The sequence below is a fragment of the Triplophysa dalaica genome, chromosome 12, assembly GCF_015846415.1.
Source record: "Triplophysa dalaica isolate WHDGS20190420 chromosome 12, ASM1584641v1, whole genome shotgun sequence".
In the NCBI taxonomy this organism is placed as follows: domain Eukaryota; kingdom Metazoa; phylum Chordata; class Actinopteri; order Cypriniformes; family Nemacheilidae; genus Triplophysa; species Triplophysa dalaica.
This window is the reverse complement of record NC_079553.1, coordinates 14,630,021-14,702,109: the sequence shown is the minus strand read 5'-3', so window position 1 is coordinate 14,702,109 and position 72,089 is coordinate 14,630,021. Positions and strand designations below refer to the sequence as shown.

General features: G+C 37.0%; 2 protein-coding genes and 1 long non-coding RNA gene across 3 annotated transcripts in view; 2 read left to right on the top strand and 1 right to left on the bottom strand.

Moving 5' to 3' along the window:
• Positions 1–20,183: 20,183 nt before the first annotated feature.
• LOC130433561 (uncharacterized) lies at positions 20,184–24,175 on the bottom strand. Its single transcript, XR_008908603.1, has 3 exons — positions 24,033–24,175; positions 20,661–20,804; positions 20,184–20,552 (listed from the first exon to the last, which is right to left on the bottom strand). It is a non-coding gene; the product is annotated as an uncharacterized LOC130433561 (long non-coding RNA).
• A 156-nt stretch (positions 24,176–24,331) lies between these two features.
• LOC130433012 (lysophosphatidylcholine acyltransferase 1) lies at positions 24,332–60,369 on the top strand. The gene is made up of 14 exons (XM_056762647.1): positions 24,332–24,655; positions 36,041–36,180; positions 41,702–41,916; positions 44,904–45,016; positions 45,304–45,364; positions 47,259–47,317; positions 47,786–47,820; positions 48,084–48,138; positions 48,927–49,009; positions 50,051–50,176; positions 51,721–51,874; positions 53,612–53,710; positions 55,260–55,401; positions 56,962–60,369. The coding sequence occupies exons 1-14, from the start codon at positions 24,542–24,544 to the stop codon at positions 57,135–57,137; spliced, it is 1,572 nt and encodes a 523-aa protein (XP_056618625.1). The 5' UTR covers positions 24,332–24,541; the 3' UTR covers positions 57,138–60,369.
• A 6,361-nt stretch (positions 60,370–66,730) lies between these two features.
• The window catches only part of slc6a3 (solute carrier family 6 member 3), an 11,050-nt gene continuing 5,691 nt past the window's right edge, over positions 66,731–72,089 (top strand). The window contains exons 1-6 of the mRNA XM_056762180.1: positions 66,731–66,989; positions 67,748–67,879; positions 69,725–69,938; positions 70,192–70,330; positions 71,006–71,140; positions 71,844–71,947. Of these exons, the coding sequence (XP_056618158.1) occupies positions 66,731–66,989; positions 67,748–67,879; positions 69,725–69,938; positions 70,192–70,330; positions 71,006–71,140; positions 71,844–71,947 (983 nt within the window). The remainder of the gene's footprint in view (positions 66,990–67,747; positions 67,880–69,724; positions 69,939–70,191; positions 70,331–71,005; positions 71,141–71,843; positions 71,948–72,089) is intronic.

Here is a 72,089-nt window from a genome sequence, read left to right as displayed (position 1 = left end):
GCGAGCGTATATCACCCACACAAAATGCCATCCCGATTCGGTGATGAATACTGCATAAATGGGGGACTTACATTCACTATAAACACGAATCTCCTGAGAGATTTCAGCCCATCAATAAGCCCCTGTTCTCCGCCCCTTCTGATGAGTAAAAAGCACGTAGCCTCGGGCAAGGCAGGGAAATATCACCATAAGCCCTCAGACACAGAAAAACACATTTACTTTGTCATTTTTGGGGAGCTTGAGCATTCACGACACACAAAGCTTCTCTTGTGAGGGCAATCCAGCAAATCCATCATGTTTTTGCTATTGTGAATCAGTCTGATGTCTTTATTATGGAATGAATTTGGAGGGGAACAATAACATTCATTTTAATTACAGCATATCTAATGTTTTTTTTGTGTGAACATTATGGCGTCTAACAGGTTTTTATATAATTATAGTTGTTATTTACTTATTGTTGATTTTTATTTTAAATGTCACTGTGCCCAAAATGACGATTATTTTGTTAAGCTTCGCTTTCGGGTTTCATCATGTGACCCACAGGAACCAATGAGATTCGATATTATCGACATTCCACCATATTAATCTTACCGCACCGATCTGTATGTTGTTATATACAAGTATATGGATACATGCATATATTAACATGCATATATTAAATTAGATTAATTTATTCATGTGCTCTCCATCTTTGTAGTTGATTTGTACTGTATATGCAAAAAACAAGAGACCATTTCAAATTGTCATTTCAAATTCCAGTCCAGTGTCTATTGAATTTCTACAAAGTCAAACCTCAGGAGTGACACAAAGTCATCCAAAAGCAATGGGAAAGACACATGTAAACTGTAATAAAAATCGAGCTTAAAACATTTTTTTTTACTTTTCCTAAATACATATATTACATAAATATTGCTGTTGTATTGCTTAAAAGTGAATATGAACTTCTTGTCTTTGCAGTATAATACAGAGTATCTTTTCTGTTATTTTGAGCTGTTTCTCCAGTTTTCGTTTGTTGCAAATCAATGCAAATAGATTTTTTTGCTATTGCTCAGGAGTAATTCTGGCCCATTCTTCCACACAAATGGTCTTTAAATCTTGAAGGTTCCTTGGGCCTCTTTTATTAACTTTGATCTTCAGTTCTCTCCATAGATTTTCTATGGGATTTAGGTCAGGTGATTGACTAGGCCATTCAACCAGCTTGATTTTCTTTCTTTGAAACAACTTCATTGTGTCCTGGGCCTTGTGTTTGGGATCATTGTCTTGCTGAAATGTCCACCCTCTTTTCATGTTCAGCTTTCTGGTAGATGGCAGCAGATTTTTATCCAGAATGTCCCGGTACATTTCTCCACTCATCCTGCCTTCAATAACATGAAGTCTGCCAGTACCCCTTGCTGAAAAGCAGCCCCAAACCATGATAATTCCACCCCCAAACTTAACTGTTGGTATGGTGTTCTTGGGGTGGTGGGCAGTGACATTTCTTCTCCAAACATGGTGTGTAGAATGACTGCCAAAAAGTTCAATTTTGCTTTCATCTGACCATACTATAGTCTCCCAATAATCCACAGGCTTTTCCAAATGCTCTTTCGTAAACTTTAACCGAACCTCAACATGCTTTTTGTTCAGCAATGGAGTCTTGCGTGGTGAGTGTGCATGGATGCCATGGCGGTTCAGTGCATTGCTTATAGTTTTCTTTGAAACAACAGTAGTGGTTCTTGGCTCTTGGAGAACTCTCCTGATTATTCTATGGACTCCTCAGACAGTGATCTTACGTGGAGCATATTTTCGTGGCCGGTTTATGGTGAACTGATGCTCTTTCCATTTCCGGATAATGGCCACCACAGTGTTCACAGGAACATTCAGCATTCTGGAAATGCGCCTATAACCATTCCCATCAAAATGCTTTTCCACGATAAGATTACGAAGATCTACAGAGAGTTCTTTGCTTTTACCCATCATTATGTCTTTCCTGTGTGCCTCCTAGGTAATGAGAAGCCTTTATAGGCCATCAATTAGGACTAAAGCAGCTGAAATCAATTAGTACTGATAGGGGGCAGGGTTTCTCTCTCAATACTGACAGATTTCAGGTGATCTCCTGGCTTTCTATGCCATTTTGCACCTTGTTACCTTCATGTGTTCAATACTTATTCCCTGTGTCATTTCCCTTTATTTATTATGACTGAACTTGTATACTTAAATGTTCTGATTTCTTTGTATGAATTCAATATTTGGCTTGATTGCTACATCTGGTGGAAATTTTGTGTCAATAACCCACTTATAAAACCCCTTACTGATAAAAATGCTGATGTGTCAAATACTTATTTCCCCCGCTGTATATATACAGTAGGCCTATATATTTGTGGTCATTACACCTGGGATTGCGTGAGGGTGAGTATTTTAAGAGAACAAAATGTCATCTTTTGGCAAAACATTAATTTACATAAAAGCAATGTCGATGTTCATGCTGTATTAATTGCCTTAACTAATGTTAAAGGGGTGATATGACTCCGCTAAAACAAATATTGTGATGTAATGCAAAGTGTATGTGTACACACGATTTAAGGTTAAAAAATGCTGTATTTTCCACATACCGTCCATGTTTGTATCTCCTCTTTGCCCCGCTTCTCTGAAACGGGCAGATTTTTAACAAAGCTCATTGCTCTGGAAAGCGATGTGTGCTTTGATTGTCCAGTTTACCAGTGTGTAGTGATTGGTCGAATCCTGCAAGCAAGTGACGAAAATGTAACGCCTCTTACCATATTTGGAACATCAGGTTCCAAACCAATTGTACTGGCAGGTACACCCACCTTTATTGAGTATACATTTGGGCAGTTTTTGACAACTCATACCACGAACTGACGTAGATTTTTGGGGGTGTGGTTACACAAGGCGTTTCATGCAGGTCGGGGTGAGCATTCACTTTTAAATAGAATGCAGCTTTTGTTCCGACAGTACATGCATGAACAGCTTATAACACACCAAAGACACATAAAAACATGTGTTCACGCCATATGACTCCTTTAACATATACAACCTTGTTGTAAAATGCATCCTTCCATTTGTTGAATTGATATTCAGGAAAGAAGATGTAGGATATTTTTGTAGATATGCCGATGTTACAGTGTAATATTTTCTAACAGAAATTAGTGCAAGATCTTTCTCATTGCTTAAGTGTGCCAGTTTTATATGAAAAGACAAACAGCACTATCAATAGTGTATCAGGACAATCCTCTTAGCTTGTATCATGTTTAAATGTCACACTATGCCCCTATATGCAAGCTGAACTAGTTGTAGCATGTGTGTTTTGTTTTCAGTTTGTTTATTTTACTTCTTATTTTAGGAGGCTATTTTCTTTTTCTAGAGAACAGCTTGCCATAAAATATTTAGCGGATGCTAAGTGACAAATGCATTTTCTCAGTCTCGAATGAGAGTGATAAAAAATTAACAATGGAAATAATTGATTGTGATTGCTGCCTACAGAACTAAAAACTTGTGTTGTGCCGGATTACTTATTCATGCCAATGCAAATTCCACAGTCGCCGACACTCAAAATAACGTAAGCGTGTGTTCTATAAATTCCTGAAGACTTTCAACTTACGTTCCTGCATGTTGTGATTACCACATGGTCCCATGCACACTGCAATGCTGAAAATTTAATTGTTTTCATTTCAATTCAGCTCAGACATTTAATATGCATATAACCAGAGGTAAACAAGCATTCCTAGCAGTGTTTCATTTTGTAACTATTAATGCTTACCTTATTTCTGCCATGTCTCAGTGACACACTAACATGCTTCTTTAGCTCTCCTCTGGCTGCCTGAGTTGGCGGCGTCACAGATAAACACTTTGCTTGATTGTTATTTTCTATAGCACCTGCTTCTTCTGTCACATGTCATGTGATGTCATTGATGTTTCAGAACCCATTGAACATTTATGAAATGCCTTTCAATGTACAGATATTAAATTTGACCACAAAATTATACAAACCAGCTTCAACAGAGCAACAGAAAGTAACAAGTAAAATACATGCGTATATACCTGTATCTGTATCTACAGTATATATCTATAAGTATATTATAAATATATAATTTATATAGGAATAGCTGAGCTGAAATTCAGGGTCATATATCCCAGGCCAATGAGACTTTTCTCATCTCAGTCTCGACCTTACAGGCCCAATGCATCTTGACAACAAATGGATATAAGCAGGAGAATATGTTTCTCTTCACCCCACGCGTATTACTAATACATATTCTGTTGGTTGCATCGCATAAATACTTTAATAGACCTCCATTTGTAACTTGCAGCAAACATTTCGGCAGATATGAAATATATATTGTCGTTTGTAATGGTCCTTCGTGTCACGGTCTACGGGGATGGCATTGTTCAGCGCAAGACAGAGTAAATTGAAATGGTTTCTGCTGGGACTTGTCCGGGTACAAAGAAAATACATTTCATCTGACACTGTCACTGTAATTATCCTCTCCTATTATCTTTTATTCAACAGCAAATGAATGTGGACTGCTAGTAACGTGTCGCTATGCTAACGGATGTAACCGCATCATTTGCACCAGGGATATGATCTTTCGAAATGCAGGTGAGGTGTTATGGGGTAAACAGGTGCGTTTTGTTAGCAAACTTCTAACTGATGGAAAGAAATGTGGAGTTTTCATGTAAAATTCCTCTTTCATCCAACAAGCCCCGAGGTAAGGACACGGAATGCCACAGGATGTCTTGAAAGCAACAAATGGAATACAACTGTACCCCAAGCTAGGCTGTTTTAGTGAGCTTGTCCTACATCTCTTGTACAACTAGAAACTAGATTCCATGGCTGCTTGTTGTATGTGAAACATCTGCTTTGCTTGTCACAGCCTTCAGGAACACAGCAAATAGATTACAGATACACAGTGTCTGATGTGTTTAATCAGCGCGTCGGTATTTAAAGCTATTTCACATGGAGGACCCATCACAGGAGAAACAAGATGTTGCTATCCATCTTTCTTTGTTTTAAATGCAACTTTTGTATTGAGCACTGAAGGTCCAGTACATAAACACAATGTGTTACTGCTGCACCACTAGGGTGACCATATGTGCCATTTTTTGTAGGACACGTCCTGTCCAGAATATTGGTTACATCTTTCGGAGGATGCATTTGTCCATCGCATACGTCATCGACATTCTCACATTTCAGTAAAAAAAAAACATTATAAAATTAACATTTATTTCTTTTAAGACGTATAATCATTGTAGTTCTTTCTTACCTTGAAATATAACAGTTGGTTTTCTGAAATAAAACCTGGAAAAATAAACCTCTATGACGTTTGCGGTGGACAAATGCGACCTCTTGAGGACACACCCGAAATCCGGGAAAAATGGCATGTATGGTCATGCCATGCAACACATCTTTTTATTCTTTTTTATGAGCAAGTTGTAATTCAAAGCTGATCATATATTTTGGCTGCTATAAACCTGCTAATATCTGGACATCATTCATTGGTGTTCACACTAAATCTTCCACTTGGAACAGACTGACCCTACCCAATCTCTCTCTTAACCCCTGTGGGCTGCTGACAGACTGACAGAGGGGCGGGGGGATGGTGTTTCTATGCCTGACCCCTATTTTGGAAAGGCCAAGTGATGTGTGTTCTGGGCACAGGCAATAGAACAGTGCCAGGAAAGAAAGGAGGTCAGTTCTGTCACTCAGCAAGTTTACCTTCCACTGCTGTGGCCTCCAACCACATATACACCTTCATTCAGGCACACTTGGTCATTGGGACACACAGGAACACGCATGTGCACACAAACTCGCACAAACACACACGGGTTGCCTTGAGCCTCATTACCCCCACAGCTTAAACACACAGTGGCCTTGACCCCAGCAGTCAGGAATGAAAGCAGTTTGACACTGTGTCCGGCTATTATCAGCCTTTGCTACTCTTTTCCTGTCCTCATCCTTGGCTTTTTCTCCACTCTGAAGGAGCTGACAGTTAGATCCAGCGCCAGTCGTGCTTCTGAGTTCCCAGCACACATTCAAACTCAAATAGAAATAAATGGAGAGACAGAGGGGTCATTCAGCAAAACAGGTGTCAAAGTACAAAATGTTGCCTAAAAATTATTTTAACAAAGATAGGTGATGCAACTTTTTCTTTGTTAATAAACATTTTCATGTTGATGTAAAAAAAAAAAAACGTAAAAATGACATTAAATACATCTATTTATAAATGATTAAGAAAATGCATCGTTTAAAAGACTGTAGTTTCCCTTAGTTGTGTGTCAACCCTGTTCCCTATCACGTATTCCTTATTAGGGGGGTAACTATTCAATAAATAAACAAATCATTTCTACTTTATATTATAAACACTGTTATGTAATATTATTAAGATTTGTTATGTTTGTCAAACAGGGATACTCTTTAAATGTCAACCCTGTTATATTGCATCTTTAGTGATGGAATAGTTATGAAACATACAAAACTGTAAAAACTGACCTGATGATCTTCAAATGTCAACTCTATTACAATTGTTTTAACTGTAAACCGTTGATAACTAAATAATTGACATTTGTAGTAATATCAGCATAAATGATCTAAGAAGAAATATATAGCTTCATCACTGAGCACAAGGTTTGTATTGTTAAATGAGCCTCTGTTATTTTCTTTCATCCGTTTCAGACACATTGTCATGATTAACTCTGCTTCCTTACATCCCAACATCACATGCTTGAGATGGTGTCATTTATTAACAGTAATAAAATCCTTAAAAACTTTTCAAAAATGTTTTAAAAATGTATTAGATCACCCTGCACTGGGAAACGCGTCTGCTTTCATGGAATGCCTCAGAAACCTGTGCACAAGTGCACACACACACTCTCCCTGTCAGGACCTCTTACAAGCTCTTTCATCATTTGACAAGAATCAGATTGAGCCGGGGCTGGAAAGTGTTGCTCTGATCGGACTGGGGCCACTAAGAGGTTATCTTGCACCCTGGCAAGCCCCGTCACACAATCTCCCTTCTCCTCTCTTCAGAACCTTTATCTAAAGCCTCTTTGATTGGAGGCCCAAACTCAGTTTATAGGGCCGACAGAACCAAACCGTCTTTCTGGACTCGACAGGAAGCCTGCCACTGATAAATAAGGCCGGTCGCCATAACTCTCCGTGACTCGGAGAGTGATGTCTGTTCTGTCTTTTTCTCTGACAGGAGACTTTTGCGTTCAGCCGGCTCACGTAGCTGTTGTCTTTTTACTTGTGGCCCAAAAGACATTACCCAGCGCCTGCGGATCTGCCTTGACCTTGATGACAGGTCTGCAGCACCGGTACAGTATCAGATAAGACGACGAGGATCCTATCTAGTGTCCGAAGCTCTCCGAGATTAAGACGAGAGAGCATGGCAGGAAAGATAGAAGCGCCACCCTTCGATTTGGCCTGATAATCTCTTTATCCTGCTGTGATAAGTATATATTGGATCGGTCCGGTCTGACTGGAGGCTGCCTGGTGAAACACACAGGGGATGGATAACGTTACAGTTAAACACTTAGTGCCAGCTGCCGAGATGAATGCATCTCAAGGCACAGGGAGCCAGACACATGCGCGGTGATGGATATTCGGCTAATGGAGAGAAGAGGGGGAGGGTGGTGAGGGATGCTACTGGGCCGGTAGCTAAAGGTTAATACATCTTCGAGGGAATATTGTATGGCAGGGACGGTGATCACTTCATAACTATCCGGTCTATTTCCATTAGGCCATTTCACCCACTGGCAAAGCGAGGGAGAGAAAGCCGGAGACATCGGAGGACCAAATCGTTTTAAAAACCCTTTATGGCAGTCAGTTTCATCACACTCCATTGAATTTTAATTTTATTTGATGAGTTAATGGAGTGGCATAATGTTAACAGTGGAAAAGATGCAGCACTTTCGATATGAATGTATTAATAAAGAGCCTGAATACTCCGCCAATGGAAGGGTGTTCTATATTTGCTTTCACTGGTACACAGACAATTTTAGGCCTAATGGGTTAAAATTATATATTGTATTATTTATGTTTCATACTTTTTGGAAGAAATCAAAAAAATTATTGGAAGTTGTGAATATAATATATAGTTAAAATATAGCTCAATCCAACAAAATCACTAATCCCTATGACCTTAACGATCAGTTAAAACCATTAATGTTGTAGAAACAAATTATCTAAATTATCTTAGTGCTTTACACTTACATTATCTGAATGATTTAGTCTTCACAGCAGTTTCCATATAAAGGACGACAGTCAACTCTCTGTATACTTGGTTTATTTACAGGCGCCGTAATGTAACCCGCTCAGCATGCAGTGCACGTGCCGTGTTCAATAAGTTTCCATGGGAGCGGCGCCCCGCTCCTACCCGAATGCAGAAACAGGCAAACATTACTGTCGCTGACAAATGAACCAACAGACAGTTCTCTTTATTTATTGGCTTGTTCCCTCTAATAAGAGATATTATTCACCGAAATGCAAATGCAGGCTCAATCAATTTGCAATGTGTCTCACATAATAAAAGCTATCCATTTAAGTGACTCCTTACGCGTATCTAACAAGGTCCTCACACTGAAACTACAGTCTTTGCGATCTGCTCGGGAGCCAGATAACACATGCAAAGGAGTGAATTAACCAATAGTCAAATTTAATTAATGACTTTCCCATATGCATCAGCTGGATAATTAAGTATTCACAGGTGAAAAGGAACGATAGTAGTGGCCCTCTCGGACAAATCAAATGAGTCGTGATAGCATCAATTGCTCTGCCCGTTTTTTCCTCCTTTTTTTTCTTGCCGGTGTCCTTTGGTTATCAAATTATCAACAAAATTTGTCCACCATCCTTCACCGAGAAGTGGAAAACTTTAATTATGGTCCTGTCCGATGGCAGGTCATTAATAAAAGCTAGTTATCTTCATTCCGAGGACGGGGAAGGCCTCTCTCCGATTCACCCCTTATCGCGTAAAGAAATTTGGGATTTTCCACGAGAATAATTCAAGATGGTATCCAGCCGGATATTCAAAATGTTATAACATGATAATCATTGTGTAATGGAAAACTTCCATGTGTGTGTTCTGTGGACAAATGTGTTGGAATACATGGTCTGGCTTCATAAACATTGATGGATCTTACCATCCTGCGAATGCAGATAAGGACCAAATCATGACCAGGTTTAGTTCTGGCAAATTTATATTTAAGGGCCTATAGGTTACATATGCATTACTTATTTCTCAGCCACATACATCAACTCAGTGGCAGAGAAAAATGAATGGGTACTAATAATGTTTTACCGTGGCAAACACTCCCTGACCGTGCATATGTTACTCGTCTGGCTATCACACAGAAATGGTTGGTAATAGTGATTTCATTTCCTTGGCTCTAACCTCTATGGCCTGCGCGCTCCGACTAACCAGAGATAGTCGTGGAAGCAGTGTTGTATATCAACCCTTGGAGCACAGAAACACTGTTTTAGCTGGTCTCATCTATCTCTCGCTGCTATTGCATTATAAACTGACTGCTACTGCATGTTTCTTTTTTCTGTAAATATCAGATGTTAGAGGTCTGTAGGAAAAATGGCCTTAGAATAGAATAAGCTCACATATTTCACATAATACTATTGTACTGTATCCTATAGACCTTAAATATTATTTATAATTATTGAAAATTTAGCATCGAAAGACTGGCTTTCATCTTGCACATATCATGGCAGTTTTAAAGAGAAAAGTGAAAAGCAAGTATGGGCTACTTAACAATTTAACTGCATCTGAAAAAGCAAATATAACTGGTTATATAACTCCAGTTAGGCCTATATATGGTTATATATCTTTTGTTTTGTTTTGTTTTCTTGGTAAGCGAAATTTCTGGGTTGCTCTTTTGTATACAATAAAAGTGATGTATACCATACACCGTATATAAAAAAAACATGTTTGATGTTACTGACCGTAAATCTGATAAACCACTGTTTAAACAGTGTGTGGAACATCCCAGGCAAAAATAGCGCACATTCACAATGTACATAAAGTGCACTATTTTCGCGCGCTCATTGTGTACTTAATACACTGAAAATTATGCTTTAGTACTTCTTAAAATAATCTTAGAAACATCTAATGGCTGGAATAAAAGATTTTTCAAATCTGAACAGATTTGTTTTTTAAACTAGACATCATTCACTTGCAGACGTTTTGAAAGTTTCAGATAGAAACACAATAACTGATTAAATCTACAGACTTTCTGCAACAAGTCCAGATTGAAAATCTGTGCAAAATCTGAGTAAAAGTCTTATAGAGTACTTTAGCCTTAAGTGTACTCTACTGTACAATTTTGAAACACCATAAATTTGAACTAAATTTTGCTTTTAGAATACTATGTCTGTATTAAAAATAATATTTAGTTACCTATTGAAGTACACTTCAACTCATCTTCCTTACACTAGTGTCTTCAAGTATACTTTACGTTGAAACTAAATATAATTTTTTAATACACATCTTGGTTCATATTCACGGTATCTCAAAATTAGAGTATTAAGTACAAAATTAGTGTGCAAGAATAGAGCACTTTAAGTACATTATGGAAGCGGACTCTTTTTTCACCTGGGATGTACGGAACAGTGGCTAGAATATTCTCCAAACACCTCCTGTCTTCCACGCGTACAAAATACAAATAAAATCATACAGTTCTGGAACGACAAAGGGTACCTGACAGAATTTCATTTTTGGTTGAACGATTTTTTTATATATTGCATTATAACACCGGCTCATTCAGCTGTGTGTATAAAGTCTCCAGATTTAGTTTCTAATCAGCAGTTTCAACAAAGTCTTTACGCTTACGGCACAGTGCGTGCATAAAAGTAAATTAGCCCCGTTGGAGTTATAAAGACTTGATTCCTGACACACTGTTTCAGGCCTCACTAACACTCAAAGTGGAATAAGCTTCAACTTCTTCAAGTGGAAAATATGTTGGCTGGCGAGAAGAGATTTTGGTTCCTTTTTATTGTCTGGAGAGAAACTTATGTCATCTCTTTGCTAGCAATGCTAACGCAATTTAAAGGCACTGGTGCACACACACAGATGCACAGACTGCCATCCTTTAGTGTTTACGTCAATATGACATCCGGCATTCAATAATTATGAGATCTGTCATTAGCAATATTTAGTAAGTCACTACTATTCCTATGTGCATTACTATTCCTATCTGGGTTAGGGGTTTGTCTGGAATAGGTGGTAGTGAAAATGGATAGATGGAGGGATGTTTTGCCTGATCACCAGTTCATTTTTAGGAGTAAATTAATTAAATAAACTGGATCACAGCTTGGCCCTTAGAACTGTCTCAATGTTTTGAGATGTTTTTAAAAGAGGTTGTCAATGGCTCTGCATCTTGTTCCATGTTTCCAAGTGGGTTAGCAATTTTGGGATCTTCAACCATAATAAGCCAAGAAAGTCTACAAAATAGTCACTATAGCAATGTCTATAATAGACCTCCAAAAAGTCATCCTAAGCTCGTCCTACACAAATTCAGAACATCAACACAGATGTTTTCATTGAACATTATGAGAATGTGATAATGCTAATCAACTTGACCCTTTTGCTTCCAGTTCTCTGGTCTGGTTTATTCTCGGCATCAAAGGTACATCAAAGAAACAGTATCGAAGAACAAGGATTGGAGCCGCCTGTGACCAGAGCGAGGGGTCGATGCTGATTAAAGAATCAATAGCGAGTTCTGTTGAGTCATTGAAGAGCCCAGACGTGCATGTTGTTCAAACTTCCTGATCTTTAGCTGGTGTCACTTCTCACGGCTATTGAACGAGTAAGAGATTATTGGAGCAGGTTTGAAGAGGGACCTGAATAAAAATCTCCAGTTGGCTAAAATAAAGTGTTCAAATAAAAACAAGAGTGCCCTTGAAAGTCGCCTGTCCTATGCATAAGCAAAATAGACATCTACAAAATGTACTTGCATGTAATTTTATTTAATCAAAATACAAACTTTTAATAATCTTCAACACAGAAATTTGTTTTTTGGATCCATATGGTGTAGTTATAGCAGCTAAACAGGCCATACTAACCAGCCAAACCTTGACCCCTTGTGTCCATCCCTAGCATATTAATTCCCTGTTAAAATGATGGATTGGATGATCTGTGGCTCAGGTTTTGTTAGACCAGTCTTAATCCCCATGTGGGACTGAAGTACTGGGGGCAAACATATTCAGGCCCTGATAAGGGATGTGACCATTCGATGTCATTCTATACAAAGAATCAGAGCGGTCTTTGTAGAGGCCCTATCAGCTTTTAAACAGAGACATAGTATGCAAGTGAGATTGATGATTAGCATTTGTGGCCCTGGGAAAGCAGGCCCTGCGCCCGCGATAAACAGTAACACAAGAAGAAGATATTCACCAGCATTCAATTATTTTCTCTCCCCTCTTTGGCAAACACATACACGGAATAAGATTGTATGCCATTGTCTTACAGTCTGTGTAATCTGTAAGAAATGGACAACAGGGAAACCCCTTGTGTCACAGCTTTAGACTTGTTAGAGCAAGCTGGTTACAAGCTAGTATGACATGCATCACAGAAAATATAAAGAATTAGCTGTTAAGTTCTACATGTAACAAATGAGACAAGCACATATTAATTATTTAGATTTATCAGCATCCTTTGTTGACAAGAAAACAAGTGATAAGAAATGCATAAAACAGGAAATGGTGTCATAGAATGGACCTCTACACCTCCTCAAGACTGTGCGTCATTTTGGAGGTATTTTAAAGTTGTTTAACTTTGATGAGATTAGTCAAATATTAAATAGGTATGTGGAAGACAATAAACATTAATTTGTTTAAATAATAAGTAAAATAATATATATGTATTCAAATTTTACAAAAATGAAGAAAACAAATCCTGACTTGTCACTTATATTTCTAAATGTCTGAAATTAAATTGTGCAAACAACATTAACTGTTTAAACACATTAGTTTGTTTAATTGAATTGTTAAAAAAATTCAAACTTTGAACAATGAAGAAAAAAATAGGCAATAAGAGGAAGGAATAGATGGGACAATTTCCATACATTTGTGTTTCTACATAGTTCTGATGATCATTGTAAGTGTAAAATATATAAATAAGTGAGTAACTGATCTATGCAAAGAAAAATATGACATTCTTTTTTCATTTGACATATTTATAAATTGTCGCCTTGGAATATTCAACACAATTGAGTTAATAACATATTCTTATTCTGTGACTATTTATTTACATTATGTGATGATCAAGTCAAATGGAATATCAGTCTCAAAACTGCTCAGAATGCAAATAGAACCTTATAATTCCAAGACGGCATAATGTCTATTTGCTTTTTACAAATTATTTAATAGAATTTGAATACAATTTTGGGCATCTTTTTGGGATTGACCCCTTGAAGAAAGAAATATGTATCTTTCTGCTCATGGGTAACGGCATGTAAATGTGAGATGGTGGTCTAGTGGGTTAAACCACTGAACTGGTAAATCAAAGGTTGCTGGTTCGATCCCAGCATCCACCACCAGTGTGTCCTTGAGCAAGACACTTTACTCCACGTTGTTCCAGGGAGATTGTCCCTGTAATAAGTGCACTGTAAGTCGCTTTCGTCTGCCAAAAACAATAAAATAATACAGAACATACGCAGTTACACTACAGTAACGTTTGCCATGTTGTTTCATTCCTCAATATAAAACAAGCAGCTTTACCAAATCAAATTCGATTTTTGTGATGAGTACTCTCTAATGAATGTCATTGGGTGTCAGACAGAACGCCAAACTTCTGTCTCACTCAAGAGAAGAACATGTTTGACATGCCAAAAACTACATTTCTGATGTGCCACTATCTCAATGTTTGGCTCCCCTTCTCATCCACAAAATGAAAAAAAAAACATATCACTAGAGCTCCTCCATCTGGTGTCTAGCAGCACTGCAGCTTCAAAGTAACCAGTTATTATAGCCACTTTAACTAAAAAAAGTTTTAGTGATCTAAATAAAATGTAAATGTAATACACTCAAACACTTCCAAGTAAGGCGAAAATATTATATGCACCTCCAATAATGTATATCAATCCTGAAAGCTTCACTAGTCCTTTTGCTCATTTGTTTTTCAAGCACAAAGCTACAGTTAAAAATTAAATTGACTTTAAATAGAGTAAAATTCCACGTAAAACCTTCATGTGAATGACCCTTGTCTGTTTACCATTCAGGTATTATTGTCAAGCAAATTACAAGTGTGTTTCGGGTTCGGCCGGCGTTTGAAGTGCTTTTTGGTCACTGATCTTTCTCCAAACAGACTGGTCTGAGTGGCCGAGAGAAGAAAGTGAGTCACTCGAGAGCCATATAAAAGAGGGTTTTTGTTTGAGACACTTGAGCCCGCAGGAGGAAACGCAGGAGGAATGTCATCACTTTGATACGGCACTCATCACCACAGATGCTTTCCGTACAGACCAAACAGCATGTGCCTCTCGGCAGCATTCTTTGTGTGAGATCGCTTAGCCGGAGTACACTGTTCCTCAGTTCCACCAGGGCACATTTGTCGCCATGTTGACGGACAGAGTGATGGTAAAGGGCACCTTCCTATGCTTCCTGGAAACATAAGAAGGAAGAAATGGGGCAGCCGGAGCTGGCGTCCAATCAGAGGCGTCGTTTTGTTGTTGCCGCTGTCTTTTTGATCTGGCTTGTCGAGCAAGCATTTGCGCTTGTTCTGACTTTCTTCTGCCTTGTTTGACATTGGGGTGTCTATTGACAAACGCGGCGGCCGGCCTTTGATGCGTGGGTTTAATTACGTTAAAGCCACCAGCAATGACTGATTGAGCTACTTGTGGTGTTGTTAAGCATGTCTGCAGTTGCAGTGGCAGATTTGTAGATTTGAGCCCTGGTAAATCGCTGCCTGACGTTTAGATCAAATCGCCCAGCGGCGAGCAATTGAAACAATTAGGCAAACACCAAGTTAAGATGATAACCTCTTTGACCATAATTGTTTTATTTCAAGAGCTTTGTTTCCATGTCGTTCTAATCTTTGGAAGCTAATTAAACGCTATGAAGTCACTAAACTATCATAAGGAGATAAGCCGGCAAACAAAACAACCAAACCATGCAAGTGCTATTTTGACCATTTCCAATGAAGTGCTTAAGAGAAACATGCATTGTTGTTGTGAGTAGATACGGGATGTTGTAGATGAACGTGGAAGTCGTGGATGGTGAGAGAGGATGGAGGAGACATGTTGTAGTGCCCTGGCAAGGACTAAAACTCCAGATAACCTTAAAATAACAAACGATGCTCGGGTCAATTGCCTAGACGCTTATCGGGTTTAGGTAGAGGTGGAGATCTGTGCTTACTGTCAGCTAACACTCGGCCTTGTCGATACCTCTGGAGTGCAAAACATTTGCACGAGGTCATCCATTTGCATTCCAAGTCCTTGAGCCAATGCACTCAAATCAGAGCTGCTCCGACTGTCCTAAGGTAGCTCCTCATACCCGTTATAAAATATGACCACATAAACAATCCTGGGATGTGAATCAGGGGAGGTGAGGGTAGAAAGTGTCACAAGAACAAAAGAGGGCTGAATTTTATAGCGATTAAAATTGAAGTGTTTAATTTGGTATACTGTAGTGTCACCAAATGAAAGTGGCAAAAAAAATTCAAATGGATGACGAGCTGTTTGGACTACTTGAAGAGTGATCAATGTTTTGAGAGAGTCAAATGTTGAATTGCTTAAAGAGTATTCTGACACACCAGGTATTTTGAAAAGTACTGTTATTTTAGTATTCATTTATTTAGTTGAATTGTTTGTTTAATATATCTATTCTATTGATTTTAAGCTATGAAAACTAGATTTTTGTTTTTTCAGGAGAAAATTTGGGCTCTGCAAAACTGGGTGTTCTGGCTTGTTGCCATGGCATTGCTATGTGGTTTTAAAGCTTAAAGTAAATGGTTGTTTGTACATTGCTGTGCTGTTGCAAAGACATTAATGCTGGATCCTAGAGTGTTGCTAAGGGGTTGTTAGGGTCTTTGGGTAGTTGCTAGTTGGTTATATTCAGGTCAAAAGTGTACACACGTTCTCTCTATTTGTGACTGTACATGTTGTTTACCCACGGTTATTTTAGTTTAAAATAAAAACTTTAAAAATATTTCTGTTTATTGAAATGAAATACTCACCTAAAAAATATTCAGAAAGCTTTTGGGAAAAAAAGACGTTGCCTCAGAAAAAAAAGTCAGTAAGATTGAAATAACAAATCTTATATCTTATTGAATCTTACATTGCAACATAAAAATAAACAAATTATAAATAGTAAAATGATAAAATCATATAAAAAATTTGATAAAAATGTAAATAAATAAGCATAATGGTGGTTGAGGAGATTCCCCTTTTCATGTAAACAGCTTTGACAGAAAAGTGCTATATAAATAGAATTAATTATTGTTAAAAAATAAACATAAAAGCTACTTTAAAATATTAATACAACTACATAAGCTAAAAACAAATAAATAACCAAAAAACTATTACCTGAATAAAACTAATTTAAAACAAATAAAACAAATCTTGAAGAGGGAAAGTATTTCTGTGAAAATTTAAGTAAATAGATATGATGTAAATGTCTGTATAGATATCCTTATAGGTTTCTTTACAAAGTATGCAGATACAAAAAATTGTAGGGCTGTCAAATTATAAATCGCGATTAATCACCTCCAGAATACAAGTTTGTGTTTACATAATATATTTTTGTGTACTGTGCATATTACATTTTTAGCTTTTTATAAACAAACATACATGTTTACATATTTAGGAAATATTCATATGTATTTATTTAAATTATATATAAATGTTTACTATTTTTTATATTTTCTTAAATATATGTATGAACATGTGTTTGTGTTTATAAATACAACATGGATATGCGTAGTACACAGACATATATTATATAAACACAAACTTTTATTCTATATGAGATTAATCATGATTAATCGTTTGAAAGCCCTAGAAGATTGTACAAAACAAACTTTTGTTTTAATGAATACAAATTTATATAGTCAGACAAATTTAAATAGAAAGAAAAATATCTAAAGTAAGTTAAATGACCACAATTATATCATATAAAACAGAAGTATTAAAGTATATACATATTATATAAAACAAGACAACTTTTCCTATAAAATATGCAGTGTTTATGTTATTTAATTTGTTAAAGCTACTGTATGTAGCTTTAGCTATAGACTGAATTCACTCCGCTACCATGTTGAAATTGAAAACGAGGCAGAGCTGGGAAGAAAACCAGGACAGATAGACTACAATGTTTTTTGACTGCCATCGGATGTTTGCGACATGAAAAAACAAACAATACGTTTAAAAACAAGCAGCTGTGTGTGCACTGATATGTGATGGTATGGCTAAAGTGGTCAAATAAAACAGCTTGTGCATGTGAAATGCGTCCTTTGTTTATATTTTTACATTTAAGGTCATGAAATGTTTTAAAAACTCAGGTTGGTTGTCTGGCTCGCTTTCGATTTTCAACATGGCGGTCATGAAATCAGTCTATATAAAGCTTTCCATCAATGGTTTGACAAACAACGTTTTTATTTAAAAAAACATAAAATATATATGTATTGCTTTTTAAATATATATTTCAAACTATGACAGTCTGATGCAGTACAGTTCAAATATAATTTCCAAAATTTGGTGTAGTAGTTTTCTGTCAAAACATGTGTTTAAAGTAATTTCTAGATATAGCTGACCATTGCCCTATACCTGTCAGACCAAACCCCGGTTTTCAAACGTTTTGTTTTGCAATATCCCCAGTTTCTGCAGTGTCAGAAGCAAGCAGTATAAAAAGTGACAACCGCATCAAAAAGAAAACTACAGGGCTTCATACACACCACACAACATCTTGACCTCAGATGAGTTTTCCCGCTGAGATGTTCCTCTGTGACACCTGTGAAGACTAACAGAGAGACCTATTGGCCTTTTTATCTGTCCAACTGTTTTTGTCATTTCTAAGCAGTTTAAAATTACACAGCGCAGGTGTTATTGAGGCTGGATCGGGCAGACAGACAGGTATGTCAGAGAACAGCCAACCACTTGTGTTCACCACAAAGATCTCTCTTGTTTAACAACAACCTTGCCAGTGTAACATCATGGCTTTGGTTACTGAACAGCGCCTCAATCACACATATCAGAGCAACACGGGGTGAGTTTCAAAGCGTGCGGATCCTTTTTTAGAGGTCCTGTTTAAAATGGAGAGCACCTGTCGCTGACATAACCCAACGCTTGGAATTCTAGCCAACAGACTTCAGTGTTTTAAGGACTGCAGATGAAAGTTTAAAGAGTGTAATCTTCTGTGGAACAGCGTTAGGTGGACTTTATGAAAATGAGACGCAGATTGTGATAAAAGATCTGAGCATTTATTCTTCGCAAAGGAGTAAAAAAAATTCTAGCTACAAGAAAAATTTGCTGGTCGCAAACCTTTATATATTTAGACTTTTAGTGATATTGAAACTTCATGACCTTGAGACCCCAAAGCTATTTTCAAAATTATGATTGTAAAAATTCAGATCCAATCCTAGCCAATTAAAATTTGACATTTCACGTATGGTTTTAGAGGGATTTTGATCCAATGGGATTCTGTAGAAGGCAGAGCTACAAAAAAAAGAAACAAAGCAATCCTTAAAATGTCTGGTCAATTGATGTTTTATGTGTTGCATCTGTTGAGGACAAGATGTTATATTTTCAAGAAAATGTTACATTCGACTCATATAAAACATAAACAAAGGTGGTGTACCCAGCAATAAACTTAAAATAAATAAAATAGAATAAAGCTGTTTATATTGATATATTTTATGTTCATTTGTATTTCAGTCTATTTTGCAGGGGTAAAATTAATTCCGACAGAAAAATAATCCTTGCATTGTAAATGAGTCTTCTGAAAAGTGCATGTGTACTTTGTGAGTACAGAGGCTAAAATTAATACAACATGCCTCCTGGCTAGTTTCTTTGATCAATTAAATATACTAAAAGAAGTTGAAAATGACTATCACTATATTATATATGAATAATTATATTAAATATTATACTATATATTACATTGCTATATTATTTTATTTTATTACTATTATCTATTATCTCTTGAAGACTGTAAAGCCGCAACAGAACATTTAAAGTGATAGTTCATCCAAAATTAATTATAAAATTAAATTAAAAAAAATTAAACCTTTATGTCGCTATTTCTTCTGCAGAAAACAAAAGAAGATATTTTGAAGAAAATTGGTAACAGAACAGCACTGGCCCCATTCACTACTAGTCCATGAACATAAAACCAATGCAAGTGAAAGTGAAGTGTGCCAGTTAACAACATTTTTCAAAATATCTTCTTTTGTGTTCTGCGGAAGAAAGAAAGTCATATAGGTTTAAATGACAAGAGGGTGAGTAAATGATTCATTTTGGGCTGAACTATCACTTTAATTTACTTATATTTCAATTTTTGGTTTTTAATATCCATTTCCTCAACATCAACATTTTTGTCTAAAAACACCACTAACTCACATTGTGTATGAAACGATTGTACAAAAGCAAGAAAACGCATGCCATTCAAGCTAGCGCCCCAGAGGCTGCATTTCTTGCAGCTAATGCATGTTCATATTTGTGTTTGGAATGTTTGGAACATGGCCACATTTGATTGACACCCAGCTGTGGCTGGTAAAACACATTCGACTGGGAAACAACAACTGTCAGTCTGTCAGTGGACCTCCGCTGTGGCCTGAGGGTTCAGAATTATGCAGCTAAAGCAGGATCCGCAGCCCAGAAACGCTTTCAGAAATCCAGCATTTACTCTCAGACATCCTGATGGTTTCGCTTGAAAAAAAACTGCTGCCATTTCTATATTTAGGGCATATTTATTGTAGCAGTAGATTTCAACAAATCAACAATTTTTAAAACAAATTGGGTTGTTTTGAATGCATGCTTTACTTTGCTGATCAATGAACACATCACAGCAGAACACAAAATGTCAATCACTGAGATAATTCTTATTGTCATTTACAAGATACTGCAATTTTATGATTACTTTGCAGTTTTGCAGAGTCTCACTTGAAAAACGAGAGTTTTAGACTTTCTCAAAGGGACACAAAAGTGCCGCACCATATAGAAAACTGTGCTTGGTTCTCTGAAATGTCATAAGGATTGATTCTGTTCCTGCATTACCATTCTAATCAGTGGTGTAGAACCACATGTAAGAAAAACACACTGAGCCCCGGGCTACGACGGAATTGGACAAGGCCAGTGAAATTGTGTTCGTGCTTGAAACAAGTGTTAGGTGATTGTTTACTTCATGTCTTTAAATTGCATTTCTTCCGTTTTAATTCCTACGGCGTCGGGAGGCGAACCTTTTTTTCACAGCCGTCCCTTCAGAGCGTAACCGCGGCCTCTTCGATGCTTACCAAATGCAAATGTCAAAACCCAGTGCGATGGGCCCAGGGGCAGGTTCGCCTGCACTGTCTCCACAGACGTTCAAAGTTAAGGGACACCGGGTGGCAGGCGATCGCTTTTGACACCTGCAATTACAGACGTGGGAAGAGAACATGATGGCGGGCCTTCTAGAAAATGAGTTGTGTGCGTTTGGGCAACTACAGTTTGTTGTATGATATTATAACTCAATATACCGTCATGTTTTCCAGTTCAGCAACAGAGAACACGGGTTTAGCAAGGCTGTCCGATACGCTTCTCATTTACAAGAGTAAAGAAAAATGATTTTCGGAAATATTTCCATGGTTCAAAGACATGCCCATCACCACAGTCTCTGCATGCTGCAAGTACACAAAAACACCAACATATAAATTGTTGTAAATGTCTACGCAGGTAATGTAAGAACTTATTGTAAAAGTTGTCTGAAGGATATGTCTTTGAGTAGTTATATAGTTGTTTTCTTGTTATTCCTCTTAAAATGCAAATAAAACGGTGAGAAAAACAACGGTTGGTCCAAGTCTTGTCGCATAACATTTCACAGCTGTGACATTGTGTGGAGCTCATGTTATACAAGTTTTGATATTAAAATATATATTAGCATGGAAAATATAATGTGACACCCAACCTGGATAGTCTCTATAGTAATCTGATGCAGCCTTTCTTATATTAGTGGTATTTAACTTCATGTTGAAAGTGGCAGATAAAACATGGATATTGTCAATATGTCTCTTATTTTACAATCTTAGATAACTTAAGATAATTAATTTACTCAAATAAGAGCAAAATTCCAGATTTTTTACAACAAATGTAATACTTAACCACAATCGGGCACATCACATTTTAGAACAATGTTGCTGAATAGCATATCTCTCTGCACAAAAGAAAAATAGAGCACTCAATATTGTATCTAATACAAGACATCAAACAGCGGACAAAATATCTGAGAAACACATCCAGGGGTTTGAATGGACAAACTGGTATATTCATAGTAAATACTGTTCATGCTTTTGGATATCATCACGAAATTACGAAAGCCAAAAATAGACTTTAGCGCCCTCTTGCGGCTAATCACATTTCTATATAGTTTACTATATGTAATATCCGTCACCCACCACAGGAGGGCCCCAAAGACCGTACAACATCACCTATATATATCCAGAGACATTGTATTGCTCCGAGGTTGCTCTTAATAGTTTCGGAGGTTTAGAAGTGTTTTCGGCTGTTTCATCTGATGTCAACTCAGACTTAGACGTTTTTCGAAGGGAGATTTATGGGTATGAGGAGATCTGAGACAAACATAGCCAAAAGTTTACATTTTCTCTCCATTTAATCTCACTGAGGTCTAGGATAAATAACTATAAAATAAATAATTGAGATATAATCAGTATGCCAATTTAATACAATTCATAACTACATAATACAAAAATTCCGAAAAATACAAAGTGTACAATCTACTGTATAATAAAGTATGCTGTGTAATTAAACCCACAATTGGTGTAATGTTTCTTGGTGCAAAAGATCAACACTGGTGACCAACATTGTGATTCATAACCATAGCAGAACTTTTACCCAGCAACACCCCCACACAGACAAAAAGAAAAGGCTGAGAGAGGACATGCAGTTGGCAGACCAGAGGTGCTTAAAGATCTTACTCTGTCTGAAAATAACACTTAAAAGCTCTCAACTAACTCCCACCCCCACAAGGCATACTATGAGCTAGACTAAAAATAGAGCATGCCCATTCCTACAATCTCTAGGAGACCATACCGATGTGAAAGCTCGCTATCTATCTATCTATCTATCTATCTATCTATCTATCTATCTATCTATCTATCTATCTATCTATCTATCTATCTATCTATCTATCTATCTATCTATCTATCTATCTGTCTGTCTGTCTGTCTGTCTGTCTGTCTGTCTGTCTGTCTGTCTGTCTGTCTGTCTGTCTTTCTGTCTGTCTGTCTGTCTGTCTGTCTGTCTATCTATCTATCTATCTATAAATCTGTCTGTCTGTCTACGTCATCTGTCGACATGTTTGTGAGTAGACTAGATTTAGGCTACAAACTGATCGATTTCTTTAAAATCGTGCACTGTTGTAATTTGAAATGAGCTTTCCTGTAGCTCAGTGGTAAGAGCATTGTGGGTTCGATCCCAGAGGATTGCAAATACATATGTGTAAATGTATAGGATAAAGCAATGTAAGTCGCTTTGGATAAAAGCGTCTGCCAAATGCCTAAATGTAAATGTAAATAAAATTCCATCCAATAATATTTTATCTATAGATCTATCTATCTATCTATCTATCTATCTATCTATCTATCTATCTATCTATCTATCTATCTATCTATCTATCTATCTATCTATCTATCTATCTATCTATCTATCTATCTATGGCTCTATCTATCGATCGGTCTGTCTGTCTGTCTGTCTGTCTGTCTGTCTATCTATCTATCTATCTATCTATCTATCTATCTATCTATCTATCTATCTATCTATCTATCTGTCTGTCTACATTATCTGTCGACATGTTTGTTACTAGACTAGATTTAGGCTACAAACTGATCGATTTCTTTAAAATCGTGCACTGTTGTAATTTGAAATTCCACCCAATAATATTTTATCTATCTATCTATCTATCTATCTATCTATCTATCTATCTATAAATCTATCTATCTATCTATCTATCTATCTATCTATCTATCTATCTATCTATCTATCTATCTATCTATCTATCTATCTATCTATAGATCTATCTATCTATCTATCTATCTATCTATCTATCTATCTATCTATCTGTTTGTCCGTCTGTCTGTCTATCTGTCTGTCTGTCTGTCTGTCTATCTATCTATAAATCTGTCTGTCTGTCTACGTCATCTGTCGACATGTTTGTGAGTAGACTAGATTTAGGCTACAAACTGATTGATTTCTTTAAAATCGTGCACTGTTGTAATTTGAAATTCCACCCAATAATATTTTATCTATCTATCTATCTATCGATCTATCTATCGATCTATCTATCTATCTATCTATCTATCTATCTATCTATCTATCTATCTATCTATCTATCTATTGATCTATCTATCTATCTATCTATCTATCTATAAATCTATCTATCTATAAATCTATCTATCTATAAATCTATGTATCTATCTATCTATCTATCTATCTATCTATCTATCTATCTATCTATCTATCTATCTATCTATCTATCTATCTATCTATCTATCTATCTATCTATCTAACTGATCGCATTCAATTTGGCAGTGGCACCTGACTCTTTAGCGCTCCCTGTAGGTCCCCATTGAAATGAAGTTGCTTCTCACGGAAAAACACCAGAAAACTTAAGCAGAGCGGCTGTTAACCTGAAGAGGAACTGAAGTGGGCGGGACTACGTGGCCCGATCTTTGACTGACTTATCTGGTGTAAACTATTCTTTCAAAAGTCAATCCCATTTTTTTATTTACACGGTGTATTTACAATTGATATTTTTCAGATATTTTTCATATAGCATGTGTACATTGTCAAGACTGACTTTGAAACAGCAAGAATGTGATGTTATCGTGTGATACCTGTTACTTTTCTCAGCGTTGGTTAGGACGGCCCAAAGTCGCTTGTGATTAAAGTGAAATGTTCTGGGTCCGATTGACAGAACTTGGAATACATATAAATCAGCAATAAATATTCAGATAAAAAATGTCTCTCATAAAACAGATGCCGCTGATAAGTGCCGCTCAACAGGTAGTGAGCTCTTCTGATTAAATGTTCTCTTTTTAGAAGTGGCTCTTAGAGGGGTTTGCGCATGCGCCTTTCACTAATGGCTTGAGTGCATGGAGGAGCGGGTTTTCACACATGCGCACTGCGGGAAGCATTCAGCCCCTCCATGACATCCAACAGGACTGACTGCTGCTGTTGCGCACACAGAAAGAGTAGCGATCGTCAAATACATGATCCGCCTAATCTCTCCAACCCCTCGGCCTGCCAAATAATATCGCGGTAAAGTGGAACCAACGGCCCTAAAGAAAAGGAACAGTGATTTCACCGTCATCTTGTGACTTTAATTGACTGGGATTTGTCGAGGATGAGGTTGATCCAGAGCCCGCACGCGGATGGAGAAGAGAAGCACGAGCTGGCTCCTCCTTTCAGAAACCCGTTCGTGCATGATTTAAGATTCACAATATTTCAAAAGCTTCAGGTATGAACTGCGATCATATCTTATGCGTGATGTGGATGGCTAATGTAGGCCACGGCCAGTGATACTGCCTGTAGGTGTCCCATCAGTTTCTCTCCGGCCTGGTCAAATGAGAGTTTTCATCCGGTGCTACATGTTGCACACAATTTTAAGAGCCTCGGGAATGGTAATGCTAGCGATTGCACGTTTATTGCAGCAGAAGTGTTATCAGCACATAAGTAGGCTACATGTAAGACTAAAACGTGACTTTTGTCTATATCTGCATTAACGGTACCATGTGGTGCATCTATCGGTCTCCCTCAAAAACCAAGGTTATGCATTTGGCTGACGCTTTTATCCAAAGTGGCTTGCAGTGCATCACATTAGACATGTGCGTGTGTGTTTGAAACATTTGGGGTTGACGCTGCTAACACTGTGCTACACTAAGTGAGCTAAGATCAAATGTACAAACGAAATGAAGTTTTATCAAAATGCTCATGTCTACCTCCTTTCCCAAACCTCAATCAAATGAACAGAAATGATTTATGAGATGATGAGTTAGATGAGTCTGTTGTTGAATGAGTCACACTGCATGTGTCATATTCTCATGTTAATCTTTGACTTCGGTCGTCCCGTTATATTTCAGTGCATCAGCACATATAAAGGTGTGTGTGACCAGACTGCAAAGCAATTAACATTGACTGAATTGACCTGTCAGGGATCCTTTAGCATGTCAATTCTAAAAGCTTTGGGTCTCAAGTCTGTTCCTGTGAAATCCTTTAAATCTCCAATTGAAAGAGCTCTTGATTTGTCAGGTAATGGGCCATTGACAAAATGTGCTTGCTTGTCAGACACGTTGTGCAGTGATCACTTGTAAGACAGGGACTAAAGTTAAACATACATGACCCTGTTCATCATTCAGTTTGCCTTGTTTGTTGTCATGCCCTATAACCACAGGGTCATGTTTTAACACATTTGCCCATGAGAAACTGTTGTATAAAAACAAGTATTGCAGTGGTCAGACTAGACTTTGAGCATCTAAAATTCGTTCGGACGGGGAGTGTTGCCTCCATCTTTTACATTTCTGTACCGAGAGGTCAAGCTGTGAGGTTTTGATCTTCTGGTCTCTTTCTGGAATTCACAGGACATAGTTCACCAAACTTGAACTTTGCTAAGTAAGCAAAATATGATAACATCAAAAAGATGTTATAGTGTTTTGTTTACTGTTTAAATTGTTTACCCTCCAGCTAAAACTAAACGCTGACCATAGTTGTATTAAATATGGGCAGAAAATGCGTTGAACATATCAACAGATTAAGTCAATTTTCAGAGAGCCTTCTAGGCTATATGGGCATTGTTTTAAAAACACACATTATGTATAATGTATAAGTTTATTTATATGCCTATACACGCAAAAAGTTTGAGTAAAAATCTTGACAGACTGATGTCCATTATATAAGATGTGTTGGATTTGTATTATCAGAGCTTTCCGACTTTCATTCACGTGAATGAGGGTACATGTCTCAATCAACAGCTCTGTCAGCATTTAAGTGGCACTGAAATGGGTCGCGGAAATCTGCGTTTTGATTCGGTCCAGATATATACCGGATATAGAGGTGGTTTCCATACCCAACCCTATTGAACAGGCTTGCGTTTCCGGTCTGTCCCATTCGTATGCGTATGAATGGAAGTCAACGGAACGAAAAGTCAAGTGTAACCGCGGCTTAATCCTTTGGGTGTTCTGGTTTATGCCTCCACATTAGCCAAATGTATGCACCTCTTCTGCTTTATATTATGATAATGTTCAGTTCAGAGGGTGTGTTCACAGTCTTTTCTGAAAAGGGTGTAAATTGTACTAATAATGGTTTTAAAGAAGTCTAACGCAGCACTTTTAACCAAGCTAGATTTAAATGTGTACTGATAGTTGTATTGCTTAATCAGCTTTTTGCAATTTTTTTATTACACAAATAATTATGTTAACTGTCTATGTTGTAATAAATCACAACTTTAGGTTTATGCCTATGAGAAAAGTGCATTTGGAAGCACTTTAAGCTGCACCCAAAACATTAGGCTACATCATCTATTCTGAGTTTGTGCTAAACTCTTTAAATATATAAATTGCCTTTGTTTTCTCAGAAGCTTCAGGCAGCTCCCATTGTGCTTTTTTGGAGTTATCACTTGTAACTCTGGAATACTTTATTCAGATTGGCTAGTCGTGAAATTCTAGGGTTTATTATACCCTGAAAATACCCCTCAAAGCTAATTATACATGGTCATCCGGGTACAGTGACTGAGTCATCTAGACTGGTGCAGTTCAATTTGTTGAAGGTGAATAAGCCTGATTAAAAACAAAATAAGATTATATCTATGATTAAACCAAAATTTATATTGTTTGAATTTATGTCTTGCCTTAAAACCGAAACAGACATGCTCACATGTCATGCAGGACTCAATCTTTCAAGCTAGGAGTGTAAGGTGGTTTTTACATTAGCCCCGTAGTCATACAAAAACTTCTATTAAACGAAAACGATCCTTATTTATAGTGCCGTTTCCACATGCTTTTTTCAAAAGAATCTGCGTTAACACTACACAACAGAAAACGCATCTCACATGACAATTCAGACACACTGGGAAGCGCAGCTAAATGTAAACATGGGCATACATAAATGTCAAACAGACATGTGGCCGACCACGGCTGTGTCTGTTTACTAGGGATGCACCGATCCTACTTTTTCCTTTCCGATCCGATTCCGATACCTGAATTCTGTGTATCGGCCGATACCGATTCTGATCCGATACTAGCATTGTTTTTCATGATCAAAGTAGACTTGCATATTTGAACTTTTATTGCCAGAGGTGGATAGTTAAGAATGTTTACTTTCAAGTACATTTTAAAATATATGTACTTTATCAGAGAGCTTTGGACAAAAAATACTTTCCTACAGTATGAAGCAGAGCATATTTACTCCACTACAGTCCATACATTTTTTTTTTTTTTTTACTTTAAATCCATGAGTACATTAAAATCTACCATTTTCCTTCACTTAAGTATTTTTACTTAAAAGTATGATTTTTTAAAATGTTATTTAGTGCTTTATTTAACTTAAAAATACATACAAAACAAAATGTGGTCTCATTAAGCACAGATACTTACAAAATGTTTAACAAATAAATCTCTGTTTATTGCACAAAGCTATCACAATATAAAAGTCTCCAAACTCGCTCATGCACATCCTGGACACAAAATGATGCGCTTAATACATTCGCTTCTACGTTATTTAAAGTCATGCGCATTGGACGCAGAATGATGCGCTTAATGCACCCGCTTCACTCACGAGCATCCCGGATAGTGATGATCCTGATGTCGCGGGGATCTTTGCTTCCCAAGTTCAAAACAGTTATAACACAAAGAGAAGAGATATGTTATGTGTTTAAATCATAGTACTTTGCATCCATCCTAAAGTAAAAAAAAAGAGTTATAGTGTATGAATGACGCATAACATAGACCGCTTCCAGTGCTTGAATCTAATAACGTTACACTCAGCGAGTACAGTCTCCGGCAAAATGTGTTTTAAACAAAACCACAGTCTACTATCTAGTGATTAGGAAGAATATTAAAAACTTTGGAAAGAGTAACGTCCTGACTGTTCCCGGACACACGCATGTTGGATTGAGATTGACAGATGACCGCACCAGCGGAGGTCAGAGTTTTTTAATTATGTTATATTGGTTTCAAAGCTATCAAAATACATGACAACGAATACAGTGCATGACACAGTTTATGGTAATTTCCTGATAGATAGTCCCTTATGAAGCTTTAGAGTAACTTCCACGGGTATCGCAACGGATCGGACTGAAGAGAACCCGTCAGTCCGATACCCGATCCAGCAAAAAACATCCGGATCGGCCCCAATTCCGATCCAGAGTATCGGATCGGTGCATCCCTACTGTTTACTCAGAAATGTATCGAAAGCCAACAGTATCACAAATCGCATGCTTTGGATCGCCGTATTAATATTAAAATGCTGATTTCTTAATCCCGCCAGACTTTAAATAAGCGCCGTCTGGTGCAAAATGAACGTCATATGCTGTTATGCGTTTAAGTAGCGCCAATCGACGTTAAGTTAACGTCGCACGTCACTCAGAATGCAAACGTATTAGCTAATATACATAGCCCCTCCTCTTCTGGGTTTGAGCACTCTACTGCAAGTCGGATGCCTGTGTCATCTCAAATCCATACTCAGCTTAACTTTGTGGGAAGAACCTAATTATCTCAAAATGATCTTTTAATCAAAGTGATGCATTTTTGAAGAAACCTACCCACATCTAAGGAGTGATAAAAAAAAGAAAAAATCAAGATTGAAGAAGACGGTTTCCTTTGTTTAAAAGCATAGACTCTGTTCTTTTATTGGACATATTGTTTGTCCACGTATTCTTTACAGAAAATGCAGTGTGAGTGATTAAAGTTTGGTTAAAATGTAAAAAAACGCTGGTGTAGGCTGGCAACTTTTTTTTAAAAAGGCTGACGGGGAAAGAGTTGAACTGAACTGTTGTCATAGAAATGCTGCTTATTGCTTCTGTCAAGAGTTTTGTTTACATTTTAAAAAAAATTGGTCCTGATTTATTTATTTTTATTTGTATTTAAAAGTTTGTAGAGAGTATTTGTGTGATTCGAGTTGGACAGAATCGGCAAACTTAAAGAGAGTAACCAGTTGGTTCAAGTTCAATAAAACAAATTTCAAAAGCTGAATTGATTTTATTCATTATGTAAATAATCTATAACTCAATGTTTTAATTAGTTGCAAAAGCTAAATAATCATTAAAAACTTACTATTTAGTCATTGAAATAATAGCCGATTAGTCGATTAATCGGTCCAATATTCGTTAGATTGAATTATCAAAATAATCGTTTGTTGCAGACCTAATTACGTTTTGAGTAGCAATATCTGCTTAACCTTATTGTCTTACAAATGCAAACCCTGTTTCTATCCGCTCTTAGTATTGTCGCACTTAGGACATACGAGAAAACACTGAACTCACCGAGAAAGACACTGCTATAACTTTCTTTCGTTGTAATGAACAAGCTTTACAGAAATTATGTCAGTCACAGGTCTTCTGAACAAGTCGGTCACAAGTCTTCTTTCCCTACCGGAAATACGGACTGGTGAGTGTCGGTTTGTCGATCCAAAAAAAACTATATCTTCCCGAACGCTAAGTGATCATCGTCCAGCCCGGGACTTTCGATCGTTATAACCCGGGCTTGTCGGAACGTTCTCCACTCGGCCTACTTTAATGTTCCATTTTACATCCAACAACAGCAAGTTGTTTCTTAGACATTTTGATCGCTGGCCAGTGGCTACATCTGCTCTTGCCTGAAAATGGCTGACAGCGTGTCTCTGGCTGAAGGTGGACCTAAGTGCTCATAAGGCGGAGTCTGTGAGCGGTCATGGGCAGGCGTAAATCAATGTGACATCAGATTGTTAGGGGATCCCCAACAGCCTGTTTTGTGTCACTGTTGTGGCTTAAAGGAGGTTACAAAAATAAGAGTAGATGGATTTGTATAATTACTGGGTGTTTCTGCACACACGCTGGCGACTGGTAGATAAACATTTAAAAGTGCATTTTTGTGAGATTACGGTCCTTCAAGGTACAAACTTGCATTTTAAAATGAAAGTGAAGAACGGTGTCATCACTATAGCAATCAATTCATATGTGTACTTTTTACAGTACACTTTTATCGTAGTACTTATGTGATCGTTTAGGAGTCCGTAAGAAGAATATACACATACTGTGCTTAAAAGGAGCCTTTGAAAGTGTCATGTTAATGTGTAATTCTTGTAAAATAGTGTATTGTAACTTGCAGATTTTCATTATTATAATATCTTTTAATATATCAATATTTTTTTATGTGGATTCTTTTATGTGGTGGGTAGGTGGGTGGATTGGGGACACCTCTGTGGCTGTTCCCCAGGGGCACCATGAGGTCTAAATAAGCCTATGAGTAAGTGTTTATTGCATGGTACAAGATAGCAGTCTAATTCATAGTAATAATACATTGCCTAAAACTTTTAAGCACCTTCTCAAACTGTTCTGAAGCATGCTTTTTGTTTATGTTTGTTGGCAGACACTGCTATTATTCAAATGGTCATAATCCAAGTTTAAAAAAAAAATCATTCATATTACACAGCCTGCAGCTCATAACGGCGTTTTTAATTATATTTAGCTTATAGCCTTTTTCTAGCCTGACAAGAAAATAGATGTTCTTGTGGTCGAATGCATTTAAACAGCCACAACAGACCGCATATGGACATAATGCGTAAACGAGGGAAAACAACAAGTCAGGATTTAAACATTGGCTGAAGACTTAAAAGGTTGTTTTAATGACTGAAAACCAAGCAAGCAGAATGTTGTCTCCTTTTCAGATTTCTTACACACACAACAGTGTTCAGCGTGTCTCGCAACTGTCAGAGCAGAAAAAAATCGACTTCCCTCTGTAGGTTTATCTGCCCCGGTCGTGGTAATTTGTATATTGTGTGCACATATTTCGTCCTTTTGAAAGATCGACCAAAACGCATCTTAATTCCAAGTATAAACAGAGTCCGAACCATAGACGCATTTAAGCAGGAAAGTTAACGTTTACGTTTTAGCCAGAAGTTTCATCTTTTATTAAGGCATGGCTGCAGAGTTGCTCCGTCTCACACGTCAGAGGGAAGAAATTCTCCCGTACAGAAACAGTATTGATAACGTCAGAGGTAATCTAGCTATACAATGCAGACAACTGTAATAATTTAGCAGCAGGGCTCGTCACCAGGTTTTCATACCCGTGCACAGATTTAGCCTTAACTATGTGGTTGAAAGCTTGCTTACAATAGAGTTCCAAAGAGTCACTCGCATTCTCAAGAAGCATCATATTTAATCGATGAAATATACAAGGCTAGATTGAGAACAAAGAATAGAAAGAATTACAATTTTACCGTTTTCTTGTGAAGTTATCATGTAACGCAAGAAAAAAAATTAGCAGGCAGAGCAGAGGGGGACATCACAGTGTTGTGCCACAAGAGGCAGTGTAGCTTGTTCCAGAACTACGCTTAGCTGCTCACAGATGCACCTGCCTGTTAATCGGCCTAGTTTGCGGCACAATCGGCCAATGCGGATTAATTAAAAAATCCCATCATTCGGTCGACCTCTACTCTTAAATGTTACTGGCTTAATCTTGAGCTTACCAATACAGTCTACTGTCTCACAGGCAATGAGTCTTTTTATACTTTTCAAATGAGACCTGTCTATTTTCTACAGAGAGAAATTGTAAATAGAAACAATATGGTATGAGCATGTTTTGTGGGCATGGGACCCGTTTATACCTCTTTTTTATGTGCTAACATAAAGGTTATTACAAACAAAAATTAAACTACTATTTGTTATTCCATTTTTTATTACTCATCAATACTCTACTACTATTGTTATCGGCACAAATCACTTTTTAAAGTAGTAGAAAGTCATTGGGGGCTTTCAACAACAGAGTAAATAATGACAAAAACATTTTTGCATCAAATAACTTTTTTATTACCTCATGGGTATGGCAAATAAGTGTAGAACAGGTTTGTTGTTTGTACAGTTTCGTGCAATGAACCAGCATAATGATCCTTCTGGCCTTTGATTCATTCCTGTGCTCTTTCATGGATAGCAAAATATTTTTAGAAAAGCTCATCCCACGCCTCTGCTTACTGATATGGGATTTGGCCGCCTGTTGGTTTGTAATCATCTCAATGAAATTGACTCTGTGAAAACCGTCAAGGCATTCTGAACCTCTTCCAAATCGCACAGTGCCAATGATGTTAATTGGTCCCTTTAAAAGCTATCAGTGTGAAAATGCAGCCTAGTGCTGATTAGAACAATACAAATATTGACATAAGATATTCTCTGTGCCCTTAACGGTAGTCTGCAGATAAGATATAGTTCTGTTAATAACAGTGTGAGCATGCTGTTTCAAGATCCTAGTCTAAGGTTATTCAGTCTCCCATTTACTTGCATTTACTCTGTCTCTGGACGGGATTTTCGAGACTTTTTAATAAATTAACTAGTGATTGACCAGTGTATTGGCTGGGACTGTTAATCAGATATTTGGGCATTTTAAGGTTATTGGACAGCCCTGGGCAGTTAACAGTTTTGGCTTTTTTTGACAGTTTATAATGAAAAGAGATTTTCATAATTGAAAAATGTAATGTTATTGATAATGTTATTTGCATTGTAGTCATAAGACCAAATGTTTAGGTGTGTTGACGTCCCTCTGGGAAGTTTGTATAAACAAGTTGGGAAATCTTAATTATAATATCAGTTGTGTCAGTTTGGTCTGAGCAGGGTGACGGCGTATCTTATCATAACAAAAAATTATATCTCACGGGCCCTATGAAAACTGAATTCAAAATCTGAATTCCCAAATTCCATTATTTCCATTAGAAATTTTCTGGATTCTTTGTTTTCAGTTTTTTTTAACGATACAATAATAATATTTTTGCCCTCATGTAAAATACAATTAAAAACTGCATTTACATTTATTCATTTGGCAGACGCTTTTTTATCCAAAGCGACTTACAAGTAGGGTCCAGTTAGGGCTGGGCGATTTTGCAAAAAATCTAATCTAGATTTTTTCAGAACATTTGACCGATTCACGATTTCTATTTCGATTTTTTCGTTTTTGCTTAACTAGTCAACTTAAAACATAACTACAACAAAAAAGTACTGAAATAACATTCTCTTTATTAGTAATTTAGAAAAAAAACATAAATAAGGAAAGTTTTTTGTATTGTAAAACATTTCTGTATTGTGGCTAGTTGTTTTTTCAGTGTACTTTACAGTGGTCAAGAAGGTGTAGAAGTACAACTTTGCAAAAGAAAGATGCATTATAAAGCTGTTCTGACACTTTTTTGCGTGTTTCAGTGTACATTCGGGGAATTGCGGCTTCTGTAAAATGTTTGCGGCTTGGTAACTTGTATCTTGGATCAACGGCGTGTAGCATCTTTATGAACCCTTGCTTTTCCACGGTGTGCATGGGAAACATGTCTTTTGCGATATGAAATGTCACAGCATTTGTCATTTCTTGCCATCGATGTGACTTTTTATCATATGGAATGACGTTGGAAAATGATGCCGCTAATGAAACATGACGTTGTGCATTTCGAGGTGGATCTGTCGTCTTCGGATGGCTGACTGTGTTGTTTTCATCTCTTAATTTTGTGCATTCGAGCCATTAAGCCTGATGTCTCTGTCGCAAATGCTGAAACAAATTAGTTGTGTTGCCAATGCAGGTTGCAACTGACTTTCGACATATCTTGCATTTGACCAAAGTTTGTTTGACGTCAAAGCTCTAAAATACAAACCATTTCCAAATCACTGAAGTAACATTACTACCTTTATTTGATACAAGCTCATCCTAATGCGAAGAGCCAGGCGTATCCATGATGTTAGCCGTTAACTTCCACGTTACTGATTTCGGAGTGAGCGGTTGAGACGCGATCAGGTGGATCAGGTGCGCCATAAAGTGGTATTGACAAGTCTTTCCAACGTATCTAATTGGACGTGCATGATAAACTTTTTTTTTAAGTCTCGATTTAACAAAAATTAAATCGTGTTAAAACGTAAATTCGAATTTATCGAATCGCCCAGCCCAAGGTGTAGTGGGCAGCTATCACTGCAGGCATACAGGGGTAAGGTGCCTTGCTCAACTGCATTTCAGTCATTTCCTGGTGGCAGTGATAATTGAACCAGCGACCTTCTGGTTACGACTAGGGATGGGTACCGAAACTCGGTACTTTATCGGTCTCGGGGCTAAATAATAAAAGACAGAAGGATCGATAAGCTTTGACGTTAACGGTTCTGCTGTTGGTAATGGAGAAATTAAGAAAACATTTCCTATTTATTATTGATAAATAAACGTTAACTAGCATATTTTAACTGACCATCCATTTCTAATTTGCGATAATATTAAAGACATTTACCTGCATTTTTGTTATTCGCAATTTTCACGCGAAATATCCGTCTGTCCAACACTACACAGAGCTCGTGCGCACACAACACGAAAGCTCGCGCTTAATAGAGTGACGATGGCGTAGAGAACCAAACGCTCTAAAGTCTGGTTACATTTTACTCGAGTGGATGCAGATAATGCTCGTTTCAACAAGTGCAACAAGACTTTTGCTTGTAAGAGCGGAAACACAAGTAATCTGGCAAAACATCTTTCAAAAGTGCTTAATGTGCAGAAAGATAAATGCTAAGTTTTCGACTGCCTAGCTACTAGTTCATCATCCATGTCCTCAGGTATGTATGCTAGCCTAGCAGTCTTCCTAAATAACCCCGACATAAACATTGCATAAGGTTTCTTTAAAATAGTATGTACTCATTTAATAAACACACATCACATTAAAAAATAGCCTACATATAAATCTTTAGAGTGGCTTTTTTTCTGCAGTAGCCTAATTAATTCTTAAACATAAAAAAGCTTTCACAGTACTGCATTTAAAATGCATGAATAATAATAAATTATGCTTAAGAAATTATACAGAAGAGCTTACCTAAAAAAATAATTTGTGTTGATGAAATACAAACTTTTTTGTGTGTACTTTGCAAGAGGTTCCAAACCTGTATAACTTTTAAGCCCAAACAGAGTTAACTACATTATGTGAATGTAAAGCTCCAGTTACAGTGAATCAATTCACTCCAGCATCTGGTCCAATTATGGTTATTATTAAACAACAACAAAAAACACAAACAAACTTAGGCCCACATCCACTTTATTTTAATTCTCTATGAATAATAGGCGGGTATCAGTCATCTTTTACCTGCATTAAGATATGTTGGGTCAGTAAAGAATGTTTTAAATAGTGAAAACAACTCCAGGTTTAGTTTTGTCTTTTATAAAAAAACACAACAAAAAGTACCGATAAGAGTACCGGTAAAGTACCGGATCGATAAATGGTATCGATAAAAGTAGTAATACCGTTAAAACCTTAACGATACCCATCCCTAGCTACGACTCGAACTCTCTTACCACTAGACCACAACTGACCCACTAAAAACTACTATATAAATACAATAAAAACTATAGTAGGAGACTGAGGAACTTGAGTTTTTTTTAACATTACAGTTACCTTTCAGGAAACCGCTTAAATCATTCGTTCAGAGACATGCATTTCATTACATTTTATTACCGCATCGCGGAAATCATATGACCCTATATCTCATGTTCAAATGTCCACCTATTTCCTTTTCTGTAAATAACTTGTCAATTTCTGTAAATAATTTTTCTTGTAAATAACTAGTCATAGAAATTAGTACAAATAAACCCTGAATATCATCATATTGCTGTTTAGAAATGTAATTCAAACCATTCAATCTTGTCATATCTCTTTGCAGATTGGTTTGATGACTGTAACGCTGTTTCCCATCCGGCTCTTCGTTGCTGCGTTCATGATGCTGTTAGCCTGGCCGTTTGCCTTCATCGCCACCATTGGCCGCTCGGAGTCCGCAGTGGAGCCACAGTGCTTATGGAGAAAGTGAGATCTTCTCTTCCTCTATTTAAACATACACGAAGAGATAAGAGAACATTTATTTATCCATTGGGGGAAATTATTTAGCAGGAAACTGGGACAAAAATGTAACTGAGTGCCAATAACCAAATAAAGCAAATCTAGTGCAATGAACAAATAGTTGGAAAACAGAATGAGGAATATTGGGTTACACTTTATTTTAAGATCCAATTCTCTGTATTAATAGACAAGTAACTACGACTTTTGCCTCAGTAAACTCCTAATTTGTTGCTTATTAATAGTAAGTAAGGTAGTTGTTGGGTTTATTGGGTAGGATTAGTGAAGTAGAATATGGTCATGTAGAATGATTTGGAGAATTGGTCCCTATACTTAAGTGTAACCGAATATTATATATGGTGTATTAAAGGGGTCATTTGACTCGGCTAAATCAAATATTATTGTTTGCTTTGGATGTTATACAATGTGTTTACACGATTTAAGGTTAAAAAAATGCTGTATTTTCCACATACCATGCATGTTTGTATCTCCGATTGCTCCGCCTTTCTGAAATTGTGATATTTCACAAAGCTCATCGCTCTGAAAAGCGATTTGTGCTATGATTGGCCAGGTCACTAGTGGATAGTGATTGGTTGAATACTGCACAGACATTCAACGCCTCTTACCATATTTGGAACATCATGCTGCGACGGTACAATGAGATTTACAAGACCGTCCAGCTTACTTGCGTATACATTTGGGCGGTCTTGGTCAAATCATACCTCAAAGTGACGTACATGCGTGTGGGTGTGGTTACACGAGGCGTTTCAGGCAGGTCTGGGTTCGCATTCGCTTTTAGATAGAATGCTTCTTTTTTTCCCGACACTTCAATTTTTGAAATTTTACGTGTCTAATACATGCAACTTATCACACCAAAGACACAGAAATTAAGTATTTCTGCCATATGACCCCTTTGAGAAATAAACTGTGAGAAGTGTCATGTTTCCACGCCATGTTTCCTAGTGAAAACGGTGTATAAACGTATTTAATACTGCACTGTGGATTATCTAATGCCACAGTATGGCTAGGCGATATGGCAAAAATGCAAACTCTATCGTTTTTCTATATTGATCGATAACAATATTTATTTAGATATATAATAATTAAAAAACAAATTATTTTAAATACAGTTTATTAACAAAACTGTCAAACAAAACTTAACTTCAAACTAGTAAAAATTAAATCAAACTAAGTCATTTATGTTACCTAATAAGATATGCACTGTTGCAGCAGAAAGGATATTATGCCATAAACAACATGTACCAGTTCATTCAGTCTCATTTTGACTCAGTTGACTTGTTAAGAGAGTGTTCATTCAGTACATTCAACCAATGAAAGGGCTTTCTTACTGTGTACATTTAAACCATATTGGCTTAGCACCTGTGCACATACATAACGCTGCAATAATGTTTTGTTTGAGAAGTGGGATTCATTCAGTGAACCTTAGTCTTTCAAAAAGACATCTCACATTATCTGTAGTACATTTTTTAATCATGCCAGCATCTTGCATACAAGGTTCAATCTTTTATTGTGCAAACAAACTCACTTCATTACATCTCTAATCTGTACTGGGTTTGTTTCATATGCACCAGCTCATGTTAGCAGATATGTTAAAGATGGATATAAAAACGTTTGTGCTTGAGCTACGAATTAACTCGCTTGCAATTTGTTTCTCAAGTTTGTTTTGTTTAACCGGCGATTGCGAAGGAAAATAAGACACTTGATAAACCGCGTGATTTCAACTCGAGGTTAGTTTCACTTTTTGTTTCCGCTTCCAGTCATGTTTTCCTCCTCATCTCGAGATTTCTTTGCCAAGTGCATTATGAAATTGACTTTGTACTTTGACGCGCATGCTTAAAGCTTCACGCTGACTGACTGTTGCTGCGTTTATTTCTGCTGTCAGTTAGACTGTTTAGATTAATCCATAACGAGTCAAAATGGCAATAGTTTATCATTGTTATCGACATAAATTCTATCGCGATTCGATTTGATATCGTTTATTAGCCCAGCCCTATGCTACAGTGTTTATAGATTGTCTTTGCTGTGGGGATTTTGCTTTGAGATCCTCTAATTCATTCATGAAGAGGTTAATGACTTAAACAGATTTTCAATCCACGAGGGAAAGACTAGGAGTATTACACTTAACATTGGGTTGGGTGTTGGAATGTTTTTTCATTAAAAAAAAACTAATTGGACTCATTACATGGACAAGTTTCATGTCTGTTAACGGTTCTAAAATAGGCCTCTATGGATGAGAAAGTCTTTCCAGCACCTCTGTTTAGTAACGCCACAACAGTTCTATTGAATCTACAGCTTGAAACAAGTAACACAAGCAGGAAGTCTGGTTTCCAAACGAAAGAATCTTAAAGGTATACTTCACCCAAAAATGAAAATTCTCTCAACATTTACTCACTCTCAGGTTGTTTCATACCTGTATATATTTATTTCTTCTACTGAACACAAAGAAAGATATCTGAAAGAATGTCAGTAACAAAACAGATCTGTTTGATTACTGACATTCTGATATTCGTTCAAATATCTAAAGCATGCAGTGCCTTGAAAAAGTATTCATCCCATTTCATTTTATTCACATTTTGTTATGCTGCTGCCTTATTTTAGCTACTTTAAATTATGATTATTTTACAGTAATCTACACTCCATGCTAGGGCTAACCAAAAATCTATATAACGGTGTTTTCAAGATTTATACCGGTTTCCCGGTACATGGCGGTATTTTTTAAACCACTTTTTTACTGGCTGAGAGAGGAAATTGTGCTGTTGATCGACTTAAAATTACCTTTTATACAGTCATAGTGACAGTATCCCCCATCCTAACTGCAAAGTTTAGAATTATTTAACAAGTGAATAGCACACAAAGGTAACTTGTATAGATAATATTTAAGAAAATAAATAGAGACCAGGGCTGGAAATTAACTTTTTTCCTTAGAAGCACTGGTGCTCCCAACTTTAAGAGTTAGAAGCATCCACCGAAAAATTACTAGTTGAAAACAAAATAGTAACAATTGTACTATTTAAACATGCATACATGTCTGTTGTGTTTTACAGTCACAATGGATTCGCAATTACCTGAAATAATATTTTTTATAATAAAACAAAGGCTTAAATTAGATGAAAATTAGAGCAAAGCGATCGGATCATGCTGTCAATCTTCCTTACTGACCCTTATTTCTCATCATAGCATATAGAGAAACAGTTCCAACTAAAACAAATTTTTATATGCCTTTATTGAGCAGATATGAGGGGAACACAATCGTTTTTTGAAAATGTTTGTTTGTGAGTATATTTAATATAATGCAAACGTGCAATTTCTGTACTTGTGCAGCTGTTCAGCCGCGAGGAAAGAAATATGTAACGTTACCACTCATGCACGAGACGCACGCAAACATCCAAACGCCTCGGTTAAGCGCATGTTTATATATTATGAAATATATACGAAATATTATGATAAAATAGTGCTGCGGCATAGAAAGACGCATCCTTTGTGAATGGCCAGTCACAGTGCAATAGTGAAAAGGGACCCAACTGAAACAGTGTCGTGCTGCACCGCGTTCCGCACATTTTTTAAGCGACATACACCGGTAATGCAGTATATTAAGAATTCATATCATGACAAAAAAAAACACACCGGTATTCGGTATGAACCGGTATATCGCCCACCCCTAGTCCAGGCACAATAAAGACTAAACAAAGAACTGTGACAGCTTTGCAAATTTATTCAAACTAAAACTAAGTAAATTGCATAAGTATTCATACCCTTAACCCAGAAGATGGTTAAAGCACCTTTACAGACTGAAATCTTTTTGGGCATGATGCGACAAGCTTTAAATATCTGCTTTTGGCAATTTTCTGCCATTCTTCTCCTCAGGTCCTCTCAAACTCTGTCATGTTAGATGGAGATCAGCAGTAGACAGACATTTTCAGGTTTCTACAGAGATGTTCAGTTGAGTTCAAGCCCAAGCACTAGCTGGGCCACTCAAGGACATAGACAGAGTTGTACATAAGCCACTCTAATAATGTTTTAACTGTGTTTAACATTGTCATGTTTAAGGATGAACCTTCTGCCCTGTCCGAGGTTCTGGATGTTCTGGGCTAGGTTTTCATGATCATTATCTCTGTATTTTGTTCCGTTGAGCTTTTCTTCTACTCTGACAAATGCCCCAGTCCCTGCAGCTTAAAACACCCCCACATATTGATGCTATTTCCAACACACTTTACTGTTGAGATGGTATTGTCTGGAGAAAACCAGGCACTCCTCAACACCTGTACATGATGAAGAACAGAGAATCTTGTTTCTGAAAGATTTGTTGAAGTATGTTTTTGCATGTCAAGTTTTCATGCGTCTTCACTGAGCAAAGGCTTGAGTATGGCCACTTAGATTGGTGGAGTGTTACAGTGATGTTTGTCCTTCTGTAAGTTTCTCCCATCTCCCTATGTGATCATGGAGCTCAACCAGAGTAATCATCAGCTTCTTGGTCACCACTCTAACCAAGACCCTTCTCCATCGATGGCTAAGTTTGGGCAGGAGGTCAGCTCAAGTAAGAGATCTAGGGTTCCAAACCTCCTTCATTAAGGATTAATGGGGGCTAGATGCTTCTGTGAACATTCAATACTTCAATTTCCCCAGATCTGTGTCTTGAAATTTTTTTTTGTTTTGTCATTATTTTGCATGGAGTGTAGGTGAATATATTTTTTTATTTAGATAAAGTAGTTTAAGATAAGGAAGGCATCATAACAAAATGTAAATAAAATCAAGGGGGGGGAACACTTTTGGAAGGCACTGTATTAGATAAAACTTGGTCTATAAACAAGTAGTCTTATGTGCATTGAGCCAGAGGTGAGATTAGTGATTTTGCAGTCTGTGCTTGATTGTCTAATGCAGAAACTGTGATATGACTCGCACTGGAGAATAGACAGTCACATCGTTCTGATGACACAGAGTCTTGATGAAGCACATGCATGCTGCTGCAGTCTTTCCAATGGCCTTTGCAAGATTCCCTTTGGGAAACATAAAGTATCTTAAGTCAGCCTTCCAATTAAACACTCTTTTATACAATGTTCAGTAATGTTAATAACTACTCATAACCTCACATGACCCCTAATAAAATGAGCAGTTGGTTATTTCGATTTGAGATTAAACTTGACTAAATTGTTCTCAAAAAGGATTTTTCTTTAGTTTAATGATTTGTTCACACTTTGCAGGTTCGATCCGATTAAAGTGAACTCATGTGCTTGCTCTATTAGTGTTGTTCATTTGATTAAGTGTAAACACTGCTATTCAAACATTGGTGTGCCTCAAGTATGTGGATCGAGACCCCTGAAAATTGGTTCTCCGTCTACTTTCAAAGAAACAATTGTGCGATTCTTTCTTTCACACTAAACAAACAAACCTAATTTAACAATTAATCGATTCTGAATCCAAAACCTGCAGCCTACATATATGAGCTGATCTCTAACCCAGCCTTCTTCTGCAGGGTAGTGGACCTGGTGTTGAGGACCATCATGCGGGTCATGTGGTTTGCGGGTGGATTTCACTGGATCAGCATTAAAGGCAGACAGGCTCTGCCAGCAGAGGCTCCCATCCTCACCCTCGCCCCACACTCGTCATATTTCGACGCCATTCCCGTCACCATGACGATGGCGTCCATCGTGATGAAAGCTGAGAGCAAAGACATCCCTGTCTGGGGAAGTAAGTTTTTCTTTTGACGTTTGTTTGCATTTTGTTCATTCATTCCTTTTTGCCGTCTCGCTTTTTCAAATAAATCTATTTAAAATATCCATACTTAATGGCAATTGGGTTTCGGATTTAATCATGAAATACACTGCAGTACAGGTCATAAACTTTGTGTTTCCTCCTTATGACAATGCTTCCGTTTTCGAAACCGCCGTTATAAAAAGACTATAAATAGTAACCTGTGCTCAGCTAACTTCAACAGTGTAATCGTCTTATCTGTGCAGATTGCAAATCAATAGTTAGTCAGCAGGCTGGTTCTCTAATGACATTAGGGGCCAGTGTTGATGGCCCTGTGGGACCCAGCAGACAAATAAAAAAAGAATTGAGCTGTCAATGATGGATTGCATGTGAGATGCACCAGTGCAAACTGCATAATCTCTGCTGCCTGGGTGTCTTTCTCTCTGAAAATGCATCCAATTATGCCACAAATACTTGCAAATGTACTCGCTCATTCGAGGTTCCCTGGGGATAAAGACATTTAGGAAAGCAGTTGTGGTTTTTCTGTGTTCTGCATTTCAACAGCAGGGCTATTAGGCTGTTGACAGGCGGTAGGATGTGTGCTTACCTGACAGCACAGAACGTGAAGATCTAGAAATGTTGCGCTTGTGATTCTGGACTGTTGTTGCTATATGCACTTGAAAAAAAGGTCTTGAGCATGTGCTGCCCGCCCCTCTTTTTTTTGACATACCGGCTGTCTAATGCACATAAAAACAGTAAGATCAATAATGACCAGGTGCAGTTTGATTGGCTGCCCTCTAGACAGCCTGCAAGGTTTAGGGCACATGGGTTATTATATTGTGTAAAATTAAGTTGTGCTCAAATTGTCATGTACACACTACAGCGTTTTGGACAGCAACCACAACTGTTAGAGTTTCACTTTACGAAACGTGCAATGGTTGTGGTGAAAATTCAAGCTCAGTAAAATGCAGAACCAAGTGTTTGCTAATTTTAAGTCAAATAGTTCCCACAAAAACAAATGTCACCATTAACTCGCATAAACGCTCCTCCTATTCACACCCGTATGACTTTTCTATCTTTCTTTCTTTTGTTGTAATTTTTCCTTTGAATGCAAGAAGATAATTTGATGAATGTCCAGCTTTATTCCGCTTTAAAGTGAGCCTATCTATTGAATTCACCCAATTGCATGTTCTTTAAATAGGTAAATGATAACTCAATAACTGAATTTCTAAGTTATCTAGTCCATGATCAACCAGGTATGTGTTGAGCTGCACGCTAGAGTTCATTCCCCATATAGTGTCGACCAGTGTCCATCACTTCTCTCCTGCTCTGCTGTGATCTATAACCACATCGGGCTTCATCTAAATCATCAGCCCTACCCCCATACACCTCCAGAGCTCTGAAGGATGTGCTGATGAATTGAACCCAAGGGATTGTGAACTCATTCCAGCCTCCAGCACATGCTCTCTTCCCTATAGCAGAATGATTGGATGTTCAGAATGACAAGGTTTGAAGGACAGACAGATTTGAAGGGTCTGAAATCCATCAGTGTAACCAAACTCAGCAGCGAATGAAGAGAAGTGAAAGAGGAAGCATCGTCAGCCGAATGTCGTGATGTATCGGAATAAGTTAATAATAAAACAAACATTCTCTTGTCACTTATCCATTCAAATGGTGCTGGTGCTCTCCTATCGATGAACTGTGTTGACTTGCAAACTTTAGCAGCTGGTGATCAGACATTTCATAGTATATTTAGATAGAAGTGAATGCGTACCGCCAATTTTTAGTTTATCAACGTTCGTCAAAATATCCTCTACTGTGTTCTGCAGAAGTTAGAAAGTCATACAGGTTTAAAATGACAAGAGGGTAGTGTTGTCATTCGATTAAAGAAATTAGTCTGATTTATCACACATTTTTTTCTGTGATTAATCTCGATTAATTGCACGTAACATTAATGTTTTTGTCATACCTGCAAACTAGTCGCTTTTCGGCGAAATTTGTGTTTTGAATCGAAAATAGGTAATTTATTTGAATCGTCTAAACCCAAAGAGGGTTTTTTTCTGTTGGAGGGCGGGTCTTGGGCATCTACTCTCGAGTGACTGAAATGTCTTTGGTCAAGCATCTAGATTCGTTTGGCCAACCAGAATCAAGATAACAGCTAACCGCCTCGTCTTTTTTTGGTCCTTGAGCCGACAAGAATCGCATTCTAAACGCCATGTTTGCCTCCGTGCTGAAAGGGACGACTGCAAAGTGTCTGTCAAAGAGAAACATGCGTTGATATTTATTATTCAGGTCACCCGTGTGATGGAAACGGCTACATTATGAGAGACTTTTAGTAACCTCCCTTTCGAATTTCCACTTCTAGAACTCTGCCCTTCTAAGTGAGTGAGGCCCTTGGGTGCAATTGATATCTGTCCGAAGTTTCAGTCGCAGAACTGTAGTTTACAGGTGATATTTAATAATTAGGAGCCGCGGGGATTACGTTTGTATTGCTTATATCTGCTTTTTACCTTTCTTTTTTTATCAAAGCTCTTATAACTCTATCAATAATCAATCCTGCACTTTATCTCTTAATAACTCTCTTAACATCAGTCCGCACTTTATTTTCTGAAACTATCACTTTTAGTAAACAAACACCAAATAGGTGGTAAATCATCAAATAAAAGTTATTTAAGGTTTCCTTTTTTGTATATTAAGTTTTCAGTACTTTTTCATTGCTAACTTTACCCACCCCTTTCCTGAACAGGCATTCAAAAAAGCTAGCATTTGTTTCCTGTAATAGCTTTTCATTTTATAATGTCCTCCATGTGACATTGAGTCAGCTCATGCAATCAAGAATCTCATTAAATTCTGGAGACTAAAAATAACTTGACACCTACAAATCTTTTTTGTAAACCAACACACACACACACACACACAAGACAAATGCTTTTTTACAATATTGTGTGACCTTATGTCATGATAATCATGTTTATGTTCTCCAGCTCTAATCAAATACATCCGACCGGTATTTGTGTCCCGCTCGGATCAAGACTCCAGAAGAAAGACGGTGGAGGAGATTAAGAGAAGGGCTCAGTCCGGAGGAGAGTGGCCTCAGGTACCGTCACACCTTACAGATTGTAGCTGACATATTTTTTGGAGATCTGCATTATTTTCTATGCTTTCTTTGAGTCAGATCTCTTTGAAACTTTACAGCAAGCGTTTTATTAAATGAAGAGTAGATTCTCATTTTTTTCACATTACTTCCTACTGTTAATTCCCTTTACTGTGTTTGCTCTTTGTAATATTAACATTTAAAGATTTTACACTCTATGGTGTGGAGAAATAATTAGATATTGTGAACCGATTGAAAACTCATTAGCCTGATCATTCTCTGCTTTCTAGATAATGATATTCCCAGAGGGGACATGCACAAATAGATCCTGTCTGATCACTTTCAAACCAGGTTTGTATGTCTTCATCCACTTGCTGCTTAATGCACTAATCAACATATTTCAAAATCCACTAGTTAAGGAAGCCCCGAATAGTTATATTATATTTCATCAGTGCACACAGTTTTTTCTTTATCTATTGTGAAATGGACATTGTATTCAAACTGACGTCCAGACCTATACACATGAGGAATGTGCCGATTAGGTTTTTTTCTGACAGACTAATAAACTTGTGACAACACTGGTGTTGGAGTTTAAATGAGTAGTTCGCTTCAAAATTAGGCCCCGTAGACTTTACATAGTTTGTATAAAAAATATGGAAAGTCAATGGGGGCTTATTTTGAAGTGAACTATTACTTTAAACCGAACATTTTGTTGTATATTTGTCAGTAACATTCAGCATCTGTGGCACTTATTTTGATCTTTAAAGTTATGTACCTACAGCTTTTCTTTTCTTTGAATAAAAGGAATCAGGGATGTGATATTTCAGTATAAATACAGATTTACCTATTTTTGGACCTCAAAGGGAACATCCCCGTAACTGCATAAATTTGATTTATTTTAATATTGTACTTTGTGTATTCAGAGAGTCCGTGAAAAATAGACGCCAAACAGCTGTTTTGGTACTCAAAAAAGGACTCATTTTTAAATAAGGAGGTGAACTGAACAGCATTTTGTAACGTATACAGAAAATCCCAAGTCTGAAAGTTTAGACGTCTATATGATATGTTTTAGCATTATAACATTATCTTTACACAGAGACTAAGATAGGCCATTCTGCAATTGAATGGTTTGAAACTATACAAATGGCCGATGTAGTCACTATATAATATAAATGCGTTGAAGTCTCAACTGAATGCATAGCCTACACTTAAATTAACTAAATTCATGCGGATGAACCTTGTATGGATAACGCAGATGCACCATCTAGTGGCTTTGTTTGGAAGTCTCTTGAGGCTACAGTATTTTTTACTTTTTGTGTAAAATCTTTGTTAAATGAAGTATTGCTGATTAAAATAAAATCAAATATATAAACCATTCAAGGGGAACCATTTTTAATGCCATCTTATTTGACATAAGCATAAGGTATTTGCACAAAGCATCAACCTATTTTATTAAAAATTGTTTAGGTGACTATTAAACTAATAAACATTTGAACTGATAATACCAAAATTGACAGTCAGAATTGGTAATTATAGTAGTTAACTTTTGTGTTGCTAAGTGAAAAATATATATTTTTGGCAAACAGTTGCCTTCCTGCTTTTTTTATCCTTGTCTGATCACATGCCTGAGGAATGTTTTTTATTCTTAATGTAAAATACACCAACAACAACAAAACATATAAGTAAACATAGAACCTTTAGACCGATGATACAATTTTTGTGGTAAAACAAAATAAGATCTTTAGATTTTAAGCACTCCAATAAAGTTTTTACCACTAATGGGAGCCTAAAAGAATCACTTGTAGTCGCTGACATTGCTCTTGGCTGTTTTATCTGCTCCAAAGTAATAGTGTGTAATTTTAATGTTAAACTACATAAAAATATTGCATTTATTGCCATCTACTATCATTGACATATATAATATGTGTATTGTCGCTGTTCTTCTGGAAACTTGGATGTCCAAAAAAATACTGTGTTGTCAAAGTTAACATGCACTTTTTATATGTTTTATTGGTTATATAATGCTTAAATCAAGTCACAGACATAAAGGCTGACTAATCATAATGATTTATGGCAAAAAGGAAAACAGCATTGCTATTTGGTGCTATCAGTTCTCAGTTGTCATGAAATGTAAAACTCATGGATGTAAGGATTTAACTTGTAACACATACGGACGAAGAACATAAGTGTGCAGTACAACATTTGTTGAATGACTTTAAGTTATTTATTTGTCAATGTGTTGCAGGTGCGTTCATTCCAGCAGTACCAGTACAGCCTGTAGTGATCCGCTACCCCAACCAACTGGTAAGACATGACAGTTGATGTGTTTTTTTTTTTTTTTTTTATGTGTTTCTACACATAAAAATGTAGTTATTCCGAACCCATGTGATTTTATTTGTTCTGTAAAAACAAAACAAAATGTTATATGGGGTTAGAATGCTAAAGGTAATTTTGGGTGTACTGTTCCTTTCAAACAAACTTGTTTGGGTTTACATTACATTTTCAAATTTTCCAGACACTTTTATCCAAAGCGACTTACATTCAATTATATTATAAATATATTTCTGAGTATACTCAATCCCTGGGTCCGAACCCATGACCTTGGCGTTGCTAGCGCCATGCGCTTACCACTGAGCTTCAGGAAAGCTTTTTGCTGGATTTCATTTCTCTGGTTTTCATGTTGTTTAGTTTTTCTTAGCAATATCACACATTCGACTACCGAGATGTGTTGTATAAGTTTCCATGGATTAATTTAGTGTTTTTTTGTTGCAGGACTCTATCACCTGGACATGGCAGGGGCCTGGCGCGTGAGTACTACATTATTCAGTTGTATCATGCACATGCAATACAAAAATCTTTGAAAGGCGGATCTTAAAGTAAACAACTCGTAGCTTGTGTTTGCTGGCTTGTTTCCCTTTATAATTAACTTTCACGATTCGAAAGCATTGTGGTGTAAGCACTTGCCTTGCATGCAATATTCATGAAAGATTCTCAATTACTTATTCATTTTTGACATCAGAAAGGGAAAGATGGACACATTTGAACACAAGGTGTAAATTTGTTCTTGCAGATTTAAGATCCTCTGGTTGACTCTGTGCCAATTTCACAATGACTTTGTGATTGAGGTGAGTCTCTCTCTCTCTATTCCCGCTCTCTTTTGCATGGGAAACACTTTAGAATTGTACTAATAATAACCAAAAGATGAGCTTTCTCTAAACTTAAACTGTATTAGCATTTGTTCCTGTAAATCTAACTAAGTAGAGATGGAGGATGTCATTAATAAGTCTAGCAGAACGCATCATTTTGATTCATGAGTGATTGTCGCATCACGGCAGACAGATTGCTTTTGTGTTGCGTTTGGCGAGATCCCGGTGTAAACCTTAACTCCTGTCAGTTCTATTCTTTGCATTTTTGTTTTTAGTTAATGGTTACGCTTGTATTTTGGAAGGGTATCCGTACAGATGGCTACGGCTTTTTCACACCCGCAAGCGAAAAGCGAGTCCTGCAAATTCTCCAGACACAATCGTTTCATTAAGAAGCCATTAACAGAGTTTAATTATGAGCGGTAAAGAGGGACGAGGTGCCGCGTATAAATCCTGCAATTCTCATTATTGAACTCGCATCACATGGAACCGAACGCTCGGTGGAGCATCAGACCGTGACCTCATTTACCCGCTCGCTTGAAGATCTTTGAGAGCTCCACTTGGCCTACACTGTGCTGTGAGTGTCGCGTGCAGAGACAGAAAAGAAATTGTAGAAGTGCTGCAGGTTTGTTTTGGCTTCATTTGAGAGTCTAGGAGCAGCTTGACCTTGATTCACATAGACGTGGTATTAAAAGGCTCCGGTGTGATGACTCGCTGAGGTCAAGAGAGTGTAAAGAGAAGCACTGACTTGGTTTGTCTGTTTCTCTCAGTATCTGCCCATCTACACGCCCTCAAAGGAGGAGAAAAAGAATCCTGCGCTCTTCGCCCACAATGTGCGCTGCCTGATGGCAAAGTAAGTTCGGGTAGAAATTCAAGCAATGTTTTCTCTCAATGTTTTTATCTTTTTATAAGTATAAAAAATAAAAAATATTGAATACTTGTATATTTAAGTATGATTTTCATGATTACAATTTGTAGCCCTGAGAATAAAAAAAAGAAAATGTTCTGTGCTGCAATTTGTTTTTCATAGTATTTATTAATAAAATATTTGTATTGGTCTACTTCTATTGTAATGCATAATTTGAGATTCTCATTGCTCAAATGAGGAAACAATAAAAATAGTGTATATGTATACAGTAGTGTATTGAAATATCAGTAGAAAACCATTTTACTTGTACATTAAAACTACTAATGCTTTTTGGTTTGTTTCCGCTATATACTGTCAGGTCCATAAATATCGAACATCGACACAATTCTAACATATTTGGCTCTATACACCACCACAATGGATTTCAAATGAAATGAACAAGATGTGCCTTAACTGCAGCTTTAATTTGAGGGTATTTACATCCAAATCAGGTGAATGGTGTAGGAACTACAACAGTTTGCATATGTGCCTCCCACTTGTGGTGTTGTATAGAGCCCAAAATGTTAGAATTGTGTCGATGTCCCAATATCTATGGACCTGACTGTATTTGTCTATAGAAATAGTTTTACAGTCATTATTCTAATACAATTTAATTCCCATTTATCTTGACCATACAAATACATATTAGTCTATTTACGATTAATAAAAATAATGCAGATAAATGCAGAAAAATAATGCGTGTGGTTAAGAATTATACAATATCAAATGTATGTTTGCACAGTATTTCATCATCTCTCTCATAATACACGCACACAGGATGCTTTTAAGAAACTCAGTCCCTAAAATCTATCAATCTCAACAGTGAAATTCCAATAAGATTTACCATTATGTTGTTGTTTTACCTAATGCTGTTATGCATTATAGTTAAAAAACATGATAGAAACATTTCTTAATGTCCTTGCTGTATAATTGCAAAAAATGAGAGCGAGATTGAAGTGTCTTAAGTTGATGGTCTGTTGTGTAAAGGGCCCTGCAGGTCCCTGTGACAGACTACTCGTTTGAAGACTGTCAGTTGGCCATGGCCGAGGGTCAGATCAGGCTGCCAGTGGACACGTGTTTGCTGGAGTTTGCCAAACTGGTCCGGAGACTAGGGTGAGTCTAATTGCATAACACCACAGTCATTATCAGAATGTGAGATGTTCTGATGCCTTTCTGATGCCTTATTCAACAGACTCATAAAATCTCTCTGTAGGTAACGGTGCAGTGTAAATATGTCCACTGTCAACAACAGGTTGCGTAGCTCACACCATCCACCATTGGTTTGAAAAATAGGAAATCCTTCATGGCAACATTAAACACTTCATGAAATGTCATTTCATAATCTCAAACAACATGACAAAACAGGACAAGTGTAGCAAGCAATCTATCCTTTACGTAAACTTATCTCATGGATGCTTAGCATCGGGCACCCCTGCGTTTTGGAAAGAAGGAGAAAATGGTGCGACCAGTGGTTTCTCTGCCTTCTTTAAGACGTGATGTATGAAAATATGAATGCGTTATATAAATAAGTAATAAATAATTTTAGTATTTTGAGTAGGTATAGCAGATCGGATTTATATCTGCTAAGCTAGAACACATTTATGCCCTCTTTGGTTATTAATCCTAGCTGGTGGAAAGCAAATGAAACGAGCTTCCCGAGGCGATATCTCTGCATTCCCGGGACATCTGTGCCATCTCAAAGGGTGTTTTTTTGCAGCGGGTCTATGTAACTGTCAACAGGCTTCAGTGTGTCCCCACGACACGTAAACGTGTTACTTTATTAAATAAAAACTAGCCAAGCTTTGGATTGAAGTATAGGCCAGCAATTTTTATTTGATGAATATAAACTTTGCAGGTTCTTTTGTTTTCATTTTGTCATACATTTTTAATTATTTAAGTTATTTTCTTGCCTGTTTATTTTATGCTTTGAATTTATATTACTTTAGTTTTTCTCCATTGTCCAAAATGCACAGGTTTGTAAAAATATGATAATATGTGAATGCATGTGCTGTTGTTTACCTATTCGCTATGCTGCTGTTTGCATATTGAAATAAATCTGTGAAAGAAATGTTTTTATTTTTAACGTGTCACAGACCCTCGTCAACCGTATTTGTGTCTCATTTCGAAAGCGTCCTCCAGATCCGGAGGACGCCTTCGAAATAAGACACAGCTACAATACAACATTTCTGTCACAGATTTATTTTAAAGGAGTAATATGACACTGCTAAACTTCCATATCCATTTAGGCGGTCTTAGTCAACTCATATCACAAACTGATGTAGATTTGTGGCGTTGTGGTTACAAGAGGCAGGTCTGGGTGAGGATTCGCTTTTAGATAGAATGCATATTTTGTTCTGACACTTGCATTTTATGTGTCTAGTACATGCATGGCAACTTATGACATACCAATGACACAGAAAAACACGTATTCATGCCTAATGACCCCTTTAACATGCAAACAGCAGCATATAGAGATTTTATTTAATTCCAGTTTAATATTAAAATCAGTTAACGGTTAATGTTTGGAATCGCATAACAAGTGTTGGTTCTCAGTTAGGGAAATTGACCGAAATGAGCATCCCTAGTTTCAGTTCAATATTATTTATTTAATGACATAATGTGTTTTTCCCTTTTGTGTTATTGTGTGTAAATCTCAGGTTCAAACGTGAGAAATCAACGAAGCTCCTGCAGGAATATGGGACGAGAGCTTGTAAGCTCCAGGGGGAACGGTTGAGTCTAGAAGACTTTACCCAGTTCCTGGACCTTCCTGTGTCGGATGTTCTCAGAGACATGTTCGCTCTCTTCGATGAGGTGAATCTTGTTGTCACTCTCGGATTTTGAGATGACATCATTACATCATAATTTGCATGAAATATTAGATTCAGATTTTCCTTAATATGTATCAGATTTACTTGAGATGTATATCCTACTACATACAGCGGGGGAAATAAGTATTTGACACATCAGCATTTTTATCAGTAAGGGGATTTCTAAGTGGGCTTTTGACACAAAATTTCCACCAGATGTAGCCATCAAGCCAAATATTGAATTCATACAAAGAAATCAGAACATTAAGGTATACAAGTTCAGTCATAATAAATAAAGGGAAATGACAAAGGGAATAAGTATTGAAGACACTTTATTTAATACTTTGTAGAAAAGCCTTTGTTGGTTAGTACAGTTTCTAGACACCTCTTGTATGGAGAGAGACCAGTCGTCTGCATTTCTCAGGAGTGATTCTGGCCCATTCTTCCACACAAATGGTCTTTAAATCTTGAAGGTTCCTTGGGCCTCTTTGATGAACTTTGATCTTCAGTTCTCTCCATAGATTTTCTATGGGATTTAGCTCAGGTGATTTACTGGGCCATTCAAGCAGATTGATTTTCTTTCTTTGAAACAACTTCATTGTGTCCTTGGCTTTGTGTTTGGGATCATTGTCTTGCTGAAATGTCCACCCTCTTTTCATTTTCAGCTTTCTGGTAGATGGCAGCAGATTTTTATCCAGAATGTCCTGGTACATTTCTCCATTCATCAATAATATCAAGCCTGCCAGTACCCCTTGCTGAAAAGCAGCCCCAAATCATGATGCTTCCACCCCAAACCTAATTGTTGGTATGGTGTTCTTGGGGTGGTGGGCAGTGCCATTTCTTCTCCAAACATGGTGTGTAGAATGACTGACCATACTATAGTCTCCCAATAATCCACAGGCTTCTCAAAATGCTCTTTCGCAAACTTTAACCGATCCTCAACATGCTTTTTGTTCAGCAATGGAGTCTTGCGTGGTGAGCGTGCATGGATGCCATGGCGGTTCAGTGCATTGCTTATAGTTTTCTTTGAAACAACAGTACCTGCTGATGCAAGGTCTTCCTGAAGTTCTGCCCAAGTGGTTCTTGGCTCTTAGAGAACTCTGCTGATTATTCTTTGGACTCCTCGGACAGGGATCTTACGTGGAGCACCTGATCGTGGCCGGTTTATGGTGAACTGATGCTCTTTCCATTTCCGGATAATGGCCCCCACAGTGCTCACAGGAACATTCAGCATTCTGGAAATGCACCTATAACCATTCCCATCTAAATGCTTTTCAACAATAAGATCACAAAGATCTACAGAGAGTTCTTTGCTTTTACCCATCATTATGTCTTTCCTGTGTGCCTCCTAGGTAATGAGAAGCCTTTATAGGCCATCAATTAGGACTAAAGCAGCTGATATCAATTAGTACTGATAGGGGGCAGGGTTTCTCTCTCAATACTGACAGATTTCAGGTGATCTCCTGGCTTTCTATGCCATTTTGCACCTTGTTACCTTCATGTGTTCAATACTTATTCCCTGTGTCATTTCACTTTATTTATTATGACTGAACTTGTATACTTAAATGTTCTGATTTCTTTGTATGAATTCAATATTTGGCTTGATGGCTACATCTGGTGGAAATGTTGTGCCAATAGCCTACTTAGAAATCCCCTTACTGATAAAAATTTGTCAAATGCTTATTTTCCCCGCTGTATTTTACAGATGTAAACATGTCTTTTCTTTATTTTAACTGAGCAGGATGAAGATGGCTCTATAGACATCAGAGAATTTGTGATCGCCTTCTCTGTGGTGTGCAGGCCAGCGAAAACAATGGAGACCATAAAGTTGGCTTTCAAGGTGTGTGAGATTTAGCCAAAATTAATCATGAGGGTTTTCCCTTGTGTGTTAATAATAGATCGATCTACAAGACAAAAGACGATTTTCGAGCATTTATAAAATTTATATTCCAATCCTCCTGTTCCAAAACCAAAATACTCAAAATACTTGTACAAAATACTCTTTCCTGTAGCTCAGTGGTAAGAGCATTGCGTTAACAATGCAAGGTTGTGGGTTCGATTCCAGGGGATTGCACATACCCATGTATAAATGTATAGGATAACGCAATGTAAGAGGCTTTGTATAAAAGCATCTGCCAAATGCGTAAATGTAAATGTTACTACTAGAGCTGCACGATTCTGGATAAATTGAGGATCCCGATTCTTTTGTTTCAAATAGAGATTGCGATTCTTTTACGATTCTAAATGATGACAAAAAGTAATACATAATTTACTAGAGTTTCTGACCAAAAAAATAGTTTATTTAGGTATGTAATATGTATGACTTTGCTTCAAAATTATTACATAATTCATGGTTAACCTACAGTAACTATGGTGAGAAATGCTTAACCACAAATTCCATAAGTAAACTAAAGAGTTTTTAATTTTTTTACTTTAAATGCAAAAGCTTAACTTCCTAAAAAGTATAAGTGCATTGAATTAACTTGTATATGAAATGTTTCTCAGTAAAACAAATTCATAAGGTGACACTTTTTATTTCGTACATTTGCCTGATATCTACAGACCGCTTGAAGGGGTCCTTACAGAAAGACACTACTGATAAGCATAACAACGCATTATTCTCACCTATAAACGGTTTATAATAACCCGAAAACATGAAATGATGGGAAACTTGACGAAAAGCTCTAATAGCGCAGCTTCTCTATTACTGTAATAGAGTAATAGGCGCTCTGATGACGTGATTTACCATAATGACGGATAAAAGCACGCACTCGGATATTTCCGCGCTACAGACTACAATCATTAGTTTCGTTTCAAACATGTCCAGTTAAGATGTGAAGCATAATAAGAACAATACATCACAATCCTGACACTCATAAGACCAGTTTTGTTGTCAGGCTGTATTTACTTTATATGTTGGTCTGTTATTTGATGTGAGATTAATTTGGGCAGAGTAGGAGCTTGTAAACGCGTCTCATGCGTGTGAGTTGGCAACTCTCTGCATTAATCCCAGTACTTCTGTGATCATTTGACACAGACATAATGATAGTGTGTGTTTTGAAAAGACTTTGTGACGTCGTTACATACCTTATAATACTCATTTTAACTTCTGCGGCAGAACAGCAAATATTGAAGCGTTATGATTTTAGTCCGAGGTGTAAGTTAATAGACACACGAGAATCGTTGATTTTCATCACTGAGATCGTGTGGGTGTTCGAATCGAGATCAGGATCTTTTAACGATTAATCGTGCAGCTCTAGTTACTACTCAAAATGACCACATTTCACATTTTTCTATAATAAAACTGCTTTTAATGACCTCTGTCAGAGTTTGATGGTAAATAACAGGGTTTTGTTTAATCTTATTTGTTGGGTATTTGTTGCTTTCAGATGTTTGAGGCGGAGGAGGACGGGGCGATCACGGAGAACGAGCTGATCTGTATCTTGAGGACAGCTCTGGGGGTGGGAGACCTCAAAGTCGGCCGGCTGTTCAGAGCCATAGATGAAGAGGACTCTGGCAAAATCACCTTTGGTAAGAATAATAATATTTTGGTGTATTATACATAAGTGATGTGCACGAATGTTCGAATATTCGATTCGCCATAACTATTCGAATATTGAAAATGCTATTTGAATATTCGTATTTTTAATAATAATAAAACTGCATCACCACAAGGTTAAGTTAACGCTACAGAAGACCCTAGAGTTGTCACGTCTTATTTAAAGCTTCTTCACTTCATCTATAATGATTTTATAATGTACAGAAAGTATACAAAATCATTTGTGTGTTCCTAAATCTTTGTTCAGTCAGATCGCAAGCTAGTTCAAATATTTTACGTTTACACACGGATGCTCAGATCCTGTGTTATGCCACAGAATTTGTTAACATTACTTGCATTAGGTATAAAAATACCAACGTAATATTAAATAATTAACAATCATTTATTTATTACCATAACTTGTTGGGAGTGGGTGTTCTTAGTAAATTCATATTCGTTCATTAAAAATATATTAAGTTATACTTATTTCGACAACTTGAAACATTTCACTGCAACTGTTGGTAATGAATTAAGAATAAACATAAGACGGGAACTTTTTTTAATACCTATAAGCCTGAATTTTCCTTCTAAAGTTCAAATAGGGTCATCGCCTTCAAGTTAAAGCCTGTCAATGAATCTGCACGGATGCTTTTTTTTCATTTTAAAACGTGCTGTGATTCCTAACCTTAGTTGAAATAAACAGGCCTACCTTATTTATTGATGCAAATGCAAAGCTAGGACAGTCACTGACCGTGAATGACAAAGAAAATCATATTTATATGTGGTGCTGATCATCATGAAATATCTTCCTTAGATGACGGTCACGTAATAAAAAGGGAAACAAGCACTTTGGCTCCGTATTTGATCTTAACAGACGGCATTGAGATATTAAGCCCATTTACTTTTATTATCATAATTATAAACAATAAAGCTGGATATTCTTGTCAGATCTGGGTTTTGTTACCGGGAGTCAGAGTACAGCCAGAGAAAAATAGACCTATGTGCTTGATTTTTTTTTTGTCAGGAACAGGTAAAACAAAATAAACAAGATAACCATATATCACAGACTGTCAATATACGTTTCGATTTGTTTGTTCTGTTTTGTCTGTTCTTTTTGTATCATACCGTTCTGCGCGGGTTCAAGTGTTTTTATGTATTTTTCTTTTTCTCAACATTAAAGAAACCTATATATAGGATATAATATTAATGCGTTATGAATATTTAATGATCATTACAAGCTTGATTTGAAATTGTGATTAAATAAAAACTTAATAAATTATGTCATTATTAACTTCATTTAAATAAACAAATATTTGTTTTTATGAGCTCAAATATTCAAATATATTATTATTGGAAAATGCCCATCCCTATTGTATATGTAGAAGTATGTGCTGTAACAGCTTGTTTTGTTTTAATTTTTACAAGAAAATAACCTCAATAATCAGTATTTGATTATCATTAATAATTGCATAGTCATGCATGTCTGTGTGAGGTGATTTCATCTGGTCGGTTCAAGCTCTGACTCTCACTCCTCTGATGCCACCTTGTGGCAGAGAGCTTTAGGAACTTTGCAGAGCAGTATCCGGAATTTGCCGAGGATTACCTCTACTCTGACAATGCCGGATTCGGGGGCGGCTTCTCTTCCCACGCTTCCACTCCCGTGGCCAACGGTTTCTGTGCTGATTTCACCCCGAGCGACCACCACGCTCCTCAGAAGAAACTCGACTGAGCTCCTTCCGCAACCTCCAGTCGCTCTCCAGAGGAACGGAGGAGATGCAGTCAGAGTCACATTATTGCAAAGTTTACTTCCTGGTATCCGTAACATTTTTGTGGTTATTTTACTCTTCTCCTCAGCATTTCAGCTGTCTTTTTGGGATGGGGAATGTTTATTTTTTTAAAGAGCGAATTAAAGGGACTTTTTCAAACGTAAATACTTGAAGGCCAAGCACTTATTTAGTTTTGAATTGAGTGATACTGACTGTGCATGTTTTTGAAATATGGGGTGACAAATTCAAGCAAAGGAAATGTAATGGATAAGGAACTTAAACGATTGGTTTATTTTGCTGGTTCCCTATGTCCATCACTGCCCACAGTTTTTTCATGCTTTGTGACTGTAGATGCCTTTATAAAATATATAAGTAATTGCATGGGCTTGATGCCAGACAACAGTATTACTCAGTATTTGACTAAATGATCATTAAGCACCGGTGACAAATATCTGATTCTGCTTGAATCTGCGTGCAGGATCAGATTTGAGGTGCTCAAGGGTCCAATGAAGTGCTGGTCTTAATTAAAATGAGCCAGTTCAATATCCTTAAAGTGTTTTTTTGTATTTATATTTTGCGTCACTTAGCTCAGGGGTAAGGGAAAGTGACTAGTTTTGCTGTAGTTTCATTTTTGTTTTTATGAGAGGTTTACCATACCACAACCAATTAATTTCATGATCAGATGTCAGTTGACACTCCCTGTATTTCTTCCCTTTAGGTACTAAGATAAAGAGTTGCTCAAATCTTTTTATATGGACCAAATACACAACGACTGTGGCGGAGTTAGTTTTGAGATTCAGGAACAATGTTTTTCGCTTTAAGAAAAGGAGTTACAAAATAGAATGTTTACCTTTTTATAAATACCATTTTCCTGTATTTTTCTATTTTTTACTCACAGTGGCCAACGTTAAACTCATCAAGTATAATCATTTGGCTTTGAAATAGAAACCTGTAAATTCCGTTGTGTGCTTAAACTGCTTCGTGGTTCAGTTTTTGAGATTCATTTACAGTTTCTCTCTTTTCCCCTGCATTTTGCAAAGTCTTCCTTCTTATGTTTTCTTCGAGGTTTGCGCCTTCATAGGAATAAGAAAAGTCCGTTTTTGAACAAGCCTAAGGAATGTTGATTTCTATTAAATGAACAAAAATTTATTCTCTGCCTGCACAGAAAAGCTGCATGACTTATCAATGACTCAGTGTGTAATTAAATCAGCCGTTGGATTAGAGTTTTGAAAAGCATTATTGATGGCTGTTTTTTTTCAACCAAGTAGATTTTTTCCAGTGCTGTTATTTCAGTATATTTAATTTACCACTGCAGTTTTGAAAAACTTGTCAGGTTATTTAGCTAGAAGATACTGCTAGAATTTAAACCAACTTTTTTTTAAAGAATTGTCATTTATGGTAATCAGCCATCTGAAGTTAGGTTTAATTCATTGATACATTACATCAAAACATCATAGAATATCAGTTCACATTACATTCTCGGGTGTCAACATATGGGCTATCAAATATCTTTAGAGTGAAAGTGCTGATCTAAGCTCGGCCTGAATCTGTAAGACTTTCTGTCAGTAGAATGTGAATTTCATGATCTTAGATCTGCACTTATTATCGGAGACGTTTGATACAAACTACTTTTTTATAGAGAAAAAAAAAGTCCCTTTAAAGGGTTATTAAGCTTCACTTTTCATTATGCACCTAAATTCCATTTTACCTTCACATTTTCGGTAAAGAAATATTTTATCGATGTCGCCATCTTTGACTTCAAATAAATCTATATTTCTGATCTGTATTTTGAATGTTACAAATGCAGGGCATTTTGTGAATTTTGATATACATGAAAGAAATTTCTTTTCACTGCCATGAAAGATCTATGATCTAAAGTGTTATTTAAATATTACAATGGCTGAACTGATAAACTAGTATCTTTTGCTCCTCTTTGTACTTTTATTTTGTTGGTTTTTTTGCTGCTTTTCTTGATAATCATGTAATTGTTTTATTCCTCTCATTTTAGAAATGCTTCCAATTTCATTTTTATTTCTTGGCATTAAATTCAAATGTCATTTTTATGAGGAAAGGGGAATGTATTGACAATCCATCACAATCAATAGTAAAAATTGATGTCATAACTGAAGTAACTATATACTCGACTATCTGCATTTATTAAAATGACAAACAGGAAGTTGTGAGGGACGCTTGAACCTGACGTACAGTCTGTACAGATGACGGTTCGGCCAACATGCCACAAGATGTTTTCAATCCAGTAGTCGTGGTTTTCCCCGTGTTATCCCAATTTGATGTCTGTTCACTTGTTCTGGCACTTTAGATTTGTGAGCTTTCTTTTTTTCTGAATTATGTGAGACAGTATGCTGGTTTGCATGTTAAAATGTTGTCACTGGTTTGTATTGCCATTATTGTGGCTTTGTATCGATACTTACCATAGTGAGGTTTTATGGGATGGAAGAACAGCTGATAGGGATTGTGGGTTTGCTCAGGGCTCTTTGAATCCCTGACTGATAGACTAATACACACCAAATGCTTTCTGCACATTGAGTGTAAATACTTAGCATGTAAATAGCATGCATTTTATTGGTTGCAGTGTAGTTCTTTTTCTAAACAGGTGCTTTTTGAGAATGATATGAGCATTGAGCTAAATGTCAAAAAGCCGTTTTCGCTGTGAAACGCAGCAAGATTCATCTTTGTGAGGAAGGCCAGCATGTCGTTCATATTTTAAATCCAGATTGAATTTGATCAGCAGATGTTTAATAAATGGAACCCTGAGCAGACCCCAGTCAACCTGCTTGAAACAGTGAGTTCAGATGTATTTTGATTTCAATTTAATCTACAGTTTATAACTGTCCTTGTTTAAAACCCTAATGAAATATATGTTCTACTCTGTTTTGGAAAGGGTTTCTAAACGGTAAAATCATATTTACTGTATTTGACTTTCCTCTGCCTGTCACGGTGTTCCACACTGAGCTGAAGAAGAAAGACTGAGCTTCTTTTTTCCAAGTGATGTGTCTTTCTGATGGCTCTTCGGTCACCCGTTTCGGCTAATGTAGATGATTTAGGTTTGTTTTCTATTTTACCCTGAGTTTTATTTTTTATTGTGTAAAAAGATGTTTTTACAAGATACCTGGGCTTGTCTGTTATGCAAATGTCATTCTGACTCTTTAATTAATAAAGGGACACTTGACTACATTTTTCTGGTTGTTTGTTTTTTCTTTCCTTTTATTTAACTCTGTCTCCCCCTAGAGGTTTAGGGGTTTAGTGTATGTACATCCACAACATGACTGGCAAGATATTGCCTGATGCAAGTGCTTGTAGTTGTTAGGACGAGTAGTTGCTGGCTTGTAGTTGCAAGGACGAAGTTATTATTTTTTTAGCAATATAATACAGATGACTGGTCTGCCTTTGCCTTTGTTTTAACATGGACATTTACATGTAGTTGCTTGGGGCTTTTTATAAGCAGTACTTTTAACTGAAAAGTTAAATGCATGAAGTTCTTGATATGTTCAACACATTTTTAAAACATGCAGGTGTTGTATTTGTATTCTATGTAGTATTCCATAATTTGGCTTGCATAATAATAACTGAATTTACAAAAAAAAAACACTATCAATTCAAAAGTTTACATATGTATGTGATTTCTAATATTGTTTGATTTTACCTGGATGATCAATGTTTTTTTTCTTTGGTAATATAATAAGAGCCAGGTGCATGTAAACAGAATCAATTAACCAATGCAGTCAATTATTATCATTTTATCTTTTGTGTTGCTATAGTTCAAAAGGTCAAAGACCATTCAATTCCCAGGGAAAACACAAATACTTTTGTATTGCACTTAATGAATGTGTATGCCAAATGTAAGTATAAATCAATCAAATGTATAGGTGCTATTTTGCATTTCATTTTTATCCGGACTCCCGATTTTTATACAGTCTTAGCCATTGATCATGATCTATCACCAAGTTCGCATTTAAAGGAGTAGTTCAGTACTGTCATCAGTACATCAGCACAAGACAAACTATATTGCACTTGTGCTACACTAGTTAATTTATTCTTGCACTGACCATTTTTTCGTAGCACGTGCAACATGCTGTACAACCCTGTGCAAGATATATTTATCTGTTTGTGAATAACAGAACAAAATAGTGCTTAAAACAAAAAGCCTTATTTTTACTCAATTCTACCACACATATAATTGCAGACATAAAACAATAATAACATATTGACCAACATGATATAGAGCCTATTCATTAAATAGCGTTCAAATATAACATTTTTTTAATAAAAATAACTTAAAAACAGGCCAAGTTAAAATTGGTCCATATCAGGAGTACACTTTGAACTTGAGCTCGCACATAAAGGCACGTTCAGATCGCCAGCGACTAGCAGCGGCAATTCGACGCAATCTCATTCATGTCAATAGAGAGCCAGCGACACGGGCGACAGTGACAGAAAGTGGGCGTGTCCAGCGACAAAAATAGAGAACTGTTCAACGTTATGCAAATGATGAGCGACGACTTAAGCAGTGGAACTCACGTCATACGTTTCACTTCAGTTACTGGACGTTTTTTCAAGCCGTTAATAGGACAACCAAAGTTAGGGACGCTTTCTATCGATATCATAGCAAGAGACAAGCGACACACAATGACAAAGAAGCTGACTGTATGAAATGGGATTAAATGTAAACTACGTATCCGTTGTGCTATACAGCTGTTTTAGAGGGGATGCAACACGCATCCCTTGGGACCCTCTTTACTGTATGTTTGAAGTCTAATATTACTATCAAGCTCAATCCTGTCGCTCTTTAAAACAGGATGGGAATGAAGGGAGCCATGATTTGCGTTTACTGCTATTTCAGCAGTTCACCCTTGATTAATTCAACTCAACTAACTTTAATTGTCACATCACCACGTGTGGTGAATGAAAGTCTTGGGTGCGTACTCCATTCATAGTAGAATGCAGTTGGACAGACAACTGTGTAACAAACAACTGTATGACTTTACAGACTTAAGCGCCAGTATGTAATGCAGACGAAAAATATACATTATACACATTAGACGTTGAACATACATATTAAATATGCAGGTGTACACATGAACGTGTATACAGATATAGGTATGTAAGTTTGATAATGGATGGTTACTGCATTAGGTGCAATGCATGATGCATCATAGTCCATGAAACTGTAGTTTCTGTAAACAGATCTTTATTCAGTTCTAACATTGCCTTGTTGTGTCTTGAACGAGATCCAATGCAAAACGCCAACCACTTGATATGTTACTGTCAAGAGTGACGTTGCTAGTTCACCCTTTGCTAAGTCTAAGTCCTGCTAATTCACTGGAACTAGTATATATACACTGCAAATAGTATCATCTAGTCTCTTCAACTTCCCATTGGTCCATCTTCACTGCATTCAATCCATCTTGACCACATCACATTGATACATGAACAAAACAAGGATGTGCTTCAACTGCTGATATGTCCGGTGTGAAGACATCAGTCTATTTATAGTGCACCACACAGGGTACAGTGCTAATGAGGAGGACCCCATGGAGACAATGTTTTATTCAAAATTTTTGACTTGCTATACATGTTATTGAACTATTGGGCTCTCCATCCAATATGGCTTCATCAGCTTCATTCCAAACGATTGCCTTGGAAGTACTACACGTGTGTTGTGTTAACACGCCGGTGTTGTGTCGATTTATGCTACTCATTGAATTTTGCTACCCTTATGCACCCAGATACACAATGCATGTGTTTTACAAAATACAGTATGATATGTAACGCATATTTGTCAAAATTCTTTCTGCAGAACTTTCCTAAGTCAGACCATCGATTCCTTCTGTTTCAGGGTTTCGAGTCTGTGGCACGTTCAGCAGGTTGTGATTATACAGCATTATTAAAAGACAGAATATGTCTAAGCAACACAGAGAAAACTAAGCCGCACAGGAACAACTGAGGTTGTGTGTTTGGATTTAGGCAGGTCCTGTCAAAGTCTTCTATATTGGGATGGTCTGATACCGTCACAGGTATAAGAGCGAGCTGTGTAACAAGGGCCGTTAGCCTAAACTGAGGGAGCAAAGATGACATTTATTGACATTTACATTTGACTAAATAAACAGAAGTAAAAGTTATGTTTGCTCACCGTCTAGCTGACATGCATTAAATGCTGAAAAGTAATTGCTTCAGGGCCACTGTTACCACATTAATAGACCAGGAAACACCTACATTATGCAGCCTGTGTGCTTGAATACCAAGATAAATTGACAATCAACAACAAATGGACCTCAAGCCAACTTGCATTCCTATAAATAACCAAAGGCATGCAAATATTTAGTTATTGTTGTGGTTTCTAGGGTATACTTGGAGAAAAACGTAGGCATGGGTTCCAATAGCGAAATGTGCATCTCTTCTGTTCTTTTTTAATACACTTCCTGAAGCTGAAGAGAATTTAGCAGGAAGCAGAACCATCAGGTTAAATACAAAACAAAAAAAAGGAAATTCTGATCTTTTTAAGACTGAAACAATTTACTACAGTCTCTAGAAACAAGGTTCATAGGTCAAACATTAAAAAAGATTAACATGGTAGATGCTTAGATGCTTAAAGGGATAGTTCAGCCAAAAACTCCAATATGGAGTATATTTACTGACCCTAAGGCCATCCAAAATGTAGGTGACATTTTTTCTTAAATAGAACCATAAAGAAGATTGTTTGGTTAATCCGCAGCCCTCTCTGCTTCATATAATGGGAGTATATAGGGTCTGCCGTTCTAAGAGTTCCTAAAGGACATAATTCCAAAAAGCGGCTCCTGGCGACATGTTGACATTTCGTAAAGTGACTCGCTCGATATTTTCATAAATTTGAACTTCATTTTTAATAAAATTGGGAAGTAATTATCACTTGTACCACTTGATATTCAAGCAAATGTACCCTTATTACTGGTATGGTAGTCCGGGGTCACATACTGTACATGCTTGATTGAATGTCCTGAATTGTAAAAGAATACACAGATTGAATACACAGAGATTTTAACTCTGCATTCTTGTGTTCAGTCTCTAATCATCTCTAATCATAAATTAAATGCTCTATTAATTTGAGTTATTCAGGTGTCCAGCTACATGGAGGATAGTTTAAAATCAGTGAGTCTTGCAATGACTGTATTTCTGTGGAATTTCCACATTGTTTCCTTCTATGACAACATAAAGTCTACAAAAGACATCTGGGCTGTGACTGTATTGTCCCGTGAACCTCACAATTGTTAAATTGGCCTGAAGAGTAGGCCTTTCTGACAGGGTTTGAACTATACTTGGTTTTCGGCAAAAACAAGCATAATATTTGGTTTTAATGTTATGTTGAATTTTTTTCTTGACACCAACATAAGTAACTTGTAGAATGGGGATCAGTTTGGTTTTAAATGCGAAATCTTAACAGCAAAACATTCCGATCAGAACTTCTAATTTGCTTTATTTTGCTGATGCTGGAAATGGAAATCCAATAGGTGTCAATTATTGAATTAGCCCAGATGGCCACTAACCATAATAATATTTGTACAAAGGGCACGTTGACATCTGAATTGCCAGGTGCATGCGTTGTTTACAAAACAGCACGTTGTTGATATATTATTGTTGTTTCATTTTGTATACATATTTTCTAAATTGTGTTTGGCTTCCAAAATGTATTTCATTATAAGTATAAAGTAAAAAATGGTTTTGCAAAAAATGAATCAAAAGGATTTGGGAAGATAATGCACATGTCTTGTGTTCTTATCATCATAAGCACCAGCTCAAGATTTCCTTTTTCTGTAACCATAATGGGTGGTGGATTTGTCAAATCTGTGAAAAGGGTAAGATGATAACCCTCTTTTTGATCTGTTATATGCTGCGCTTGAGCCAAACAGTTGTCTCCATTAACAGATGTCGACTTTTAATGATTAATTTCGAGCCTCAGGCCAAGATAAATCTTCTGAATTACCAAATCCCACAATGAAGCAAAAAAAAAAACTCGAAAAGAATAAAGATTTTACAAACCCTTCAAAAAATAATATGTATAAACTAAAATAATCAGAAACAAAAAATATTATGAACATCTAAAACATTACAATGAAAGTGTCCAATAAATGTATCCATTGTCCTGTAAATTGTCCATAGTTTCTCCTGTTTTTAATTTAATTTAATTTATAATGTCCTGCATCACACTTATGTGATACAAGAAAATGTCTTATATGATCTGATTATGTCAAAAGAGGATAAGATAAAGATAAATGAAGGAAGAGTGAGGCAAATGAGGAGGTGAGAGAGAGAAAGGGAGATGGGAGGAGATATGGGAAGGTACTTGTCTTTCAAATTTCTGGAAATCCCACAGACATCTCTAGACCCCCCTGTGGTCAGTGGAACTGTGTCTGCTTCTGCCCAGTGTAGGAGAAAGACCATCCACACACTCACAGCTGTCTCTCACCTCTTTACTGACTGTTTTTCTACAGTTTCATTTGACAGGCAAAAATTATCTCCCAGATTGACAAGAATCATCAATGCATGGAGTGGTAAGAGGATTTTTTGCAGAGAAGTGTTTTTCACCACCTTGAAGGTAGGTTTTACTGTCATTTATTTATTTTGATTTATTTTTACTGCATGATTGGCAGATATTTTAAATTTAAAAACGCATGTGCTAGTTTTTTCTTTCTGGTTGGGTTTTGCTACCTGGTATTGGGGTAAAAATATATTTTTTTAACCTTTGCAGAATTTGTCTCTGTCTTTTCATTTTATTTTAATATTCAATAATCTTGTTTACTACATTCTTGATATGCAATAGGATTTAAGCCGATTAGTTGATAAAGTTTTTAATCAGGTACACTTTAAAATTTTTAAATGTGCACTTTTTGTTCCTGAGTCTAAAAATTGAATTTATATGTGTAACCTAATGTAGTCAAGATGATATTCTTCATAGTATATATTCATAATATTCCAATTTAGACAAAATGTTTAACAATACATTTTTTAAATGTGATATATACATTTTTGTACGGAGGGATAAACATAAATCAATTGTTGATCTAGTACCAAGGTTTTCCAAGTTCCACGAACCCCAAATGTATCTCTTATAATAACTTTTTATTTCATCACTTTCATAGACCTTTAGACCTTTTATAAATCTTAACTACAAATATACATTGAAAAAATTAATTAAATAAAAAAAAGATCTGTCCATATTTTATATTTTTAAATCCTTATATCTGCATCTGTCGACAAACCCCCTTCGGAATGTTCACAGACTGGTTGAAAATTGTATACTGTTATTGGATCAAGATATTTTTGTTAAGCATAGTGTCGACTGTCCGTTCCATGTCGATCGGGGGTTTTGTCGTTCCGTTATCAACATGGCTGAATTGCTCCTCCCTCCATCTCCCTCTTCTCTGTCCATCACACCTCTCTCATCCCCTCATCCTGTCAGAGAGGCTTTTGTAACTACACCTGGAGGTCCTCTCTCCATCCTCTACCTTCCTCCGGCCCTGGCCGGTGACCCATGCTAAAAGGCAGACTACCAGTCACACACATGTCATCAGCCATCGCCCCCGTCAAACCCTCCAGCACCACTGGTCCCAAGGAGGTGGAGCTGATCCTACTGAAGGAGCAGAATGGAGTACAGTTCACCACATCCAACCTGATCAGCCCGACGGGTCAAACCCAACCCTCGGGAGAGGAGAGGGAGACCTGGGGTAAAAAGATCGACTTCCTGCTTTCTGTGATAGGGTTCGCTGTGGATCTTGCCAACGTTTGGAGGTTTCCCTATCTGTGTTACAAAAATGGAGGAGGTGAGGGAACACATGTACTGTATGAAAACGTGTTGAACATGTTTAAATATTAGTTGATTTTCAGTTATATGCAAGTTTTTTATTGTTGGTTATTGTCTCTGAAAAAATCATTTAAAGTAAGATCGAAGATGAGATATTTTATTATTAGCTCTGTTCTGAATGGATTAAAAAAATATTAAACCCAGATATTCAAGTATTCATATTTTTCTTTGAAAGCTGCCATTAACAGTTTAATTGGAGAGCCTGGTCATGTATGTGTGTGTTAAGTCGGGAGATAAATAGTAAAGCACAATGTTAGGCAGTCCATAAAGCCATAACAAACCAATGGTTTAAAGTCTTTATACACAATTGTGTGAAATAACTGTCATTTTACTGTTTTTTACAGATTTTTTCACATGTGATGTAAAAACTGTACTAATACAGAAAAAGAATGAACAAGAAAAACGTTATTTTACAGCATTTTTACAGTATTTTTGTGGATTTTTCAAGGAAGGCTATAATCACCAAATTTTGACACATAAACATAAATGTATGTTTCTTATAATCTTCAAACCATTTAATCTTGATGTTTTCTGGTAAATCTTTTGAAGATTTTAAGTAGCTAAAACATAACATTTTCGGTCCTACATGACGTGTATTTCTTAATTCCACAAGAGCATTGAATATAGCACTACAGAATAAAAAGGTGTGTAACACCAAATATCAAATTTGACCAGTATGTTGCATTTTTTTTTTTCTGTTGTGGTTTTGTTTGTCAGGTGCCTTTCTGGTCCCATATATCTTCTTCATGGTGATAGCTGGAATGCCGCTGTTCTATATGGAGTTAGCACTGGGTCAGTATAACCGTGAAGGAGCAGCAGGAGTGTGGAAGATCTGCCCTATCTTTAAAGGTAATGAAACTATTACTTCAATAAAGTTATTTCATATATCTCGCATGTATTAGTATTCAGCATGTTTGTTACACGTTGGATGTTTGTTATGAAAAATATGTATATACACCAGCTCTTGAGGCAGAAGGTGTTTTTGTCCCCTGAAAGAGCTCATCCGGACAAACATTCAGTCAGACAATAGACAGGTATTGTTTATCTCTTGCTGAAATCATCTGCAGTCAAATGGAAGACAGTAAAATTGGCTTTTAGTATGAAATTTGTCTGGCAGAGCTCGGCTCATGGTGGCAAGCAAATTTTGCCACTTCACTGGTATCAAATCATGATGGTGGACTGATGCCAGCTTTCTGCTGTTTTTTACATAGATTTTTTCTAAGTTACATATTGGGACCACACTTTTTTGCCTGATAGTGTGTGTTTCTAAATTAACACATTGTTGATCCTGAAACAAAAATGATGTCTTACAAAACCCCAACTCAACCCTTAAAATAGGATAGAGGCTCAATAAAATTTTCAACTTAGTCATTAAACCCTAAATCATAAATGTACTCCTAATTTAACGCAAGCACTTCATTCTAAGGCCACTTGACCCAAAGCCTCACTCTAAATACACTCTTAAGTTCTGGTACACAGACAAAGCCATCATCTGTTTCCCTCCATGTGGCAAAGATGCCTGTTTTTCGTGTCTGAAATGGGCTGTCAAGCACGTCGCAGAGGAAGAGAGAAGGAGACGGACATTTTAATCACAAGCTTGGCTCTCCGTAAGCCTGGCTCTCAGCGAGAGATTACTGTAATTATCACTGATCAACATGTTTGCTTCCTCAGGATCGATGCCCTGAGAGGGGCTGGGAATCACACATGTGCTGATGATATATGATAGGAGAATCCTGCTGTTTGCTTTGAGACAAATAACTCCGTTTCAAGAACCACAGAGGTCTGCTGGCACGTGTTGCTCTTAGCAAGGGAGAAAACTTCCTTTATCATCTTGAGTTCCTGTTCAGAGACCCCGAAGCACTTCTGTTGACTTTTTAATTGTGTTCAGTGATTATAAATGTTGAACTTTCCCAATCACTTTGTTTGGCTGATGTGGTACTATAGTTGCACTGTAATTTCAGGTAAGTGAAACGGACCGACACAGTCAAAATTACACTTCCGTGTGTCTACAGTCATCTCTCGCAAACAAAAGTGGTTTTCTCAAACATGCACGCATAATTGTCCAAGATTTAATTGTGGTCTTTTTAAATTAGAATAATAATAGAAATGTCACCAGGAAGAAAAGTTTGGAAAACATATCTCTGACTCTACTATCATACAGTCTAAAAAAATAGCTGCGCTAATTTCAAGCAAGCGTTGGATCGAAAAGCCGGTAAGTTGCCAATGAAAACTTATGTTGTTGATTCAGGGTTGACCCATATCTGGGTCAAACACGAACCATGTTCTGGGTTAATTAAACTCAGCGGTTACCCCAAATTTCCTTGCAGTTCTTTTCATAAAGATCATGGTTGAGTATGTTTCACTTTTTTAAATGAGGACATTTTCCAGCTCCAAAAAAAACATTAAGTTATCTAATGCAATATGATAGGCTTGTATGAGGATCAGATAACATTTTTGGTGTGTTTTTATCTAACACTTTCCTCTGCCGCTCTGAAATGTTCTTTCCTTATTCCTATTCCCAATTTCCAGAATAGTGTGAGGTGTTTGCCTATGTGACATGATATAACAAAAGGTCCAATGGCATTTGGAGTCCATCAGACTCAAGCCTGAGTGAATTATTCCTTTAAGGAATTTTTTTACTTTATTTTCAACACTAAACTTGTTCGACTTGCTGATTTTAAACTCTTTTCTCAGGCGTGGGCTTCACCGTCATCCTGATCTCGTTGTATGTGGGATTCTACTACAATGTCATCATCGCCTGGGCTCTGTTCTACCTCTTCTCCTCTTTCTCCGGTGAACTGCCCTGGATCCACTGTAACAACACCTGGAACAGTCCCAACTGCTCGGACCTCAATGACACCCTTCTCAACGACACGCACAAGGCCACGCCAGCACTGGAGTACTTTGAGTATGTCCAAATGATCCAAAATTCAGTCATAATTTTATTTGCGCTTGTTGTTTAGACGCTGTATGATATTTTGAGAAATATCTTGGTGGTTTGTGTCCAAATAATGAAAGTTTCAACTGCGTATGTTTGGTTGGAGCCAAACTCTGCTGGAAAGTGATGCTCCAGGAACGGTGTTGAATAACCATATGATGTTGTGTATTGGGTTACATGAGTTGAATTACCATGATATAACATGCAATTCTTCCACTCTTAGGCGAGGGGTCCTGCACCTTCATGAAAGCACTGGGATAGATGACCTGGGTCGGCCCCGCTGGCAGCTCACTGCATGCCTGGCTGTGGTCATCGTGGTCCTTTACTTCAGTCTGTGGAAGGGAGTGAAGACATCAGGAAAGGTTTGACCTCTCTTAGAAATAACTCAACGTATGACGGAAGACTATTGTTAGTGATTGGTTATCAGTAGAGGATAATCACTTGAGAACGGTAAACTTCAGCATGGCCCTCCTCTCTAATTGTTTGTGCAAAAGACATACTTTCTTAATTAGCCACATAATTAAATGATGTGGCTAGTGAACAGACAAAATTTTTCATCTAGTGAATGATAAACAGGGATGTAAAAAATTCTTTACACTTGCAATCACATATACTGTAAATCTACTAAGAACAACCAACTTCGAACACCAGGATAACAGCATATCAGCAGGGGCACAAAATGCCAGCCGATGATAGTGTTTTACTAGTGATTATGTATTTTTTTTATTTAACAACATACAGTAGCATTTAAAGTAGAGATGCACCGATACTACCGATACCGATGGCCAATTATTTAGAGTGCTATCTGCCGATTCTGAAGATTAAATTAATATTTCTTAACTTTCTGTATGTATTTAATTCATATAATGACGATTTATGCCCAACATCAATCTGGTAATTTCCTATCATTTTCTATATACAGAGCCAATAGGGACCTATACCGATTATTGGCCGATATACCGAAGCATCGCTAATTTAAAGCTTCAGTCCGTTGTGTTTTGTTCATGCCTCATACATGCATGTGTGTGTGTGCGCAGGTTGTGTGGATCACAGCCACGATGCCCTATGTTGTGTTAACTGTTCTGCTCTTGCGTGGTGTGACTCTGCCTGGAGCCATCGATGGCATTAAAGCTTACCTGAGTGTGGACTTCCTCCGCCTGTATGATGCTCAGGTATACACACACATTTATCTGGTATCCCCGTACAAACTGTTACTTTAAAATTAGTTTAACACTAAGCCAAATTGTTAAAATAAAATAATTACATATTGTAGTTCTTCTTGTCACGGACATGAACGTTTTTTCAAATTCATGACATATGGAGATCATTTACCCTCAGACACATGCTACACCAAACCTTCTCATTTTCTACACCTACACGTGCACCTGTTTACATCTGTATATACAGACACCTGGATGTTTCAGTTAAGTACACGTGGAAGAAAATTCAATTCACTTTTTTGCACTGAAGAAAGGCAAACAGAAGTCTCAGCATTTGGTCATCAGATTTATTCACATGTTTCTCTGCCCTTGGAGAACCAGAGAGAAAAGCTACCGTGTGTATATTTACCCATCAATCTCTTAAATAGATTATAAGAATCGTTCATCATCACAAATACCTGGTTAAGTTACTAAGCCTTAAGTAAGTTTTTCTAGGATCTACGATCCATTCCCAGAGGGCCACTTGGCAAGGAGACCTCAAAGCAGCAATTTCAGAATTAGATTAGACACATGTGTGCAGCAGCAATTTGCAAAATTACCCTGTATTCACAAGTGTCTTTCATCTTTCTGTTGAATGAGTTTCCTGCAATTATCTCTAATGATAGCTGTTGTGCGGCCCCTTTTGTGCGGCTGGCCGGGGCTGTTTGTGTCGCAGGTCTGGATCGAGGCAGCCACACAGATCTGTTTTTCTCTGGGTGTGGGGTTTGGTGTGCTAATCGCTTTCTCCAGCTACAACAAATTCAGCAACAACTGTTATAGGTGAGCAAACCCGAACCATGAGGTTGGAGTCATATTGAAGTGATAACACAAACATACATGCCAGAATTTGGAGAGGGCGCACACACAAACATTTGGTGATACCTTGTATTGCTAAATTAAAATTCCTTTGATGCTTCACACA

Coding starts and splice junctions, on each gene's coding strand:
- LOC130433012 (XM_056762647.1), top strand. CDS start 24,542: ATGAGGTTGATCCAGAGCCCGCACGCGGATGGAGAAGAGAAGCACGAG. Junction 49,010..50,050: donor GTGCGCTGCCTGATGGCAAA/GTAAGTTCGGGT, acceptor TGTTGTGTAAAG/GGCCCTGCAGGTCCCTGTGA. Junction 51,875..53,611: donor TGTTCGCTCTCTTCGATGAG/GTGAATCTTGTT, acceptor TTAACTGAGCAG/GATGAAGATGGCTCTATAGA.